Source organism: Podarcis vaucheri (assembly GCF_965113315.1).
Source record: "Podarcis vaucheri genome assembly, chromosome: 1".
In the NCBI taxonomy this organism is placed as follows: domain Eukaryota; kingdom Metazoa; phylum Chordata; class Lepidosauria; order Squamata; family Lacertidae; genus Podarcis; species Podarcis vaucheri.
In genome coordinates this window covers 109,992,408-110,061,954 of record NC_138759.1, presented here as the reverse complement: position 1 = coordinate 110,061,954, position 69,547 = coordinate 109,992,408, and the positions used below count along the sequence as shown (strand labels likewise).

The following is a 69,547-nucleotide window of genomic DNA, read 5'->3' as shown; positions in this document are numbered from 1 at the left end:
ATCTGTTCTGGAAGTCCGTTCTTAAACCAAAGCGTTCTTAAACCAAGGTGTGCTTTCCCACAGCAGCAGAAGCGGAACATGTTCTGCTTCCAAGGCAAAGTTCACAAACCAAAACACCTACTTCCGGGTTTGCAGCGTTCTTAATCCAACTTGTTCATAAACTACCGTAAGGTGTTCTTAAACCAAGGTACCACTGTAGTATGCCCCAATAGGATGCCCCAATTTTCATTGGAGAAATGTTGGAGGGATGAGATTCTGCTGGTGGCTAACAACATGTCTAAAACAATAATATCATAAAATCATGGGCTAATCTAAAACAAATGAAAATATAATTGATTGGCGAAGTAGTCATGTTGCAGTGTGTTGGTGTAGAGCCTTGCTGATTTTTTTAAAGGCCTAAATGAGTCCTCACATGTAGAACGCTAGGGGATTAAAAAAAATCATGGGTATGGGTATGAACAGTGCTGGCTCCAAGATTTTAGGGGCCCTCAAGCATGGCACCCTCAGTATCACCACTTTACCTGGAAGCTCTGTTGGGAAACTACAATAGCATAGCTGGGTACATGGCAACCCACGGTGGAAATGAATTTCCTGTTTGGAGATTTTGCAAAAAAAGAAAGGGGGGGGGGAAAGAGAGCAAAAGCTCAACAACTTTTGTGTCTGGATTTTCACATATTTTTATGAAATATGGCAACCCAACCAAAACTACTCTGTCCCCTGCCACAGATAGGATGCAAGAAAAAATGCATTTCAGGTTTATTGTGTGCTGATGAAATGCAACAGCCCTTTAACAGATGCTAAATTGTTCGTCTGGAAGGCTTTAAGAGCTTTTTGCTGGGACAAGTATTGTGCAGCTGCTTATGAGTAGCATTCTTTAGTAGCTGTCTTCTACAGTATATCTAAGCAGGCTATAGACAAAGTTATCTAGAACATGACTCCATCCTTGCCAGAATGAGCTTCTGAAGACTAACCTACTTACCTGGAGGGTAGATAGTGCCAATCCCCATAAGGATGTACCCGTTTTCATTGGTAAATGTGTAACAATGGGGCTGATGAGTTACACTAGCAGAAGCCCATACTGTACAAGGATGTCCATTAGCACAACAGCAGCCATTCAGGCCAGATGGGATTCTGAACTGTAAAAATTGTTACAATGGCAAATGAAGTATAATAAATAGAGATTTCACTATATAAATAAAGGTGTCTCGCTGATTCAACTATGGATTATTCATAAACATGAGAACCCTGCCCAAGGTAATTTGTTTTTTTTTACATACAGTATTTGCATAAAGGTCTGCAAAAGAGGAAGAATTGTGAACATGCCTCAACACATTTGTTGAGTAAATGTCTTCTTTGTTTAAGGGGTTTGAGTGTGTTTTGTTTGGTGCTAGGCAGCCAGTTGCTTAGCCATCCATAGATCTTCAAAATATATTCTAGATAAATGCTATGCAGAAATTTCACTAGGCTTAGTGACTTTCACACAGCTGCGCAGTTCGGGGGTGGGGGTGGGGGGAGCGGTGGCGGAGAATAGAGAATAGAGAGTTTCTTCACAAACAGCCTTCCAGTCAGCTCAGTTTCGTCATCATAAAAAGTTAATCACTTAATTTCTCAAGCAGTCATCATGCAATTTCCATATTTCATTCCTAGACTAAGTGAGGAGAAAACAACAATCAGTGGAATTAGGGATTTCCTATAATTACTTGATTCTGGACAGAAGGTTTTGCAAGTCAGAAGCAAGTGTGCTTCATGCTCTCAGCAGCAGAGAGCTGCCACGGCTTTGAAATTGCAAACCATACCAGCTGCAGCTCTCTAGGGCAAATACTGTAAAATCAGCTGTGATTTGTGTCACCGCAATTGTGGGAAGGGCAATTGTGGTGGATGTGCTCTAAAGTCTTTTACCTTCCTTGACGTTTGCAAAAAAATGATAAACGTAGTCATGATCTAGATCCATTGCTTTCAAGTGTATGTTCACAGCTACAAGTCCTAACCTGTGTGTCTCTTGCAACCCTTGGGGTGAAGGGAGTACAGTATTTTGTGTCATGAGAATACTCCTGCCTGCCCCAACTCTTGGGATTGATGACTGCGTTGTTTTATATATGCAGCTGTCTTTTCTTAATAATTTTATTATTGCATATTTTACTTGCTTGTAAATCACTCTGGGACTTTTTAGTGGGAAGTGGTATAGGCCCTACATATTTAATAAACCTAGCTTAAGCACCCAAGATATTACAAAGCTAGCAGATATCAGAGTGTCACTGTTTTGTTACACGATTGCTTATGACATGATAATTTTGCAGCACAATCATTTATGTTTTATGATCTTTTAAGATTTCACAACAGTTCGAAATTGTGACTGTCCTAATTGGGATCTTTGGCTTTCAGTGGTGAATAATTCCATCATTGCATGGGTCAGCTGCAAGGAACTGGGACTGTGCTGACCCCCAGTGACAGAACCAGGTTTGCTAGGATCCACACAGGTTGTAGAATCCAGAAGAAGGAATGAGCCACAAAACAATGAGCTGCTTGCTACCTATTTCTTGCAGTTATTTCCCCGTCCCCATTTCCGGTTTAAACCAGACATAGGGGAAGATGCCATCTGGGCAAGCCCTGCGCAAAGGAAAATCACACACACACACACACACACACACACACACAAACGTTTGCCTGGCACAAGTTCAATATCTTTTCCTCGCCAGCTGTTAAAGTCATTTTCATATCTCTTGCTGCTTTCTTCCAAGTGAAAACACACCTGTTCTTCTTACACAGTACTCATTTTCTGTTGGTTGGCTGCCTACATGCAAGAGATGCAAGAGCATCTTTATGTGAGGCGCACAGAACGGATCATCTGATTTTCTTATTTTTCTTATTCAAAAGAGCTAGGAAATGAAATGAGAAGAATGGAAAGGAAGGAGGGTGTATCCGCTGTACCTTGTATTCTTCAGAGACTGGAGGCTCACACACTGACAGCAGATAAGAATGAATGCTCCCTTATTACTGCTGCGCCAAACATTTCCCCTGTGTTCCCTCCCGCCGCTGCCCACCTCAAGCATTCTTCAACAATTTATGAGAGAAGAAATTGCATCTGAAAATTATGAATGAGGAGATAAAATTTCTGAAAAATTCTTATAGGTGCAGGGCTTTTGTTGGGCTTACCTTTCTTTCAAGGTGGTCCAGGGTAATAATAATAATAATAATAATAATAATAATAATAATAATAATAATAATAATAATAATAATAATAATAATTTATTTATACCCCGCCCATCTAGCTGAGTTTCCCCAGCCACTCTGGGTGGCTTTCAACAGAATATTAAAATACAATAATCTATTAAACATTAAAAGCTTCCCTAAACAGGGCTGTCTTCAGATGTGTTTGTAATGCCATTTATTTTGCTCCACAAATCATCTCTTTGGTGGTCTGTCAGCGCCAGTCGTCTGCACTTCCTAATAATAATAATTACAACAACAATACTTTTATTATTTATACCCTGCCCATCTGGCTGGGTTTCCCTTGACTGGGGTGTATAAGGCTGGCAAGCGTCATTCCTCAAAAGTTAAACCTTTCACCAGAAATGATTAACATTCAGTTTGTAAATACAACCAATTTATAAAGTCATATAATCTACTCTTTGCCTTGAAATTTTTAATTCTCTTTAGTATGTTGAATTACTAGATACCATTTCTCAATAGCTTCTTTAAAATGTTGAATAATATTTAGTTGTTCCAATAGCTTTCCCTGAATTCTTGTGGATATATAAGCTAGCCCTTGTTCTTGTGGATACATGGGAGGAGAGAATGCAAGAATTATCTGTCTATTTTCACACTGTGTGTGTGTGTGTGTGTGAGAGAGAGAGAGAGAGAGAGAGAGAGAGAGAGTCTCTTCTCCTGCCTTCCAGTATTCTAGCCTATGCACAGGCTCTAGTAAAACTGACAGGCACATTAATGCAATTTTAAATTTAAAAAACTGTAAAAGTACTTAATACAATTAAGTGTTTGCAATCCTATGCATATTCAGAGGCACACTACTTCCACCAGTGAAGGCACAATATAGCCAGTGCTTTTTTCTAAAAAAAATGTCTAGGGGTACTCTCAGTTTTCTACTTATATTGAAATACTGCCCCTCAATGAGGCCAAAATTAGATTCACAAACTTTCCTACCAGAAAAAAGCACTGTTAGAAATAAAACATAAAGCCATAATAAAAACCATTAAATAGTTAAAGGCACACCGCAATAAACTGTTTTGGAAGGATGTCTTCTCAATTGCTAACATAGGTCTGGCAAACAGGTAAAACAACCAGAGATGCTCCTGCAGTTGATCTCAGTGTCTGAGCTGGGATATAAGGGTTCAGAAGATAACTGAGGTGCCCTGGAGCTAAGTTGTTCAGGACTTTGTAAATTAATACTATAACAAGATTTATTAATACAAGTTGGTGGCCTTCTCTATTTCTTGTGTCAGGTCCTCTGAAAAGATTTCCTCCAATAGGGGGATGTCCGTTAAGGCCAGTTTGGAAAGGTCTGGTCCGCCATCTTGATTCAAAATGGTGTCCAATAGTATCCAAATATAGATGAAAATATGTCCTTTCATATCAGGAACCATCATGCCCAATTTGGTTATGATATCTTTAGAGGTGTGCAAATGCATAGCGAACAGAATGACAAACAACGTTCCAAAATAGATAGTAGACAGGAGTAGCTGTAGTATTTTTATTTAAAAAAAGCTATCAGTGCAATATTAATTCATCTTTCACCCTGTAAAATGAGAAAACTCAGAACGGAAATGCAGCAATTACTGCCAAAGCCTCACTCGCATTTCACTGTATTGCTATGAAACAACAGGGGATTTGATTACTCAGCCTTCTATCTGTGTGTAGATGTTTGGGAATATTTCTTCATTTAGACCTTTATGAGCATTTTTATAGAAATGGGCAAAATAATGGAAAGAGGTGGTGGTGGTGAGTGAAGCACCAATGAGGTCACAGTACTTCTTTAGAGGGTTGAGCTTGGGTTCGAACAGGGTTGGGTAACCTGTGGATTAATTTCAAAAGCCCTCTTCAAGCAGTCAAATTGGACTTTTGGCAGGAGCAAACTGTCTCTCTCCTGGCAGCCCACTGGGTGGAAGGAAGAGGACCGGATTTAGGTTTGATGAGACCCTAAACTACTGAAGGTAATGGGGCCCTTTATATGTCTAGCTGTCATTTGTCAACAACAAATTGTCGCTGTTTTTTGTGTTGTGCTATATGGTAAATTATGGACCTAATAGGTATCTAAAGCCATTTGCACATAACAAAATATGTATTTTATCAAAGTAATTGTTGAATTGAAATACAATTAAGAAGAAGTATATTAATAGTGAAATACAATTAAGAATTCTTTGGGGGCTCCCAAGAGAGTGGGGCCCTAAGCTATAGCTTGTTTTAAAAGGTAAAGGACCCCTGACTGTTAAATCCAGTCACGAACGACTCTGGGGTTGCGGCGCTCATCTCTCTTTACTGGCTGAGGGAACTTACAATTGTCCGCAGACAGTTTTTCCGGGTCATGTGGCCAGCATGACTAAGCTGCTTCTGGTGAAACCAGAGCAGGGCACTGAAACATCGTTTACCTTCCCGCTGGGGCGGTACCTATTTATCTACTTGCACTTTGATGTGCTTTCAAACTGCTAGGTTGGCAGGAGCTAGGACCGAGCAACGGAAGCTCACCCTGTTGCGGGGATTAGAACAGCTAACCTTCCAATCGGTAAGCCCTAGGCTCAGTGGTTTAGACCACAGCGCCACCCGCGTCCCCCTATAGTTTGTTTAGCTTATATGTAAATCCGGCTCTGGGGTGAAGGGGGGAAGAGAGAGACACAACAAGAGAGAAAGCGGGCATCAGAAAGAGAGAAAAGGGGTGTCAAAAGGAGAGAGAAGGGTGGACCAGATTGTCTGACCTCTGTCTTCAGTCTCACCAGCATGCCAGCATGCACAGCTTTTGAGGAATCTACCTAGTTGACACACAAAGCACTGACTAGGACAGGGCTGGGAACAGGAGAGGCCTGGATTCAATCTTTCCCCAAACTGGAAATTGGCTTTCCCAAAGATGACTGCACCAAACTCTTAGCTCTTCATGCAGTTCAGCATGCTGGATAGAATGCTTTAACTCATGCAGCAGTTTTTCCCACAAATAGAACCCCATCCAGGAAGTGGATCTGTGACCAGAAGTCTGCATCTTTCTGCATATGCCTCTTCCAGGCAGGTTGCAAGCTCCTGCTGCTTCTCCTTACCTAATTTTGTGTCGTATGTAATTGAGCTCTTTCCATAGCTTTTGATTATTCTAGCAGTTTAATGACCTCTTTCCGATATATCACAAGTGCCTACATTATAATTGTTTGGATATTTTTATTTTGGTGGTGTGTGTCCCCCCCCCCATTTTATTTGAGTCTTTTTTAAAAAGTTCCAATCTGTATTCCGCCCATCTGGTTAGTCCAGCACTCTTCTTAATTAGTAAAATGCCATCCTGTCAGATTCGCTCCTGCCAGGAAAGTCATTCAGTTACCAGATCACTTCTTCACCTCCATCATATATCTGAACATTTTAAAACTGAGATGCATCACATTCTTCTCTAGTGGGGGGGGGGGGTGGAGGGAGAGAAGAAAAATCAGGGCAGCAATGCTAATTAAGAAGAATTTTGCATTAGCCTTGACTATGAAACAGTTCTTGGATTGTATACCCAGAAGTGTAATAAAACGCATACCTGTGTTCCATTTCAATTAACCTTAATTTATTTAAGAACAACAACAAAAACATCAACAGAAATAACTTATTTCTCACTCCCCCACCCTCTATTATCTATTCTCATCCCAGGCAGGCTGTACAATATTTAATGCATATTGCAAAGAAATGGTCTTCACAATAGCTGGGGAATATCCAAGGAAATAAAAACACCATTATAGGTCCTTTCATTATTATTATTATTATTATTATTATTATTATTATTATTATTTTCTTTTAGCCTGTTCTTCCCTTCAGGAGCCATGTAAAGAGAACATGTTGGCTATTAAATCAGAAGCCTTATGTTGAATGTATCAGTTATATTACAAAAACATAATTATTTTGCTTCCATCTCCCAATTATACCAAATAGAATGCCAACCATTTTCAAATTACTGGATGAGAGAAGTTTATTTATGCATCAGCTGAAGAAATAAAACTTCAGCCAGTCAAACAGCGCAGCATATTGGAAAAACAAAACATTATTTCTAAAAAAGTGTCTATTTTATAATAAAACGATAACACCATGGCAAACATATGGGGGCATATGGGGGACATTTGATTGGTCTGTAAACAATTCGCACGGAGAAGGAAGCCATGCATCAAATAAGAATGAATTGGGACTCCTGTTCACCAACACTCGCCTTTCCTATATAACAGTCAGTGTTGGTGATTTTCAACACCCTTTTTAAAGCCGTTTCAGAAGTCCCATAATATTGGGACATACAAAATCAATTATCGCTTGGAGGCAGGGGTGGGGAATGTTATCTTCAGTGGCCAGTGAATAAACATCCCTAGGCTTTAGCTGAAAGACATAATAAAAACCACACATTTAAAACCCTGTCAAACTTGATACTAATACATAGCATAGTTTAGGAATGGCAGTAAATCCATATTTCTGTCCGTACATTAATTTCTGGATGACAGAGTGCAGCATGAATTATCCTACTGCGGGGCCTCAGAGAAGATCTGCAATTTGCCTGCTTAGGATCGTTAGAAGAATTCTGCTGGATCAGGTCGAAGATCCATTTCACCCAGAATCTTCTTCTCATAGTGACCAGCCAGATTCCTATGGGGAGCCTGCTAGCAGGACACTGTCCCCCTCTGCAGTTTCCAGCAGTTGGTTTTCAAAAGCATACTACCTCTTACATCACTACCATGTTCCCCTCTTATTTGCCTCTTTTCTAAAGTAAAAAGCCCTTCCTTGTAGGGGAGTTGCTTTTTTAGCCTCTCTTTGATGTTGCTACAGATGCTCTCAACACACTTGATACTAGGTCATGGCCTGCCTGGTACCACCTCTTCCAATATGATGGCTTTTGTTTCTAGTGAGAGAAACTGCACTACAGCAGCAGCATGTGGACTGACGGACAGGCACCATCTCCTTCTAGGCTTTGACCAAGCACTAGCCCTTTGAAACTTGGCTTCCCAGTTTGCCAAGAGGATTGATTTTGTGAATCACCCCCCTGCACCTCCACAACATTAACATCCTGCTTCTTATAGTCATCAGTCTGTTGAACCAGTGCCAGATATCTCGGAGCAACCAGAAATACAGGTGCTTCTGAAGGATGAGTGTGTGATTTATGAACTTTTTTTGTGTGCGCATGTGTATGCTGAGGTGGTGGAAATATTGTACTTCCTACCAGCGGCAAAAGCGAAAAGGACCAGATAAGTGTGGCACGCCAGCAAAATATCTCATCAATGTTTATTTCTGAGCTTAGAGGATCTGCCTAACTTTGCAGGTGTTTCCAGAAGCATCCGTGTTGTCCATTTTCTTCATGATGGCCCCTTGGCGTGAGTGTCTCTTTCCTGAAGAGGCCGAAGGGATAAGACCTGCTGTTTCAGTTAACATGCTATGAGACACTGGGCACAATACCAAGAAAGCACCACTTGAGCCACAAGTACCGTATGGCTAGGATGTAACAGCTGAAAAACATTGCTATGAAAACATACTGGTCTATATTTCATCATCTTTTCGGACAGCACATTTCCTGCTCAGATGCTTAGGCCTCATTAAGGCACGCATGTCTGGAGAATAAAATCTGCATCAGAGCATTTTTTAATAGAACAGCACTTGACTTTAGAAAACTGTGTTATAAAGGAGAAAAACTCATTTGTTCTAATGGTTTTATTCATGACACAAGTGTGAATTCAAATCTTCCATAGCAAGTTGCAAAAGATCTTCTATAGATTACCAGTGTGATACCTTATTGCAGGCCTGAATAACTGGTCAAATTGAATGCAACCTTTGTGTGTATAGCCACCTATGGCCAATTTGTGGAATAATTATATAGTCACTAGGTGGCACTGGACTTAGTTATATCTGAGTGGAGTCAGGAGTTTCCTATTTCTGTTCTGGTCTTGCTTTAAGGGAGACAATAAAGTTCTTGGCTAGCTGCCAGACTGGTGTGCTCCTGTAAAAGCCTTCCATGGCAACCAGTAACCTCCTGTTTCTGCTGTCTGTGACTAAAAATCAAGGATGTTATCAGGCCTCAGGACATGACTGGTGGGCAACATTCACCTGGGTGGGTCAGAAGTCATGCAGGGTTTGCCTTACTGGCTAGTGGGAAATGAACAGCAAATCCTCCAGCTCACTGACATGAAGGTGGAAATGGTGGATGCAGTTGTTTCACTGGGCTCTTATCTGCTGAGCAGTACCCTGCTCCCAGTGCTATTTTTCTAGAAAACGAGGTACCAGAACTCACCACAAATGCTTTCCTTGTTCTCTTATACAGTAATGGCAATGGCACCCACCTGAGAGGTGCTGGAATCGAGTTCCGGTGAATTTTGCCTGCTCCCAAAATGAATTTTGTTTGTTTGTTTTGAGGATGTGTAGGCATCAGTCTTATTGACCCCTGATATTTGCTGCCCAATGACACCCCAAATTTGTGGGGTGCTGCTCTGTAGATGACCATGTATACATACTGATAGTTGGGTCAGGGTCGTTGTTGTTTTTATTGTTATTTCATTTGTTCCTTGCCTTATACCAAATGGTCTCAAGATGCCTTAGAACTCCACTTAAAACACACACACATACACACACACACACACACACACACAGACACACAATTTCAGGACAAAGATGACCCAGAAGATCAAAAACCCAATAAGCAGCCAGCACCAAAAGTGATCAAACCCTAGTTCTCAGGATAGGACACCCATCTCTCCCAGCACCAAAATTCAAGAGCAGCGTGACTAGGCTTCCTTCCCTGAAGTTTTTGTCTATCTTCAAAGTCCTTTGTGGACCAGAAACAGAAACATATTAGAGGCTGATTAGGAATCCCTTAAGAATGACTGGTGGAGAAATGAGCAGCAGAAGCTCATGCATAGGGAGCATGCTCTCAGGCAAAACTCCCAAGCTAAGTGTGAGCAGGCAGTGGAGGAAGGGAGAGCCTTTTTGTCCAAAGTAGACGCTTGCCTCTAGCAGCCTGTACCAGCTTGTACGAATGTCACTGGCCTGCGCTGTACCTCCTCGCTCTCATTCTGTTCTTCCTTGCCCTCAGTTGTTCACTTTCCTGTCTCCGGCTGGACCCGAACGGAGAATCATCTTTTAAAAGCACCGAAACTGCCAAGATTCACCGAATCAAACTGGTCCTGTAATACAGACCTGTCTATTTTAGGAAAAGTTTAATTAGAACAAGCATGCCTTCCAGATGAATATAAAGCATTGGGGATAGCGCTACACCCATAGCTATAGCTCCTCTCCCCCATATGCCAGCTTGGTAGTGGGTGATCCTGGTATAATTATTGCAAGAACTATTTTTTCCAGCTCTCCTGGCTGTTGTTAACACGTGTAGCAGCAAAGGGGGGGGGAGAGAAGAGCACAGAGCTAACATTAGACAATAGAAAGTCTTTGCGAACAATGAGTCAATTACTTCTAAAGAACAGGGACACTGGAGGCGAGGGAAAGCAGGGGGCATTCTGAAACTTCAGATGGTTCAGAAAATAGCCGTCAGGTTATTGACTGCAATTGGCTCTTTTGTATATATCTCAGCCTCACCAGTTAAAGCATCTTCACTTGCTTTCCAGCTTGTGCTGGATGGCATAAATTAAAGCACTGGTTCACCTGTCCATCTTTTAAGTTCACCACCACAAACCCTTTTAGGTGCACCTTTTCTTTCAGGGGATAGTTGAGTGGTGAGCAGATAGGGTCTTTTCTGGGGTGGTGCCTGGGTTATGAAACACCCTCTTCAGAGATACTTGCCCACATATGCTACTGAGTTTTAGGCACCAGGTCAAAACCTTTTCGTATATTCTTGGTTTTAATGAGCAACAATTCTTTCTTTTTTATTGTTGCTGCTATTGTTTTATCGGTGGCATTTTATGGCTGCTTGTGTTTTGCTGTCATTGTTCTTTGTTTACATTATTGTTGGAATCTGTTTTGGGGCAGTTTAAGAAATGCTGACACCCTGTCTCCCTTTCTCCTTTGTTTTCCCTCTGTGTAATTTTAGACCTTGGGACAAAGATCTGTCTTCTTCTATGCTGTAATGTGTGACCTAATTAAAAGGCTTGTTGCGGGGCTTGTTGCTGTTGGCCTCCATCTGTCTCAAGAGACAATGGAGTGTGCCTCCACAGCGCCAAAGTGACCTGCCCAGGGCACAAGCCAGGCAAGTGTGTGTGGAGGTCCTGGGCTGCCCAGACGAGAAGACCCCGCTGATGTGGTCCAAAGGAAAGCAGAGCAATATGTCTGGCACCAGCATGGCTGCAGAAGTTGTTGGAAGGAGGGGTACAAAATGCCATCCAACCGCCTTAGGGACTCTGCTCCAGATTTGTGTAGGGTTTACTCCTGAGCCTTGTGGGGATAGGCAGTTAATAATAATTTGAAATAAGATTTCAAAATCAATAGGTCCCTCTGCCAAAGAAGCAAGAAACTAAGTTTATTCCTTTCTTTAGAAACAAAAAGATTACCAAGACTTTCTTTAACCTGAGATTTATGCATGCTTTCTGGAAATTGCTTTCATGCAATATGCTATCCATGGCATTCCAACCCCTTTCTTTTGTTTTTAGTACTGGAGGTTTTTAGAATACACACACCATTGCTCAGTGCAGAGCAACCTGTTGATATTGTTGGAGGTCTTCATACATTGTTCGACTACAGTCCCCATCATCCCTGACCATTGGCCATGTTGGCTGGGGCTGATGGGAATTGAAGTCCAGCAATGTCTGGAGGGGCTGAGGTTCCTCACCCCTGGTTCAGTGAATCAGCATCTGCTTAGTAATAGTGACATAAAGAAGTTAAAAAGAAATTGCAGCAATGGGAAGATTTGAAGTGCTGTGAGACACAAAAGATATTTTGGGACATCTGTTGGATTTTCATCATCTTCTTTTCCATCCTTTTTTATCTTAGCCAGAGACTGTAAACTGTATGATTCATTAGATATATAGACATCTGGCTTTACTGTATATTTTGGTATGCTTGAAGGCAGTATAGAAAGTTTAAATTTCAATCTATTAAAACAAAAAACAAAAAACCGGAGACCTAGAACAGAACATTACAGATGGTGTTGCTGATAATATCAAATTGAGGTTCTTATGTTTGCATAAATATCAGAAGCAGCTCAATGGGTTTATGTGCTAATTCCCATATGGACGGACCCTGTCCATTAGCAGAACAAATTAGGAGTTATAGATAGTGCCAGGCTTGGTATCAGCTTAGGTATTACACTTAAACAGACAGATTTCTTCCTTTATCTCTCTCTCCTGCTCTCACACACATATACACAGGCTGCATCAAAATTAATCAGATCATTACTCATTCAAGTCATAATTACTTATATCCCCATCAGGGACATTGTTAGGGGGTAGCCCTGGAGACCAGAGACTCAGATCTTTCATTCCTGCTCCTGAATCTTCCGCCCCTTTTCCTCCCTTTTTCTAAACTCATAACTTTCTTACATGGCGGCCAGTTCACGGCACAGCGCCATGCCAGTGAGGCTGGTTCATTAGGGCAAATGGGGCACTGCCCCACCAACCCCAGCCCATCCTCACCAGCCTCTACCTGTCTTCTTACTTACAACCAGTCAGGTGGTTGCTCTGCCTGTCATTGGCTCTGGCTCCACCTCCTTTTGGATCTCTCTGCCTTCTGCCCTTCCAGCCCCAATGGGCACCAGCCTCCATGGTCAGCCACCCTCTGTGATATCCATACATATAGATTGGCACATGCAAACATTATGCAAATGTCTGCCATGGGTCTATGCCCTGAGTTTTGTATGCCCCTGATCCTCAAGGTCAGTGTAACCATCTGCTGCTTATATTACCATATCTATTCCATACTATTATTTTAATCATTTGATTAACCTGAAAATATTACTGGTGTACAAAAGGCAAGTATCCATCACCTTAAAAATCAGGGTTGCGGCTGCTTTTCTTTCAAAAGGCCAATTTTACCAGGTCAAACCAATGGGTCAGCCAGCAAACCCAACATACTGTCTCTGAGAAGGGCCAGTGCTTGAATCTTTAGTGTATTCCTGTTGCTGGACTATGACTCCCCTGAACCATAACAATTGGACATGCTCTTTGGGGCTGCTGAAAGTTTTAATACAAGAACATCAGGGCTGGCAGTTGCCACCATTTTGGCTACTCTTGAAATATATTATCTACATCAGGCTAAAGTGTTGCAGTGGAAAACTGACAAGGATCACAGAATGACTCTATCATGCATTGTGCTTCATCGCTGTGAATTGTGGGCACATAGTGGTGAACTTCATACTTCTTCTCAGGGCATTTTTCAGCTGGAAGTTGCTGGAAATGAGTTCTGGCACCTCTCAGGTGGGCACCATTGCCATTATATAAGACAACAAGGTGAGTTCCGACACCTCTTTATCTAGAAAAATAGCACTGCTTCTTCTACATTTTGATTTGTTTTACACCAATATTCCTTCTTGGTACCTTTTTTTGTTGTTCTTAGACTCTTGTGGTAGAGTGCCAAGCTCTGCATGATCAGCCAGTTGCAATCCAACAGGCCGTATGGGCTTCCAGCTGCACAGAGGTATTTTGAGTGGTACTTCCCTGCTACTGTTTATTTTGCTTTCCTTCCAAATATTGAATGGTGTGGTAGATTTATTTACTAAACAATGACAATTTTCAATATTGTCTAAAGAGAAGTATATTCTGGTTTCCTAACTACAGCAGTGTCAAACCAGAACCCTTCAGCACTTTGCGTTGACTAAAGGAGATTAAACTCATTACTCAGTTCTGATGCTGCCGCCAAAAGGAGCACTGCCTTTGCAGACCCTCCAAGTGTCCCTATTTTCCAGAGCATCCCTGATTTAGAGAAGCCATCCCGGTTTCTGATTTGATCCTGCGATGTCCCACTTTTCCTTAGGATGTCCTTATTTTCTTTGGAGAAATGCTGGAAAGTATGGAAGAAGAAGAAGAAGAGTTTGGATTTGATGTCCCACTTTATCACTACCTGAAGGAGTCTCAATGCAGCTAACATTCTCCTTTCCCTTCCTCTCCGACAACAAACACTCTGTGAGGTGAGTGGGGCTGAGAGACTTCAGAGAAGTGTGACTAGCCCAAGGTCACTCAGCAGCTGCATGTGGAGGAGCGGAGACGCGAACTCAGTTCCCCAGATTACCAGTCATCGCTCTTAACCACTACACCACACATGGAACTATGTGATCCCCGAGCTAAAGAAATAATTAACTATACAACCTTTAGAAGATATCTGAAGGCAGCCCTGTATAGGGAAGTTTTTAAAATGTTGGAAGGTATGGTAGGAAATCTTTTGAGCAACATTCCTCTTCAACCAGGTCTAGGGCTGATCAATATTCTACAGACTTTTAAATGTGTCTGTGGGAAGGGGGGCATTATTGTTTTGCTGTTTTGTTTTAATTATTTACTTGTTTTTCTCCAGTATTTTATTCTGTGAACTTCCCTGAGATTTACTGATGAAGGGTGGTACTGTATATAAATCTACTATAAATAAATAAATAAATAGCTAGATAAATCAATGTCATATCACTTTAACAGTCATGGAGTATCCTGGAACTGTGGTTTGCTAAGGATCCTGGGAATTGCAGAGTCGGTACCCTTAACAAGCTTAACTTTCCAAGACTCTTTGGGGAAAGATGTGACTGTTAAAACAGCAGGAGTGCTTTAAATGTATGGTGCAGAAGTGACTCTGCAACTCTCTGCAGGCCACTTTGACAGGTGGCTTGGGCCACACTCACCTGCCAGTCATGTAACTGCATGTGAGGTCAGGTGGCTGAAGCTTCAGAGTGTAGCTGTAAAGAAGATTCTTCATCTAAGCTGCAGCTTTTTTTAACTTCTCCCACTTAAATTTCCATGTTACATGATGTCAGTGGGTGTGGTTTATCCAAATCCTAACTATGCGCATGGGCTCAGGGTTTCCTACCACTGGTGTAATGGCTGCCAATGTCATAAAGTCAATGATAACTTTCTAAAGCAGTGACATTCACTTTTGAAGCGAAAGGTAACCTATGGCCCCTTGGACATAAGTATCCCCAGGGGGGATTTCCATATGTAAAATCCACAGGTTCCAGATTTCTTTAAAAAGAACAAGAGAGAGAAATTTCATGAGATATAATGCGCAAAGTACAGACACCATTATTCTCATTTTTTTCTGACTAGCCTACAGTGTTTCATTTTGGTCCCCACCAGCCCCCCTGGAAAGGTTCCTGCAGGTACCCATGCCTTAGGATGAGTTTGTACTCCAGTTCCCATCATCCCTGACCATTGACCCTGCTAGCTAGGTCTCATGGGAGCTGGAATCTGATAACATATAGAGCGTTACAGGTTCATCACACCCATGCCCTAGTAGGTGGAAGAATTTGTGGCCTTGTCACCTAAACAAAAGATTTCCTCAAACGCAGCATGTTACCCTGCCCTCAGCTCTCTCACCGCACTATTTCTTGCCCTGCTGGCAAAGCAGTACAAATAGGGAAGATGGACAAGTAGCTTTGTAGAAAAGACTGGCCCAGAGCTATCTGGTCAAGAATGATTCTGGTACACCAACTGAAACAATGCCACAAGGATATGAATGTCCCTCAGACAGCCACAATGTTTTTATTAGCTTAAAGAGGAGTCCCCTGTGCCACTTGGGAAGCAGTTCTAGGATGTGTTGTGGTAAATGCTCCACTGGAAATACATAAAGGAAAAGCACACAAGTGTAGAAACCATATTTTGATTCCACTTCTAGCTTATAACAGGAAAAAATAGTGGTTGGATAGCACTAGGTAAGTAAAGCTAAAGGGACCCCTGATCATTAGGTCCAGTCGTAACCGACTCTGGGGTTGCAGCGCTCATCTCACTTTACTGGCCGAGGGAGCCGGCATACAGCTTCCGGGTCATGTGGCCAGCATGACTAAGCCGCTTCTGGCGAACCAGAGCAGCGCACGGAAACACCGTTTACCTTTCCGCTGGAGCGGTACCTATTTATCTACTTGCACTGGTGTGCTTTCGAACTGCTAGGTTGGCAGAAGCAGGGACCGAGCAACGGCAGCTCACCCCGTCATGGGGATTTGAACCGTTGACCTTCTGATCGACAAGCCCTAGGCTCTGTGGTTTAACCCACAGCACCACCCGCGTCCTAGGAGGCTTGGGTAATTTTGGACTTAATGGCTTTATAAGGTCCCTGTTATGAGATGGTCATGTGTATTAATTTTTAGTTTAGTTTAGTTTAAGGTTGTTGTTTTTTACAAAAAATGGTTTTAATAGAAAGAGTGCAACATGTAACAGGCAACACGGAATCTGCGAATGAAAATAAAGCAATGGGTGTCCAGAGAAACAATGCTTGACTTCAAAATGTAGTAAGTCAGAGCTCTTGTGATTAGCAGCCATCCTGCTCCTCCTGTGGTGTGGGGCCCTTGACGTCTCCCCCAGACTCCTTCCCCGAAAGCACCACTGCTAAGAACCTTTCACTTTATTTCTTATTAGAAATATGGCTGAATGCAAGTGGAAGCAGAGCAGGGTGTTTCCCCTTGCTTGCCAAAGAATGTAGTTTTACTTGTTTGCAATCTAACCTATTGCTGCCTTTGTTTTTACACAATGAGCATCATTCTAGTGGAAAGAAATCTAATTAATGAGGAGGGGAAGGGATCTGGGTGCAATCTGCACTGCGCCTGCAGATTCAAACAATAGCTTTGGTCACGCATCCATCATTTGTACTTCTCTAGACAAGGCCACGGAAGGAAAAATCCAGACTTCAGAGAAGATGCGTGAGGAATACAGAAATCCTTATTTTTTAAAAAAATATGTAATTTTAAAACATACAACATATGGTTTTCTCTGGTTTCACTCATCTGGCATTTGCCATAGTCTGTTTTTTATACAGTAATCTGTCTTCAGATTCACCCTGCTAGGTTTTTCTGCAGCCCTAAAACTATCAGAGGCATGATCTACCATGAAGCTGTCCTGCACAAGTCCCACTGAAGGGAATAAGAGTGATACTCTCTGCTAATAAGCTGGTTGTCAGGAAGCATGATTCCTCCAAATTGCCCAAAGCCTTCCTAACTTCACCTGATTACTTTGGAAGGTTGTGACAGTCCCTGAGAAAACTAGAAATTTATCAGGCAACTTTTGAGCTCTACATATGTACAAATTCAATGGGGAGCCCTTTCCATGGGTTAAGGTTCTTGGTTCGGGTCCTACCTTCCGGAGCAGGAGTGTTATGTACTGAAGTTTTCACCCTGGGCCAGCAGGGGGATACTGTAGATAGTTATGCAAATAAGGGATCAAAAGTGATGTTCAGTGATTGGATAGTTTTAGAAAATTGTTACAGTTACGTTGTACAGGAGCTCTATATAAGCAGGCTGACTGAACCCTTCAGTTCAGTTCTGTTCTGGCCTGTGAATAAACAAGAGCTGTTTGAAGAATCGCTGTGTCATCTGATATGTTCACCCACAACTTAACAAGGAGAAAACAAGCTTGCTCCATTTCCCATATGACAACCCTTTAGATATTTGATAGCCTCCTCTTTTCCAGGCTAAACATAACTCCCTCAACCGTTCCTCATAGGGCTTGATTTTCAGACCCTTGATTGGTTTCTTCTCCTCTGCACACATTGCTGGACTCCAACTTCAGTTAAGCCCCTCTCCCCCACAAACACACTGTGATTTTTTTCATGGATTTCAACATGTAGAAAAATATTTTTAAAATGGAAAGGTTCTCCCCAATTCAGCCTGGTACAAAGACAAGGCGATCCATTATTCCCTTGCCACAAATCATGTGAACAAATGACATGTTCAGGAGATTTAAACAACAAGCCGCTAAGGTTCATTCTTGTAGCCTTCTGGCATCTCAGTCCCCTAATACTGAATCTGAAGTCTCCTTCTATAATAACCTCTTAAAGCTGCTTCATATTGGCTGCAGTTCATAAAAAGACAGGTGGTAACCCTCAAAAATAATAATAGAAACAAATATTTGTTTACTTTTTAAAAAATTGCCAATATTTCCTACACAGTTTAAAAGGAGTTTCTTCTTAAGGATGAAAATGCATGTTTCTTAATTGTAGCTTTGAGATTAGTTAGCTATATCTGTCTTGATCTTGATCTGCCTACCTACATACTTAGCTGCCTATCCATCTATTTATCTATGAGAGAGAAGAAACCTGGTATTTCTTGGGAACAAACCTGGTATTTCTTGGGAACAAATCAATAGCTTCTAACGCTTTCAGAGTAATTCTGTACAGGAGTATCTCCCAACTCACAGGAAGAAAGGTGTTCTGTAAACAAGGACACTGCAGAATTATCTTCATCTCTGCCTTTTGAGGTGGTGGTAGTTCCCTTGGTGGTGGGGAGAGAGACCTACTCTGGTAACATTTTGATCAGAAAAATAAGGCAGGAGGACAGGATTAAAAAAAAACCAAAGTAACTATTTGCATGACCATGGACTTAATTTCTTGTAGGGCATTCTCTTTCTCATCCTGTTTTTACTGATAGTTGCAGAAGTAATTTGGAAACGCATCTTTCTTTATACAAAGTATTGATTCCCCAGAGGAATAGTTTCACATATCCTTGTTCTTCTAAGGTCATTCGTTCTGGTTTTTTTATGGTTTTAGAATTTTATGGTTTTCTAGTTTTATGATTTTATAGAATGCACCGCCTCAATATTTCTTATGCGCTGACAGTTTATAAATAGTCCCGTAAAATAAAATAAGATGTTAGAGATAGAGATCGGGGATGGGATTTTTGCTGTCCCCCACATGCACAAAGAATACTAATTTTGATATTAACTTTGGGGCATGAAGTCAAGTGTAAACAATGTATGTGTGCGTTTTTAAAGAAAAAGAAAAGCTGTATCAGAAGCGGAGAATTTAGAACAAAGAAGAGGCAGGGATGCTTCCCCTATTCCTTGGCTGCTATTTCTGCACGTAAGATTGCCCCCTCCAGCTGCTTACCCCCACAAGCTTCCAAAAGGGCCGTAGCTCAGAAGTGGAGCATTATTATTATTATTATTATTATTATTATTATTATTATTATTATTATTTTGCACACAGAAGGTCTCAAATTCAATCCCCAGCATCTCCAGCTAGGGCTGTGAGAGACCCTTGCTGGTAACCCTGAAGAGCTTTTGCCAGTCAGTGCAGATGATTGAGATCAGAGCTAGATAGACCAATGGTCTGATTCAGTAAACGGCAGTTTCCTACATTCCTACAAGCATGTTGCAGTCTCTGCGCCTCCAAAACAGCTTTTCATTTTTAAAAAGTGAGATTAGGACCCAGCTACATGCATTTGCACATAACATGTCATTATCCCCCTTAGTAGATGTAGCATCGTGTTTTTAAAAACTTAGCAAATGACACTGTTTAGCTCCTTTACCTAAACTTTGGAAATGTGAACGGATTCCCTCTTCAGTTTCAGCCACAATTATGTTCAGAAAAACAAATAAGATGTTCTTCCAGCATGCCCGTGAACATGGCAGCTTTAGATGTAGCAGGATCTGTTATGTGATTTTTCTCATCTATTTCTCTCCAGTCCATAAATGTACTTGACCTCTCTATTTTACTTACCAGATGGCAGCAGCAACTACTTTTTGCCTACTTTTTTCTAAATTCATGCATCTCAAACTGCTTTTTTGGTGATCTTGTGGCCCCAGCTAGTAATTTATCATCATTGAACAGATTTACAGAATTTACATGGAAAATGCTCTTTTCCACTCCCGCTCCAAAACAAATGGAAATATTTTCTTCTGCTAAAACTGACTCCCACACCTTATGGTGATGATTCTCCAGTCTCCATATAACAATTCTATAGCAGTGGAGTTGAAGCGGAATCAGTAATCTTATGCCACAACTTACTTTGACTGTCAAAAATTTGTCGAACTATATACTATTTGCATCCTGCCCGATGCTGACCTGGTCCTTAACAAACCTTGAATTTGGAATGAAGAGAGAGTTCTCTCTTTTGTTGCCCAGGTTCTTCCTCCTATGCAGAAATGGGTCTTGGTCTGAGGGATGGAAACAAAGGACTGATGGATGGGATGGTTTTCCCCAGTTTGGCAAGAGAGAAAGAGCACAGTTGGATTAAATGCCCCACCTCCCCAAAGCATTCAGTACTGTCAGTGCTGGTGGCAGGATCCATCAGTTAGGTGCTTTGGCATGCCTATATAGCCATGTACCCCACAAAAAGATAAGTTAATGTTTATAGTCCAAGAGTCAATCAAAATCCTTGTTCAAATGTCTATGTCATTTCACATTATAGAATTTATGAAATGTCTGCTGTGCCTTAAGCTGCACAGTTTTACATTTGAATGAATGTGGACGTGCTTGGATTACCTTATTGATTTATGTTAGTTTCTTTTGAGTTTTTAAACCTTGATGAAGATTGGTTATATGGAACTTAGTTGTACAGAAACTAAGCAATGGTAAATACAATTTTGTGGAAATACAGAAATATACCTGAAGGAGCGTCTCCACCCCCATCGTTCTGCCAGGACACTGAGGTCCAGCTCCAAGGGCCTTCTGGCAGTTCCCTCGCTGCGAGAAGCCAAGTTACAGGGAACCAGGCAGAGGGCCTTCTTGGTAGTGGCACCCACCCTGTGGAATGCCCTCCCACCAGATGTCAAAGAGAAAAACAACTACCAGACTTTTGGAAGACATCTGAAGGCAGTCCTGTTTAGGGAAGTTTTTAATATTTGATGGATTATTGTATTTTAATATTTTGTTGGAAGCCGCCCAGAGTGGCTGGGGAAACCCAGCCAGATGGGCGGGGTATAAATAATAAATTATTATTATTAATATTAACCAGAGATAAAGTTTTATTATGGCGTTTATATAAATTTAAAAATTTGTGGAGGTGTTTCTCCCCCCACTCTTTAGTAGTCTCCCTGTGTGTGTAAATCAAGTCCTCCTCATAAAACAAGAGGAAAGCTTTTCATCAACTCAGTTCAGGATTTGTTGGCTTGAATGTAGCATAATCAGCAGCAACATCTCTGAACCCCCCCCCCCCAGCAAACGCAATTTTGAAATGGCCGGTGGAATAAATTTGTCTTAACCTGTTTTTTTAAAGAGTCCAAGGAAGAAGGCAGCAGCCTTCCCTAACTAGGATCTTTTAGTTCTGCTCTTTTGGACTTGTGGCCCAAAGCATTCTGAGGTCACAATATGATCTGTGGTTTCATGCTATTCAAACTGGCTGCAAGCGCAATTAGTGATTTGTAACTTGGTTGTGTTCAGATCCCAACTACGAAACTCAAGGCCCACTCTGCAACGATCTTTCAAAGACCGAACCAAGGCAGATGCAGTGTGTGTGTGTGTTGGAGTTTTGGCAGCTGAAGCTTCTTGGAAAAAGGGCAGATTGTGAAACTGAAATATCCTCGGAATTGAGAGTAGATTTCACTTCCACCTGGAGCTGGATTGGGTGGCTCCTGCGGACCAATCATACTGCTGTATTGTTCTAGGACCAATCAGACTGCTGCATTCTGAATCCTATTGTTCTAGGACCAATCAGACTGCTGCATTTTGGGTCCTATTCAACTCAGTACATAACAGAAACCCTTTGTTTTTGTGTCTGCCTCGTCAGACATAGTGATCCCCTCCATCCTTGGTTTAGGTCAGAACACATTTAACACCAGCTGTGATGTGCTGGATGAAACGCTGCAGTAAGATGCAGCTCACGGAAGAGATATATGTCTCAAGTTGTTCTCCTGTGCTCTAAAAACAACAATAACAACTCACCATCGAAATTTTAATTCCCAAGGTAGAAATTCATAGGGAGCAGGTCCATTCCTGTAAAGATCTAGAAAATCCAGAACATACATTAAATCACAATTAAAGCACATTGCTTCCCCCAAGGAATCCTGGGAACTGTAGTTTACCCTTCGCAGAGCTACACCCTTAACAGACTACAGTCCCCAGCATACTTTAGGGGTGGTGGTCTCAGTTTGTGCTTTAATTGCATGGTGTGGATATGAAGCAGGGGTGGCTGCTGTAGGCAAAACACCCTGCTGCTGCCCCTCAACAGCAACACCCCACAGATCCAGGCCTGCTTCCTTCCCCGGCCACCATGCCTGTGTCATTGTCGGTCCCGCCACTGCAACTGCACCCTCACTCGTGGCTGCACCTGTGCTGCCACCACGATGCAGTAAAGGCGTAGCACTAGCGGTGAGGATGTAGCGTTAGTGGCGAGGGCTGGGTGCTGTGGTGGCAGTGGCATGGGTGAAGCTGTAGCAAGGCTGGCAGAGGTGCAACCATGACTGGGGTCGGATCTGCTGCCTGAGGCAAATGTCTTCACCCTGCTGCATGCAAGCACCAGGCTTGAAGTTTGAAGAGTTAGGGCAGAATGAGGTAGCTGCCCCATACAGCTGGTTTTGGGTGTCATGAAAGGGCATGCTAGTTATTTAAATTATTATTATTGTATTTTTACTGCTGTGCTGGGTGGGGCGAGAAAGAGCTTGTGGGGTTTTTTGGTTCAGGCGCTACAATAATTTGAGGACTTGGTGGCAGCAGCGATGGTGGTGGTGATTTGCTGCTGTGCTTTAGGCAGCCTTAGATCAGCCCCGTTAGGAGATCAGACAACCAGGTCCCAGATAAATAAAGGTCTCATGTTGACTGGCCCTTTGATCAATCATGAATCGGGGGCAAATTCATTTTGCTGGTACTCACAAGCATCCTTAGCTGTATTTACAAAAAGGCACACCTCTGCATGTAAATTATGTCTTCACTTCCTGCCTAGGACAGGATGGAGCCCAAAGAAAGAGCAAAAAGGAAATCTGAGCGCTAACATTGAGTAGGCAGGCTTTTATACCACAGGTCAGCAGTCTAACATTTTCTGTTTTATAGCCCCCTGTCTTGACCATGCTATGCTCCAAACTGAGTTGCTATGTGCCTTTCCATGAAAAGAGCATCAACACATTTTCAGCTTTAATGATCTCCACTTTAGATTGTGAAAGTGATAGCATCAAACAGTTCTCATGCTTTCACACTTAAGTTGCAATATGGGTCAAAGTGAGTTTGTGTGCCGCAAACTGATGCTGAAGTGCCGCAGAGTGTTTGCTGCACACTTCTTCCGTGCGTTTGCTTCCATTCATTTTAATGAGTGGTGCTGACCTGGTTGTGGTCTCTCGCCAGGAGAAATTCCACTGAAACAAGTCTATTGAATTTTGCCCTGACACTGAGCAAGACTGTGTCAGCATCACACTGTTTGACTGAAGTACTTCAGTGCTTCTTTTAGCATGACCTCTTCATGGTCCATTTATGAAATACTTTCCCCTTGCTTCTCTGAGTTGATCAGATGACAGATTCTGCAGAACAAAGAACTGTCCACCTTATGTGAGGTGAATCAAACATCAGCACTGCCTGTGGAATTTCTGCTAATAGTCATGCAAATGATGCCTTGGCCCACTGTGAGTTAAATATTTTAAACAGCTGAAGACGTTCTATGATCCAGAAAAGTCGTCTATTCCTTTAAGGCGACAAATTTTGTTGTTGTTGAACAGGTCTGATAAAGTTCAGCAAAATGTGTGTGTGAGAGAGAAAGGTCCTTTCAGGGTGTTTTATAGCTGATATACACCATAGGAGATACAATCTGAAAGGGCAGGTCTCCATCTATAACTAGAAATGATAAAATTCAGCAGCTGGAAGCATTCACCCATGGTAAGGTCAAAGTCCATTTGTAGCCCCAATTCTTTGGAAATATAGATGTGATTACAAACCCTTGGTTGACATTGGGATTGATTTTTTCAGAGCGGCATTTACTATTGGCTGGAGGACCAGTACAAGACCTGCACACTTCATTTTACACAAGGGAAAGTCACACTTTGATATTTCTACAACGTCTATCACACTTTATCTGACTGGCAGCCAGAACAAATGAAGGAGGGTGGAGGGGAAACAAACCAAATAGAGAGAGGTCAAAAATGTAAAATGTGCAGAAGGGAAAATGTGAAAATGCCAAACATTTTGGATAATGGAACAACTTAATATAGGAAGTTGGGAGGTCTGCTCTGGAGGAAATTTGATAAGCATCTGCCAGAGAATATGTAAGTGTAGCAAATCTTGCCAGTGTGCACAGACTTGGATGGGATTGTTTTTGAAGTTCTTTCGAATGCTGTGATTTTAGCAGATCAGAATATGTGAGCTGCGTTCTGTAAAGCAATTCTTCTTGCTTAAGATCGGCAGGAAGATACTTGTCCCGGATGCTGTCTTTGGATGATAGCCAATGTTTGTCAGTAACTTAAGTTCATTGATTTTAACAGGTCTACTCTGAGTATCATTTAGTTGGCTATTACGCTTGGACACGGGTGGCGCTGTGGTCTAAACCACTGACCCTAGGGCTTGCTGATCGGAAAGTCGGCGGTTTGAATCCCCACAACGGGGTGAGCTCCTGTTGCTCGGTCCCAGCTGTTGCCAACCTAGCAGTTTGAAAGCACATCAAAGTGCAAGTAGATAAATAGGTACCACTCCGGCATGAAGGTAAACGGTGTTTCCGTGCACTGCTCTGGTTCTCCAGAAGTGGCTTAGTCATGCTGGCCACATGACCCAGAAGCTGTCTGTGGACAAATGCCGGCTCCCTCGGCCAGTAAAGTGAGATGAGTGCTGCAACCCCAGAGTCGTCCGTGACTGGACTTAACGGTCATGGGCCCCTTTACCTTTACAGTGGTACCTCGGGTTAAGTACTTAATTCGTTCCAGAGGTCAGTTCTTAACCTGAAACTGTTCTTAACCTGAAGCACCACTAATGGGGCCTCCTGCTGCCACCGCGCCACCGGAGCACAATTTCTGTTCTCATTCTGAAGCAAAGTTCTTAACCTGAAGCACTATTTCTGGGTTAGTGGAGTCTGTAACCTGAAGCATATGTAACCTGAAGCGTATGTAACCTGAAGCGTATGTAACCCGAGGTACCACTGTACCTTTACCTTTACACTCTTGCAGGGCTCAGAGTATGGTAGAACCATGGTGATGGAATCCTTTCCCCACTGGGCAACTATGGTAGTGTCTGCCAAGTTGCACCTTCGCTTTGATTTATTAGGCAGGTAAACACATATTTGTTTTCTGGCTTTCCCATTAGTATATTTCTATTTTGTTTATTTATTTATTTAAAAACATTTATCACCTGTTTAATGTTTGAAAAATCTCTAAGTGGTGAGATAAGTTAGATCTAATATAATTTGGGGATTCCACCCCTTACTTTCTAGACAACAATGGTAGAACATTGCTAGTAGCTAACAGATAATCCTTATCATCAAAGAACTCCTGAATCGGAAGCACCATTACACATTCAAACACCTCACCTAGAAGTGAATGATTTGGAACTGGTCAGAAAATTTCCAGAGAATGTTTATTCAGCAAAGATCTTACGGCAGCCAGTTTAAGGCTACATGGATGGATATCTCCTTGTAAGGAGGCGCTTAACCACTCCTAACACCCAGGCTGTTTTATGCATGAAACAAATGTTATGCACATAATTAAGTTTTCTTAAGTCAGTTTATTTTAATGACGTTGAATATATGTAACCGTCCGGTTTGAGCGATACAGCCCACCATTAGCCACCCCTGCTGTAGCAAGTCTCTTCATCTAAGGATTCCTGGGTGGGTCTACATTGATCTTTTAAGTGCTATTAAATATAACATTCTATAATGTTTAATGACAGTTTCCCTCTGCCAGCGGCTCACAGTTCTGACGTGCCCTCTGGTGTCACATTTTAATAACACATTTTAATGTTATAAACCACAAGTGTAGCTCCGCTACTGGTCTGCTGGTACAGTGGCAAGCACCCTGAACAGCTCTGGGCATGGCTCAGATTTGATATTCACAGTTGTTTCAGCAGCGGGCAACCTCAAATCAAGGCTTAAATAGGGGCAGCTGAGTACCTAGCTCTTCTGTCTTCTGTGAGCCAAGCCCCTGCAGAGGGTGAGTCCAATCCCAGGGTCATGACAATAACTCAGTGTTAGATCATGGCCATAAGGCTCAAAGGAGACTCATATGGAGCTTTTAAGATAATGCCTGGAGAATCCCCTTGTCTGCAAGTTCAGTTGAAATCAATGAAACTTAAATTAAGGCTCACTGAGGGTGAAAAGATCTTTCCCTTAGTCATCTGCACATACTGTATATCTCATAGGCATATGTGCCCAATGAAACACCCATGTACAACCAGGCAGCTGAGGAATGTTAAGGTTTCTTGCTTGTATCAAATGCAAACTGATTTTGACAGATCGATAATAATTTATAAGGACCCTTTCATTAAGTCCTTTTACAATTATTACATGGCTAGTCCTTTGAGCACCTCAGCAACAACCTGACAAAATATTAGCTTTCCCCCCCTAACTAATAACGGTTTGTAAGCTGCGACCCAAATAGCTCACAAAAAAGAGAGTGAACTGTGCTGCAAAGGAAGATAGTAATTCCCCTCCCCCGCTCAATAAGGCTAAAAAACTGCTACGTACTTAACTTAATGCTTAATTAAGCCAGCCTTCATTCTAACACTGATATAACATTTACAGTAAGAAATACTAATTTAAACATTTCTTCTCATTAACCACGATACCCAGAGAGTTTTTCAAGATGCTTGACAAATATTATTAGCTACATAACTCCTTCCTCTCTGTGTCTTTGTGAAAGAGAAGGAAAAGATCAACACTTGAGGAAATTTCTGGCCATCATGATCCTAGCAGCAGAAATATCTCCACTCCCTACAATCATCATCATCAACCTTTTATTCGACCGTCAGTCAGAAAAAAGTACATTTGTCAATACACAGTTAAAACATCCAAGAAGATTTTAGAGCTTAGCCAACACTAAAATGGGCTAAACAGATAGCCCCATATCAGTACAGTCAATTATAGTCTTGCGGCGCTTAAAAGCTAAAAAAAGAAATTTGGCCACCAAGGAAGGTATAGCTCTAGCGACATTATTCAGCAAGTGTAAAACCTGGTTTTCTCCGGGTAGGGAGCTAAATTGACATAGAAGTGGGTCTATAAAATTTTGTCTAAGCTCTGCATAAGAAGGGCAAGTCAAGAGAATGTGTTCAGTGGACTCAACCACACCCATGGCACAATGACAGGTTCTCTGGGCGTATGGTACTCCCCTGTACCTTCCCCACAATATCGCAGAGTCAAGGACATTTAATCTAGCCGCTGTAAGAAGTCTGCGGTATTCCACATAGTGGATTTCTGCGAGGTAGGGGGCTGGTATGGTCCGATAGATCTGGTCCCCTAGGAACATCCCTGGTTTTACCTGGGCTATGTCCTCTTGTCTGGCAATGTCACTCAGTCTCCGGGAGATCACAGCTCTAGCTTGATTGTACGTCATAGACTCAAAGTAAAGATGAGACAATCCGCAGGATTGAACCTCGTTAGTGACCTCCCTTTCCCACGATGATTGGAAATCGTCCCTCAATATCAAAGGGGCAATACCCACTGGTTTAAAACAAAGCTTGAGCCATAGCCAGAGCTTACCACTCCCTACAATAAATGCTTCTCTTCAGGGTACCATGTTGCCTAGAACAGGAATTGTTGTTGTTGTTCACTACAGGCCCTTCACCCTAACGTTTCAGGGCAGATCACAACAGTTTAACATACAACTTAAAAGCAGTTTAAAACAAATGTCGGTCATAAGAATAGGCTGGGTCCTTAAAAAGATACATCTTGAGTGTCAAAAGCCAGGGCAAAGAGGTGCAGCTTTAACATAATACGGTTTAGTGATTTAGTGCTGTTCAGGATTCTCCTGAGGATGGAAAGTACACCTTCCAATATTTCTTTTTTTTTTCTTCAAAATTTTTTATTCATTTTATAACACAAATAAAAGGTAAAGGTAAAGGGACCCCTGACCATTAGGTCCAGTTGTGACCGACTCTGGGGTTGCGGCACTCATCTCGCTTTATTGGCCGAGGGAGCCGGCGTACAGCTTCTGTGTCATGTGGCCAGCATGACTAAGCCGCTTCTGGCGAACCAGAGCAGCGCACGGAAACGCCGTTTACCTTCCTGCCGGAGCAGTACCTATTTATCTACTTACACTTTGACATGCTTTCGAACTGCTAGGTTGGCAGGAGCAGGGACTGAGCAACGGGAGCTCACCCCGTCACGGGGATTTGAACCGCCGACCTTCTGATTGGCAAGTCCTAGGCTCTGTGGTTTAACCCACAGCACCACCCGCGTCCCTCTTATAACACAAATACCTTCCAATATTTCTCTGATGAAAATAGGGACATCCTATTTAATCATCATCATCATCATCATCATCATCATCATCATCATCATTATCATCATCAACTGTTTATACCCTGCCCATCTGACTGGGTTGCCCCAGCCACTCTGGGCAGCTTCCAACATATATAAAAACATAATCAAACCTTAAACATTAGAAAAACTTCCCTATACAGGGCTGCCTTCAGATAACTCAGGGGCTAGATAACTCCATACCTCCAACATTTCTCCAATGAAAGTAGGGAAGTCCTACCATACCCTTCAACATTTAAAAAACTTTCCTATACAGGGCTGCCTTCAGATGTCTTCTAAAGGTCGTATAGTTCTCTCTTTTGGGGGGTCATATAGCTCCATACTCTCCAGCATTTCTCTGATGAAAATAGGGACATCCTAAGGACATTCCGGGATCAAATGAAACTGGGATGACTTGTGTAAATCTTGGACTGTCCCTGGAAAATAGAGACACTTGGAGGGTCTGGGAAAGTTACACTGCCAGCCTGGATTCTGAGTTTGACTGGAGGGGTCCTGTTTGCTGTCTCACAAGGCAAGTCTTGCTTGTCATCTTGGGAAGTGAGATTGTGCCCTTGCTCTGACTTCCCTCCCCTTAGACATCTGGATGATGACATCACTGTTGTGCTTCCACTGTCTGTAAAGACTTTTCTTTTCTCACAGGCCCTTGGAGGAACTAACTTTCATCGTCTGTCGAACTGTAAAGCAGAGTTTTATGCTAATATCCTAACATAAGATGTAATGTGATGATGATATAAATTGCTGCATAGATTATAAATACATAATCTAGGCAGTAATTTATATAATCAATGTCTTTAATTCTTCACCTGTCTAAAAACCCTGGTCTACAATAGGAGTCTTTCCCAGTGTTACCTGGAGATGTCAGGGATTGAATCTAGTGCCTTCTATATCCAAAGCATGAGCTCATAACCTTCCCATGTGGGTATGCAAGCATAGATTCTTAAGTGTACGAACTGGCAAGTCCCTTGGTTCAAATCTCACCACAGCCAGCATAAAGCATAGGCGGCGGCCATTTTGCACAAGGGTTCCATTCCTGCCCCGCCCCCACATCGGCAGAATGTGCTTAAGCCCACTGGGCCTCACTCAGCCTTTCTCAGCCTCGTTCCACTTCATTCCACCCCCACTTCTCCCTCTTCTGGGTCTGAAAGCACCTGCACATCGGCAGTCGCATACAAATTAGCCATGCCTAAAATGGTTGTCGCCTGTAACCGTTTCTGTCATTGGAAAAGTGTTATACAAAAAAAGTATGAAAAACAATGGTATTCACTTTGAGAGATATGGATAATTATGCACCACTAATTGATTCAGAAATCTGTTTATCAACAGAAATCCGTAGCTGCAGCATTTTGTCCCAGCGGCATTAACAAAGGCTTATCACCTGCATTCTTGCTGAGATTTGTCTCCAAATCATATATGTGTGTGTGAGTGTGTCTAAATTCCCACAACTAACACTTCTTAGAACTTGCAAGAACTTTTAGTATCTGAAAACAATTAGCCGTTCTAGCTGAAATTTTAGACACTTCTGGGTGATGGTGAGATATCCTGAAAACATCAACTTTTCCTGTTTTCAGTTGCATCTTATGACAGACATTTTATATTGTGAAGAAACTGTTTAATTATGACTTGCACACCTGAAGATGTGGGTGGTTTGTTCACTTGAACAAGTGCAACGTAGCCCTACCGGCATCACTTTAGCATCCTGGGCACTTTGGCACTCTTAAGCTAACCATTTCCAAGTCTCCTTTTCCACACACCTTCAGCCAGTGGCCTTTGTGAACCTTCCCTCTGTCCTCTTTCCCTCAGTTCTATGCCTTTTTTGCCATCCCTCTGTCTGTCACTCAGTTCTCTCTCTCTCCTGCACCCTTCTTTTGCCACTGCACTGCTACTTCTACCATTTCAGGACATTTTCAATCAGAAATTTTCCTGAATTTTGTGTCTTTGTTGTTGGTTTTATTGCTGTCTTCCCTTTCTGCATTTTACAGCTCTGTCTTTCCTTCGCCTTTTAAACAATGATGCTTTTCAGTGCAACCCTGTTCATGTCAAGTGTAAGAATTATTGAGTTCAGTGGGACTTACTCCCAGGTAAGTGGGCGCAGAGGTCCAGCCTGAGTATTTAATTACTGTACATCTTGATTGCATTTTCATTGTGTTGTTGTTGTTTTTTATAAATACATCTTTATTGGTTTAAAATACAATCTTACAATAAAGGTAAGTACAACAAAGTTAAGCACAGAAAAGAAGAAAAAGAAAAGAGAAAAGAGAAAAAAGACTTCTCCACATCATTTTCATAATGGTTTTAATCTCACTATGCATATGGCATTTCATTTTCTTTGTTAACCACCTTGAACATTTGGAAAGGTGTCATATAAATGTTTTAAATAATGAACAAACATATTTCATAAATACACCTTAGCTCACTACCCTGAAGGCCAACATGGCTACTCCAGCTTCCTTCATAGTCATGGAAGAGGGTTTTTTTTTTCACCTGTGACACAGAATCTGATTTTAATCTGGGGCTATTTGTAATGTACTGTATCTTTGCTCAAACATTTTAAGGTATGTTATCTGAACTTTGTAATATGTTTATCAATGCTCTAACAGGCTTTGCAACTGTGGTTTAGACCACGTGTAATGTTTCTGAACTGCAAATGTTTCTGAACTGCAACTCCCAATGGTCGGGGATGATGGGAGTTGTAGTTCAGAAGTATGTGGATGGCCAAACACTTGGTTTTGACTGTAGGGGTATGTACTCCCCTCCTACCAGGGGCAGTCTGAGGTGTTTTGGCACCTGGGGAGGGCATGTGAGGCTCTGCAAGGGGTTCCCCTGAAGGAGAAGCCTTTGCAAAGCCTTGCCCCCTTACCAGGTGGTAGTGGATGGAGATTTGGCATGCTGCCCGTCCTGCCTTTGCCATGCCACCTACCTCCTCTGGCACCCTGGTGCCAATTTCTGGTGGGATCTCTCGAGAACGCTCTGAAATTTCATGAGCTCACTTGTGCTCCGTGAGATCTCATGAGATTGTGGTGAAAATCAGTGCTGATTCCAGCATTGCTTCTCCAGTGGGGGCAGAGGCTATGTTGCAGGCCTCGGGGACGTCTGCCGCCTGAGGTGACTGCCTCCCCATGCCTCATTGTTGTCCTGGCCCTGGTTCATACTGTGTTTCTTTTGAATGCTCACTGCTGTTAATGGAATTAATCAGCCTAAGGCTGAAGTCTTATGCAGGCTTTCTTTGGGAGTAATCCCTAATCAGCATGGAGAAAGAGATGTCTGAAGATTGGGCTGCACAACATAATCCCCATTTTGTTCCAATTTATTCAGTGTTTGAAAATGGGAGTATATCTTGGGTGTAGTCTGTATAGATCTATATATGGGCAAATAAATGTATAGCCTGCAATATTTGAGCACATCAAACTTCTTTTTTTACTTTACAAAGTTCCTATTGTACTTCACCAGATCTTAACCTATTACAGTATTTGTAAGAATGGATTCCAAATATCATTGAATTTGTCCGTGGCAAGTCTGTGTTTATATGCAAGTTGTTCATATGTTGTGAGTTTGTATAAGTCTTCAATCCAATTGTAGAAGGGAGCCACATTTTTATTTTTAGAATTCATCAGTCTCAGTCTTTTTGCTGTGGTAAGGGCACAGAGAGTCCACTCATATTGTCCTTTTGTAAGGTTCCATGTGCTGGGTATACAATTCAAAAGGATATTTTGCTCTGTAAATGTAAGGTTGTTCCGTACAGTTCTGTTGATAATTTCAGTTACCTTCTGCCAAAAATCTTTCAATGTAGGACAATGGAAAAACATGTTTTAGAGAAGCATTATCCCTACTGCTTCTCCAACCATTAGATACCTTAGAGAGCCCTTTTTAAAACAAACATAATGGGTTCCAGTATATTCTAAATATTATTTTTTGTTGTATGAGCGCATCAAACTCAGTCAATTACTAGAGTGCTGAAAAGTTGGCAAGGTATGAAAACTTCAGTCTTAAGAATTTATACTTTAGATAAAGCAAGCTGTACATGCTGCGTATATTAAATAGATCAGCATATCAGTATCAAAACAGCATGGAGGGTTATTCCTACCGATGACTAAATGTAAAACAAATAGCACAGGCATGGATGTTTCAATGGAAATGTAACTACCTTCTGCATTATCCACTGTCTATATTTCCTGCTCTCAGGGTGGGGACACAAATCAGGGAAGAAAGGTGCAATAAAAAGAAGCGATCACGGAAGGGTTAAATCCCCCAAGTTTTTCTGATTAATTTCTTATCGTCTTAAGAGATTGTTAAATGTCAAAAAGTGGGTCCCCCCCTCCCAGCTATCAGTCTAAAACCGAACATACTGCGAGACATAAGGTAGCAGGTGCCTTGGCTCCAAACTATCATGTCTGTGGGCATTCTGTTATAACAGGTGCTCCAAAAATTTGAACAGATTTTAACGAGAGCTGTATGGGCTTTTTAATTAGCCTGGTTACTCAGCATGTGTAAGAAAGCACTAGGTATACGCTTAAAACATCACAGTGTCTTACAGCAAAAAAAAAAAAAAATAGAAAGAAAAGAAAAGAAAAGAAAAAGAAAGGAGGGGGGGGGGAGAGAAGGAAGGAGAAACCTCACATGCCCAGAATGATTTTCTTTTGAGCTGTCGAGGCTTCTATTCTGCTTTCTTTTCTTGATTGTGAAGAGCCAAATCACCTCTTTACAAAGTAACCTTAGTGGGGAAAAAACATCTTGCTTAGAGATTAAAAATGTGTGTGTGTGTGTTTAATGGATGGACTTGACTCCACCAGTGGATTTACACACCCAACAGAACAATGGCACGGCAAACAATAGCAAATTCTGTTTCTGCCGTATTTTTCGAGCATTCGGGTGCTACGTTCCGTTTCCGCATATCCATTTCTGCCCAAGAAGACATTGTCACAATGCAAGGCAAGGAAGGGCTGAGAAACATTTTGAGCTAGAAAGAAAAGGAGATGGTGGCTTTTCCCTTTGGAATTAATGGTCCAGCAAAGGGGAAGAGGGATGCTTTTGCAAAGTGTATAAAAACTGGGAGCGAATTCCCTGCGGCACAAATCAAAATTAATGTCAGAAACCAGTGTCTTTGCAGAACAAAGCAAGCCAGCCCTTTTATTTCCGCCTGCCTGTCTGTCTTCCCTTTTCTTTTAAAAAAGGCAGTATGGTTAAAATGTGTGACTTTCTTTCTATGAGAAAGCTGTGATCTTCTGAACTGATTATATTCTAGAGACATGTTATTTCCCTCTCTCTAATTTTCAGATTTTGCCTTGGTGTGTTTACTAGTGTTCCCAGATATGTTACAACTATGTCACATAGAGTCTAATCTCATTTAGCCTGTCACTGGGGTGATTTCCTCTTTCAACCCTATAGTACCAGTGATTAATTATTTTTCGCTTTTTGACTTTTTTTTTTAGATATATATCTATATAATGTGCCTGTTTTCGTGTTGCTGTACACCACCCTGATATTTGGTGAGAAGGCAGTATATAAATACTTTTATAAGTAGACGTCTGTTAATCTGTCAGATCAGTGCTTATGGGTTCTATATAAATATTTGCATAGTAGCTCAGGCTGTTGAAAGTGGCTTGCAACATGCACATACCATACCAAAATCAATGGGTAAAGCTCAATGTTGCGTTCTTCCAATCATTCCGCCTGCACAAGGATTCCAGCTTGCCAGATGGAATACTCCCCTTCCCCTTCTCCCCTGTGCACTGTTCTGGGGGTCCTCCCAATTCCCCCAGAGCCAGTATTGGGGCACAGGGGGTCAAAGAGAAGGGAGGAAGCCCTGTTGTGCAAGTGGAAGTCCTTGTGTAGGACTTCTGCTGGTGTGGCTGTCAAGTGAATCCTGCCCTATAGGGCATCCTTCCATGCAATTTCCATTTTCACTTTTGGGTGGTATGACACCTTTAAATGTACTAACAGCAAATACCAGAAACACACACTTCAGATATGCATTTTCACGTTACGAGGAGCATTGAGAAGCAAGGGTTTTTAGGCGCAATCCTGTACATGCTTACAGAGTTGTGTTCAAACAAGATTTACTTCCAGGTGACTATATTTACCAAATTACCTGGGCCCTAGCCCCACTGAACTCCACAGGACTTACATCTGGGCAGATGTTATACGATTACAATATAAGAGTGCCTCTCAAGCTTTCCTAAGTCTTACTACTTGTGTCTAATGGCCAAATTATGTGTTCAGAAAAATAAAGTGGAATGGCATCTTGGAACCAAACTGTTTCATACAAATTCAAATGTGAGGATGCAAAGTTCCTTTGACAGGAATTCTTTGCAGGTAGAATATGAGCATTTCATGAAGAGACTAGGTTTAGATCCCTTCTTCTGGAGGCCAGGATTAGACATGGTAGACGTAGAGCTTCTGCAAAAACAACAACACCCCCATCTGCCTCCTCTTCCTACAATATTTAGGCATTCTTAGGGCTCCTCTGTACAACTAGTCTACTGAGCATTTACTCTGAGTTGCTTGCTCAGAGCTTATGCAAAGGTTAGACTACAACCAGTCTTTATTGAGCATTTGTTCTGATTTGTTTGTGACGCTGTTGTATGACAACGAGCAGGCATTCTGACATGCTTCTGCAGTAATTATATGCCTTCCCTTCAATCCTTTGTTCATCCCACACTTTTCAGTGCAGTTTCTTGACAAGTTCCAAGCTGCAAAAAATCTAGTGTGTGTCCCCTGCCCCAAAGTGGTTTCATTGAGCTAGGGAAATGGACTGCTTTCATACACATTAACTGCACAAACCTACATTTCCAGTACACACTTGACTCTGTCCTACAAAATATTGACAGTTTGACAGTGACCTTCCTTTGTTTCCCCTGTGCTACCCATCCCTGCCAATGGCAGCCAGCCAGCCAATAACGTGCAGCAGCGAAAGGCATGGTATGAAGACAGTAATAAGAGACATATAGTCAGTGCTATTCTTCTAGAAAAAGAGGTGCTGGAGCTCACCACGAACTTCTCCCTTATTCTCTTAGACTGACAATGGTGTCCACTTGAGAAGTGCTGGACCTGGGAGTTTTTCACTAGGGGAAGGATTCAGTCTTCAGATTCCCCTATCCGCATTACGAAATAAAATGACCTAGTGCAGGGGTCAGCCAACACTGGGGATTCTGCAGATGTTGCTGGAGTGCAACTCTCATTAGCCTCAGCCAACATGGCCAGTGGTCAGGGATGCTAGGCATTGTAGTCCATCTGGGAGGGTAACATACTGGCCACCTGTATTCTTGTGTAACTACTTGATTCCTCCCTGAAATATTTTGATGGAGTAATTCTGCTCTCCACCAGAACTCAAGTGTCTTTTAAAAAGTGTAAAGGGGAAAGAGCTTAGAGGTCTAACCAGGCCAGATGCCTGCAAGGGGTTAGTATTTGGGGTTGAGAATATTTTGAGAAGAATAATACAATGATCCCAATTAAGCTCAATTTGGCTTACTTTTCAGTAAACATGCCAAGGACTGGGCTCCGCAATAACTATCCAATTAACATGCAAACACACAGAGATATACGTATTTCTTTCCGCATTTTAAAATCAAAACAAAACTCTACATATACAAAAATTGTATATAAAACCTTATGTGCATATGTCTAGATTCCATATCTGACCAAAAAATCCCTCAAGATAATCAGAATAAGAATATGTAAAGTGATGCTACTTTACTCATGCTCTTATTTATGCTTTATGAACTTATACATTTTGTAAGTCACTTGGATATCTTTTTCTGTGTGGCAATATAATGTAATCACCACCACCACCACCAACCAAACTGTTTCTTTTAGGATCTCCTCTCTTGGAATTGCCTGCCTAATATTTGTCATTATTTCATATCTCAGAAGATGATGATGTGTGGCTAGCTGCTCACTTTATAAAGTCAGAAGGGACTAATTTATAAGATCTGCCTGAAAAATAAACTTTTAAGCAAGATGTTGCAATTGCAAGCCACACTCGAGAAACACAAATTGGGGAGCTAGGAGTTAAGTCACTAATTACAGTTTATTTATCTTCCTTATATTGAGTTTGGCAGTTCTGACTATCTTTTCACTGTACAGTGTTGGAGGTCAATTAGGATTCAGCTGATCCTGGAGTCAGTTGACAATGATATTTATAATTAGATGGAGGGAAAGTGAAGGAGCCGATGTTTTCTCTTTCTCTCCCTCATTAGGGCTGGTTGGCTCAGCCAGTTTTATTGCTAGCTTAAAGTCAAGGAAAAAGGTCATGTGATTGTTTCCTAAATGAACTGTTTTGCAAAGTGCTGTTGTCTTTTTTATGGATGTCTCCATCCTTCATAAAAAGTAACAGTCCTTATTAAAAAGGTGGGGGGAGGAAAACCCCACCATTCCTCATAGTTGACAGTTGAGATGGGTCATCTACACAAGGCTTTTGGTCACCAAGACTTAGGTAGAGATACTTTTAGGGAGGAGCCACACTGTAAATTTAGAGTGCATACACCATACATTTAAAGCACATGATGTCTCCCAAAGAATTCTGGGAACTGTGCTTTGTTCAGGACACTGGAAATTGTAGCGCTGCAAGGGGCAACTACAGTTCACAGGATTCTTTAGGTGAAGCTATGTGCTCTAAATGTGCATTGGGTGTGCTTTAAATATAGGGTGTGGATCTGTCCCCTTTTAAAAGTACTCCTGTGTTTGTTTTTGAAACAATAAGGACTGGCTTCCCCTGACCCCAGTTTGCCTAAGTAAACCAGAAGTTGCCTTGTTCATGAGAGCAGAATTTGCTTCTGGAAGATTCTCCTCAGAATTCTCCTATACGAATTCGGATGAGAAATGTTCCTCAGATATTCTCTGCATATTCAACATGTTTCCCATTTTGTGTGCTCAGTATCCAAGTTTCGATAACCGATAGACACCTGCCTTTTGAAGACAGCATGCTTCTTTTTTGTACTGCCTTGTTGCTGTTTCCACTGAATTGCCTAAAAAAGGAAATCTTTTAACATCCTAAAATCAAAAACCAGGGAGGCTTGGTGGGGGGAGAGTGCCTGTCTCTGCAATGTTGAGAGAGCTTGCATGAAGAAAGATATCTGGTATTTGACCAGCAGCATCTCATGTTGTTTTGTACAGGCTTGAAAGTTAAGGTCCGACTGTATTTGAAAACTAGTGTGCAGCAGGATTTTGTTTGGCATCCAAAGCTGCAATCCTCCGTGGGGCTCTCCTTCCTGTCTCCTGAGCCCCAGGATCTTCTTGCGGTGTAGCTGTACCAGGGAGAGAAGAGATGCTGTGGCAAGGTGAGTCAAGGGGGGGACGGACCAATTTTTGGAAGGCTTGTGGGACCGTCACAGAATGATAGCAGTAATAATAATAATAATAATAATAATAATAATAATTTCTTATTTATACCCTGCCCTTCCCAGTTCAGAAAACCGGGCTCAGGGCAGCTAACAACGAATTTAAAACACTTAATTGTAGAAGCAGCATAAAATACAGTATAAAAACATGAATAACAATAAAGTTCAGAAATCAATTTGAGGGGAAACCAACTAATAAGCATTAGATAGTCGCCAGGGCTAACTGGATGAATTAGTCCTACTTGGGCCAGCGGAGAATTAGCTGTGCAGTCTCACTGTGGCCTGGGACACCTCAGAAGAACAGTCTCCCCCCACCCAGTAAAATAATAATTTTTAAATAAAAAAATGGCAAATTCTTGGGGTTGGTTGTGCAAAAACCTTTGGGCAGATCTGGTCCATGGGCTGTTGGTTAGCTGTCCCTCCTGTACATAGTTGCTTGGGAGTAGGGAGGGAAGAGAAAGTCAATTCAATTTGCATTTAAATGCGAACCCACCTAATTTTCACTTCTGAAACAATACACACATGGAAGGACAGCCTCCCTTCAAAATGTGCATGTCTCTGAATTTTACTGTGCGATTCATAGAATCATAGAATCATAGAGTTGGAATAGACCACAAGGGCCATCGAGTCCAACCCCCTGCCAAGCAGGAAACACCATCAGAGCACTCCTGACATATGGTTGTCAAGCCAGACAAGTACAGCAATGTGCATAAAAATGCATATACAGGGGCAAATTGTGCATAAGATGCATATTAGTGACATGTATCATCATCACCATCTTTTAAATTTATATCCTGCCCTTCCTTCTGAAGGGGCCCGGGGGCAGCCAAAACACAAAACACTTCCAATACAGATGCAGACCGGGAAATATCTTTGCAAAAATGGGTGCATTTGGAAAAATTGCATGCAAAGGTGTGACTATTAGGAGAAATTAGCACTGAAATGCTGGTGAATTTTCACAAGGACTTAAAAATGAAAAAAAAGAAATCACAAACTGATGTTGAAATCTGGAGGGTGGAAGTTAATATTGGAAAAATGAGAAACTAAATGGATATGGCTAGATGCATCTTTCCCTACCTGGGATTCAATCCCATTGAATTCAATCGGGTTTTCTTCTAACAAGACATATAAAAGATTGCAGTATAACAAGTTTTTGATGGAGAGCATGCAGAGGATGCCTTAAGGACAGCTTGACCTGGAGGAACACTATTAGTAGCCCCCCCCCATGCTACAAAATTCTGGCTGCCTGGCCTCAAGAAGTCGAGCATTGGTCCATGCTACAGAACACTCTTCCAGCAGAGCTTTGGCAGGCACTCTCGTTTATTTAGTTGTTCTTGTTTTATTTGTTTTATTTTTAGTATTTTTATATTGTGATTTTATCACAATATGTAATTTCGTTGTCCCCGAAGGGGGCAATGACAATAAAGATATTATTATTATTATTATTATTATTATTATTATTATTATTATTATTTACTTTCAGACATCTCTTGAAGACTTTTTGGTGCAAACCTATGTAGTTGTTTAATTTTTGATTTGTCAGTCACCTGCCTATCTATATTATTTATTTATTTTAATTTTAAATAACATTTTATAGTCTGTATACAGTGGTATAGAAACACTTTTATGAATTAAATAGGTAAAAAGATAATAAGGGCATTTAGTATTTGTAAGCCACTTTGAGCTTCTTCATTTTTACGATCAGTGGCATGTAGAATGGTAATAATGGTAATAATGATGATGACGATAAACAGCTGAGAGATTCCACACCTGTCACAATCAAAACATGTCTAAAGCGCATGATAATTTTTGAGCTGAACATTTCACTCTCACCATGTGAATTCATATCCAGATATCTGCATTCCAATTTACAAATCAGAGAATGTTGGCCAATTATTTATTTTTCCCCCATTTTTGTGTGCAAATCTTAATGACCTTGGTTTGGTTAGTTCAGTTTGCAACATTATGATTTTGTAAAGTTAAAATGCCAGAGAACACTCTGCCGAACCTTAAATGGCTGCTTAACTATCCATTAAAAGCCTTCACTCAGTTCTCTCCAACCAGATGCCTATGCAAAGCTGGCAGGCAGGACCTGAGCACAAGAGGATTTACACATATACCAGCATCCATAAAAGGAGTAAAACCAGAAAAATAAAACAACAATACTTTGAAGGAGCAGAAGACACCAGCCGTGAACAGGGAAAAGGGGAGAAGAGCAAGGAATTCTTTTCTCTGACTCCCTCCCCTAGCACAGTGTGGGAACTCACATAAAGGAAACAACACAGTCCCTATTTATGGGAACAGGTCTACTCCAGGTCAGTGCTGGAAAGTTAGCTGTAACTTGGGACAGAGACTGCAGTGGACTTGCCAGTATTAAGGTGAATTGTGGCTTCCCTAGAAATTGTCTCTGGGTGCCCAGGTTCAGAACAGTGCTGTGCCTTCTGAGACATGCTTATCAGCACAATCTGCCCGTCCCGCTTTCACCTGCACTGCGGGACATTTAAAAAATATGTAGGTTTATAAATTATTGTGGCCCTGTCTTCTCTTCTGGTCTGTCTCAAACATCACAAGTATACTACTTTACAATAGACCCATTGTAAATACAACATGTGCACATCTGCAGCAACACAGAGACAAGACGGGACACATCCTTACAATAGTGTATACGTTATTCAGGGACTGCCAAACTTTTTGGGCCTGTGAACACATTGGCAATCTCGAGAATCTGTCATGGGTACCACACACTTCAACCCTAATTTCAGCAGGGAGAGGGGCCAGTGTGTGCCAGGGAAGGTCTCTGTAGGTTCATATGCACCTGCAGGTATCACATTGGCCATCATAGTTTAACTATGAAATTTGTTGCCATTAAGATGTGGTGGTGGCCACAAACCTGCATAGCTTTCAACCTGCTGTTCATCCCAAGCTTTTGATTATCTTGCAAGGTCGTTTGGACAAAGGACCATAGCTTAAGGATGGGAGAGGATCTATCGTGCATAAAAAGATTCCAAGTTTAGTCTCTAGGTAGGGCCAGAAAAGATTTTTGCCGGTCAGGATAGAGGATACTGAGATGGGAGGATGAATGGTCTCAATGCAAGGCAGCTTCCTAGGTCCCAGATACTGAAAAATCACATCTCCAAATGCATAACACTGGTTTAAAATACTGAGGGGTTTTTTTTATTTAAAAAACCCCACGATTTTGGAGATGCTTTAATTTGCCGGCTTGTTGCTGGGCCTTTGGGACACAAACTGTAGTCATGATGCCAAGATTTTCTTTCAGCCAGGAGAACAAGATTTTTATTATTATTATTTTTTAAAAAACTTCTTCTTTTTTTGAAATGCCAAAGGCTCCTTCCTCCTCCCCCCCGCTTTTTTTTTTTTTTTTTTACACCACTGAAAATGCGGAATCTATTGTAAAGATAAATTTCATACGATGTGTCAAAATACTGAAGCCAGAGCCAGTTGGCTGCTTTGGCTAGCATGACCAAATGCCAGCACAATGAAACCTCCTTGTCTAGGAAGACCTCATGCTGAATTAGAAGCTGTTGCTGCATTACATCGTCTTTCTTTTGTGTTGGCTTTGCCAATAGACAACACATTTTAGGAGACAATGGAAATTTTCCATCTTTCCTTCGTTCCCACTTTCTGATGAAGAAGCTTCTCACCTGAAGTGGATGGAATGGTCAAGAAAGGTGCCATTGCGGAGACATTTTGTACATGACGCTGGGACGAAATGAAGGCTACAAAGAACAAAAGGAACGTAGAATGATCCCTCGGTCTGATGGTGTTTTATGTCACTCGAAGGTACTTGCTCAGCAGAAAGTGGTGATGGGGTTGTCATCCGCATATTGTGATGGATGGTGCTCCAGCAAGAGTTTCTAAGAAAGCATTCCTGAAAGTGAATGCATCCTTTTGGTGAGCATGGGAGCTGCAGACCAGCATTTCTCAACCTGCCACCTTCCAGATGTTTGAGACTACAGTTCCCATCTTTGCTGGCCATTGGCCAGGCTGGTCAGCAAATTAGATGTAGTCTAAATCGTATGGAGGGCAACCAGTTTCAGGAAGGCTGCTGTAGGCAACCACTGGGCAACTCCATCAGTGACAGCAACAGAACAAATGAGGCTGCAGGACCCGCCGTAACATTACAGCTGCAATCTCAAGCTCGCTTAGCAGAAACTTAATAGGATTGAATTCCGTGGGACTTCCCCCTGTTTAAACATGCTAAAGGCTGGGACAGGGGACTTTCAGCCCTCTAGATGTTGTGGGACTGCAATGCCCATCATCCCTGACATGGCTGGGACTGGTGGGAGTCCACACAGGCTGTCTCCTAGGGTATTTCCATTATAACGTCATCTGGATCCAGTGATCCTTTTTATGTATGGAAACAGCATTGCACATCCAGAGCTATCCTTAAGCCGGATCCCATCAGTGATGGGAGCCAATGTGCTCATGCATTTGTTCACATTGGATACTATGTTGACATGGATATGGACATTCATTTCCACTTCTTGATAACACTGTACTATGGTATTTGTCCAAATGAAGCTGTCCAGAGACCAGCCTTGGGTCAAGGTGCCATCTAAAGAGAAGTCGTATGGATGAGACTTTTGGATGAAAAGTCTTAGTATGCACGCAAGGGAATTGCATCAGGCTTGGTGACTAACTGCTACATAACACAGTTGCTCAGGTGAACTCAGTGAGGAACACAGGAACCTACTTATTTGTTTCATGGCATATACAAGCCACCTTGAGCATCTAAAATGGAAAAATCATGTATTATTTAAATGAAACAATAAATGAACTATAACAGCCTTGGCTATCTTGATCTACTGTATGCATTTTTCATTGATTTCTTTACGTTTTCCACCCTCAGAATGATCACAGAAATAAAATATCATATTTAACAATTCCCAAAATGACAGCAAGTATGCATCCATTTAAATAGATCTGAATCTTTTCCAGATTTGTCTTCCAAGCATCACTTAAGAAACTGTTTGTTCAGTTTCGTATGAGGAGCTGCCAAAATATGTAGTGCCAGATCTGGTCTCTCATTGCAAAATAAAAGTGTGGTCACTTAACAGTATATGCAAAGAAAATTTCTGTTTTGCAAAAAGTTTAAAATGTTGTTTTAGGGGTGGTTTTCTCCCCCCCTTTTTTTTCTTTCAAAAGTAAATTGCAGTGTTGAGCTGCTAAGAACCAACTGGGTTTTGTTCAGCTTTTCACGGCTTACTGCAAATGTATTTAACTATGGTCCAGGGATTTACAGTCTCTAAGCTGATGCGCTGAGCTGTAGCTTACGCTCATAATGATTTTTGTGGCATAATAGGCTGTCAAAACAAATCTGCTTCTATATTTGTGTGTGTGTGTGTGTGCTTGCATTTTCGTCCATCCCTTTCGTCCCTTTCGTCCAGATTCTTGTCCATCCCTTATTAAAACAAGGATTTTATTTTTACCTATAAGGGTGTGTCGGTTTTAATGTGGACAATAGTCACCGACGTCAAAGAAAAAGATTGGGAATCAAGATTCAGAAGTAATGATTATATGTGATTATTAGCAGTTTTGCACATTGTGCTCTGCGCATAATGTGTGGTGTAAGGCACAAAGAAATATTTCCTTCTCGAAATGTTAGGCACAATATAATCATGTTAAGAAGGGAGAAGAGCTTTCCGAGCGACCTACAGAAGCACACACCATATTATGCTGAATTAAAAGAGGAGTAAGGTACAAACAATATAAATTTGTTAGCTTCTTGGCACCCTATGAAAAGAGCTCTCAAATAAAGAACTTAAAAAAGCAGCCCAATCCAATGCCGGTTTAAGTGTGCCTAACCCTTTGAAATCAATTGATTTTGCACACCTAATTCTGCGTAGGAATGAATTGAAGAGACTCTAATCCCAGATCAAGGAGAATATGTTACTGAGGAGTCTAGAGGGACTTGGCTATTATTTTATTTTAATTAATATTCTTCATGTATGCTTTGCCTTTTTGATTCAAAGGTCTACCATGTTTAATTACTTAAATTTATTGTGTTCTGAATGGCAAAGCAATCACACTGGACAGCAGTATAATACCAAACGCTGAATCCTATTCTCTCTCTCTCTCTCTGTTGAAAATATTTTAGAACAAGCTCTGCAGGGATGTTCAGCTATCATAGGTCAGATATAATGAAGAGGCAATGTAATCACAGGTAGGTACAAAAGGTACACACAGCAAAAGAGTTGGGGGGGAGGAATAGTTGATATTTTAGCAAATTGTTTTATATATTTTAGCAAACTATTTTAGCAAATAGTTGATCATTTGGCAAAGAAAGGATTCACCTTATGTGTTCTGTTGCTCTGTGACTTGTACTGGGCTCTGTCTGGAATCTTCTGATGTTCTAGGTATCTGACTTGATTCAAAATGCTACTGAGTATAGAAGCTGTATTTATGAAGGGGCAACGTCCAGTTGTGTTTTATACTGGTTTATCAAATGGGTTCAGCTGTCGTATGAAGCGAATGAAACTCACACAGAGAGACTTCGGACACACAGTATGATGACAGAGTGATCCAAAAGCACAACCACCTCTCATTTTGCTCTTCCCCTGCCATATCCCCATAGGCATTATTTTCACTGCCTCCACACCTAATACCCCATACTTAACTTTCAACCTTTGCCAAACAGATGCACTCTGTATAGCAGGAGGGCTACTCCCATTGAAAATATAACGCCGCCATCATAACTGAGCTCGAGTCTTAATTTTGCATATGATCGGTTTCTCAATATTGTTATTTCCACGAAGGGTGTAATTTCCAGATAATAAAACACGGCTCTCATTTCCACCCAATTGCTGCATGATTATTTTAATGCTAAAAATACACTTAGTGGGTACAGAGTGATAGGGACCATTACCCTCCACCCCCACAAACGTTGTGCTTATCACCCCATCTGCCACCCCAAATGGTAAGCCTTAGCAACATCACTGCTTTCCAGCGTGGTTTATTATTCAGGGTTGGGTTTTTTTTGAGGAAAGAGAGTTAGAGGAAATACAGACATTTCGGGATTAAAGGAAGAGAGTGGAAAACGTAGACTGAGAATAAATGGCGCTGCCGTTCTGCCAAGGGCTTTGTGGTGGCTACAGTAGTTTCTCACTGTGCATTTCTGTGGGTCTCATGTGTCACATATATATATATAGGGTATAAAAAGGTAAAGGGACCCCTGACCATTAGATCCAGTCATGGCCTACTCTGGGGTTGCAGCGCTCATCTCGCTTTATTGCCCGAGGGAGCCGGCGTACAGCTTCCGGGTCATGTGGCCAGCATGACTAAGCCGCTTCTGGCGAACCAGAGCAGCACACGGAAACGCCGTTTACCTTCCCACCGGAGCAGTACCTATTTATCTACTTGCACTTTGACGTGCTTTTGAACTGCTAGGTTGGCAGGAGCCGGGACCGAGCAACAGGAGCTCACCCTGTCATGGGGATTCGAACCACCGACCTTCTGATCGGCAAGTCCTAGGCTCTGTGGTTTAGCCCACAGTGCCACCTGTGTATCTAATGTGTCCTAAGAATAGTGAGTGATAGCCCAACATTAGTCATGCTTCGATCCATTGAAATCCGTGGATTTCAGTTACTTCTCCATTCGTTTCAATGGGTTGACTCTGAATTCACAGCCACACCAAACTATTTAAGCACACGACTTTCCTCAAAGAAGCTTGGGAACTGTAGTTTACTCCTCACAGAGATCTGATTCAAAGCACCCTTTAACAAACTGCAGTTCCCAGGATACTTTGGTGAAGCTGTGTGTTTTAAATGCATAGTGTGGCTGGGATCTAGGTACAGTGGTACCTCGGGCTGCATACACTTCAGGTTACAGACTCCGCTAACCCAGAAATATTACCTCGCGTTAAGAACTTTGCTTCAGGATAAGAACAAAAATCGTGTTCCGGCGGCGCAGTGGCAGCAGGAGGCCCCATTAGCTAAAGCGTTGCTTCAGGTTAAGAACAGTTTCAGGTTAAGAATAGACCTCCGGAACGAATTAAGTACTTAACCTGAGGTACCACTGTATGATTATAATCTGAGAGCACCCAGAGAAGGAAGATGTGAACGTCAGTTCAAAGACACTTAAGATAGCTTTGTAGGCTAGGGACATATGGCATAATAAAGCATGCTCTGAGGGGGGCAGGAACCCTATATATTTCAAAACTAAGAAATGGAAAATGTAGGCTTGTCCTGCATTAAATTGTCATGGAATTTGAGCACTAGGATCTGATCCCAGTTTCGGAATTCCTTCTTGCTGCAGAAGAAGCGAGGCTGCTGGGGGGGGGGAAATCAGCTGCCGATAAATGCTAATGGAAGGATTAGTGGACTCTAAGTTTGCTTTGAAACAGTTACTGGTGATGTCTGCATGTGAGTATCTTGTCAAAATATTTTCAGTTCTGTTACCACTGTGAGATCCTCTAGGACTGGCTCCCAGAGTTTTACTCACTGTATTACAGACTCTATATGTTAAACAAATTTAGATTTATTTATTTTTCAAAGACTTCATTATGATACAAACATACATTTTTCTTAAAAGGACTTGTTTAGGAGGTGATGCACCCAAACCGGTTTGCTTTGTAATTACATGAAAGGCAGGACAAATAGTTTTTGTGTGTGTCTTATTTGGGTATTCTTTGTAGTGCAATGAATAGAATATTGTGCAGTGTGTGAAGGAGATGAAGGTCAAAAGCCTGTTCAGCCATGAAACTCCCTGGGTAGTATTTGGAAAGGTTCTATCCACCTCACCTACTTCATAGTTAAGTTGTAATTGACTGGATAGAGAATATAAAATATAATGCACATTCAAGATTTTGTAATTTCCTCTGCTTAAGAATATTTTCCCATGTCTACTCCCTGAAGCATCTCTAAGATATTTTGCAGTTTTTGTGCAGTTTTCAGCATGATCATTGTTGGTTTTAGTATTTTTATATTTTGATTAAAAGGAAATAAACGTTAGGTAAAATCAATGGAGAATTCCCTGCATGCCTAGATCCAAATTTGGAGCAAATGCCCTCAGGTGGACGAGCCACACCAATGTTTTAAAATCACAAAACATGCAGCAAAGTAGAGGGTGGAAATACAGACTGTTAGGCTTTTAAAATATCTGCTTCTAGGTTGCTTCCAATGTTCCCCACTTCCCTCAGCATAGAAAGAGACCACATGTTTGGTAAGCTAAAAATAGTTTACTTACAACCTTTTCAAAGGTCAGATTCATATGTTTTTCCATACAGTGGCAAGAAAAGACAGGCAGTTTAACTGAGTTTCAAAGTGGCAATAGTTTCTAAATTATTTGTATAGAAACACAAAGATGGATTGCTTAAGCCACGCATTCTAAGCTTAAAGCATCTAGTTTACACCTCCTTACTGGTAGAATTCACTAGGTAGAAAAAGAGAATGGAGAGTTTGGTAACCCTTCCTCCCAAGGTATGGTTGTGTGACCTAGCTAAGTCTGACAGGACAGCTTACTCTATTGTTTTAACTCATCGTGCATTAATTAGAGTTAAGCATGTTGGTAATATGAGGCTAGATATATCCCACAATCACAAGATAACTTCCCCTGCATTCAGGTTACTGATCAGAATATGATGCTTGATTCACTGCTGACATTCGGGAATCACACAAAGAATTATATAGAGTTGTTACTTTGCCATATTAACTATCTCAGAATTAAGCACTGTCAAGCTCCAAAATAGTTTTGCAAAATAGGTTTTGAGAAGACGAATAAACAAATATAAATCCAGTTTAAATAACTCTTTGTTTAGAGTACTGAGGCAGGTTGCACACTGGAAAGGGACAGAAGATAAATTTGTTCAGTTAGCACTGTAAGGTCAACCTATCTAATCTGCATTTCCCAAACCAAGATGTGAAGCAAAAAGCAGCTGTCCTTCAAAAACGGCACTTTTTGATGCAGTCATCCAACCAAAAGTGCACATATTGGGGGAAGTCGGTGCAATATATTGTATGTTAGTGAACCTAATGTACAGAAATTCATTATATTAGGGGAAATTGCTTGTAAGTAGACATGCAGAGAAACATGTATTGGAAGTTAGCACAAAAATATGCACATATTTTCATGCAGGCTTTTAAACAAAATTGTAAATTGTTGAAGTGGGGTAAAATGAATTTAAGGCTTAAAAAATGAGAAATGGAAATCAGAAAACTGATCTCAGATCAGGAGTAGAATGCAGCCTATTGTTTTCACCAGGATTGAGTGTGGAGCAAAATAGTATAACCCATTGCTCTCTAGCCACTGTGATAAACAGTAACTAGCCTTTTCTAGGTTGGAGCCATAGCTCAGTGGTAGAGCACAGGCATGGAATGCTGAAAGCCCCGGGTTCAAACTTTGACGTCTTCAGCACAGAGGATCAAGTAGCTGGTGGTGGGGAAGATCTCTTCCAGAGTCCCTGGAGAGCCACTGCCAGTCAAAGAAGACAATCCTGAACCAGAGGGACCAATAATCTGGTATAAGGCAGCTCCCATGCTCTACAATAAGAACAGGTTTCATTCCTAGCCCCATCTCTCAAAAACTGGTACTTGGATGGATTTGGAATGGTGGTGCACCTTTAAGAACTCCGCTACTGAAATTCTATATCCTGATGTAATCTGGTGAACCGGGTTCGCATCTCCACTCCTCCACATGCAGCTGCTGGGTGACCTTGGGCCAGTCATACTTCTCTGAAGTCTCTCGGCCTCACTAACCTCACAGAGTGTTTGTTGTGGGGGAGGGGGGAAAGGAGATTGTTAGCCTCTTTGGGTAGTGATAAAGCGGGATATCAAATCCAAACTCTTCTTCTTCTTCTCATACTACTTAGTCTATTCTGCTCATACTTTGTTGTGCAGAAAACCTACCGGTGGCTGCTGTCCAATGCCATTTCCGCTTTGCCCACCAACCATACTTGTGCTGCACTGTTTTAGACCAATGAGAAACTGAGACAATGCAATGATACCTGACCTTCAGTCCTCACCAAAAGTGGGAACACTGATGTCTGGTTTTTCACTTGGCATTTTGATAAACCTTCACATTCCCAACACAAAAGGCAGTGTGTAAATAAGACTCCAGTCCTTTACACACTGACCTGGGAGTAAGTCCCACTGACTACAATGGGACTTACTTCAGAGTAAGGAAAGAAGGAATTGTCTATTTCAGTTCTCCCAGTTTCTCCCTTTTGCCACCATAAATCCAGTTCTCCAGATTTTGCAGTAATTTAAATTTTTTTTTAAATACCTGAAAATTCACCAGCATTTTATTGTGTGAATTTCTTCAAATAAACACATTTTATATGGGGTTTTAACTAATGTGCAGATATTTTTCAATCAATTTCCCCATATAGAATGCATTTTGTGTGCTGTTTTCAGTAATGTCTTTATTTTTACGTACACATCCCTATAATATATGCATGTTTTTAAACAGTGTTTGATTGGAAAACCACATTGCAAAATTCAGAGATGTGTGAATTTCAAAGGATAGCTGTGTTTAAGTTTGCATATGTTTCAGAAAGCACGAATTGGACAGTTTCAGCTTTAAACACATACTGACTCAAATTTCTCCTCCATCCCTACTTCTGAGTTGACATGCATAGGTTTTTGTTGCTGGTGTTATTTGAATAACTCGTCTTTCATGAACTCTGATGCCCATTTGTGTCTCTTTCCAGACGGTGCACAGGGCAGGTCATCCCACTCTTGCTACATGACAGAGAATAAATTTCACACTCCCATTTCAGATATGCTGAGATAAGTAGAACGCAGAACCTGAAATGCTTAACTCCCCCTTCCCCCCAAAAGATAAACGAACCAATAAGAGCTCAGTCGGAGAACATGCTTGGCCAATGAGGAACAGCTTGGAGGGAACATGGGGAACGACTTGGGATCATGACATTAGCCATAGCTGCCTGATGCCAGTCTCCATGGGAAGGCAAGGACCCTTCAGATTGGTCTAGATTTGGGGTGTTACTGCCTCAACACCTATACCGTAACAGTTAACATTAAGAATTATGTAGACAAAGTATATGCATGTTGTGAAAAGAACAGCATCTTGACAATTAAAGAAATTGGGGGAACAGTGAAGGATGCCATGAAGGAAGCGCATATTTTGGCCCAACTTAAAGTAGGAGGAGGAGAAGAGGGTGGGGGAAAGAAAAACAGGCCCTCCTCAGCAGTGAAGCAGAGAGAAGTATTATCACATTGTCAAAGAATCTTTTGATCTTGGAAGGATGCAGCCTCCAGAACGTAACCATATTTGACTGAACCCCCAAAGAAATCTTTTGTTTTAATTGCTAATTCGCGAGATGGGAGAGTTGCATCTGCTGAAAATGGAGAGGGACCACACACGGGCCCATTTGTTACCTGGAAGACTTCATAGTGGCATTCCCAACTCAGTGGGAAGGCACTGGGACTCACACACCGTCTGCTGTCTAATTGTCTTTTGGCTCAATTTGGTGCATGCAAATAGGACTGGGCTGCAAAAGATGGTTCAGGAAACCCTAACAGGATATCAAATACCAGGCAGTGCAGAGCAGATGGTAAAATAATTTTCTAAAGCAATCTTCAGGAAGTTTACAGTAGACTAAGGAATGGGAAAATAGCAGGTGGGTAAAAACAGAACTGTAACAGGTTATGAATTGTCAATTATAGAGAGAGCGGGAGACAGAGCGGGAGACAGAGAGGAGTTGGGGGGGGAATGACTTTGATGACGAATGGATAGGAAAAATCAACAGGAAGAAGGATGACAAGAGACACATAGCCACAGTCCAAGGTGACAACATTTATCAGGACAGATAGTAGTGCAGGATAGTTTTCAGTTGGAGTTGGGTTTGGTTGATAAATGCATGCTCACCACTTGATGACTACCACATCAAGTAATGACTTATATGCGCAAATGTCTCCTTTCAGAAATAGCACCACAGAGGGCACTTTAGTAACTCCTCACATCTCCTCAAACACATTTCTTTCCAATGGAACCGGAGGGCACATTTTCAACTTACTAATCATCTTCTTGGATAAAAGCCTCTTCAATTGCTCTTTAGCGCTCTCTGTTGTTTGCTCACTACATCCACACAAGCGCTGCTGTTAGTTTTAGATTTTAGACAATCAGTTGTATCAAGGGTAGAGAAACCCTGCCTTTGACACCTAAGATATATGTTTGCAGGCCCCATCCTATTCCCATGACTGTTATTTGTTTTATTAAAAGCAGTTTAATATAGACTTTAAAATGCTTGTAACCTGCTTTCAGACCTTATGGTGAAGGACAGGAAAGAAAACGAATTCATCATCATGTGACACAGGCTTTACAGTGCCACCAACCTCATATAATTCAGCGTAAGGGCTGTTTCAAGCTGTTTGCCTTCCTCATAGAAATTGTCACAACTTTGATGGGGAAAAAGCATTGGGTTGAATCCATAGTCTAAAGCTGGGGGTGGGTGGATAAAACTCAGGGTACCCTGGTAAAGGGGCCCAAGGCAGAGTTCTGTCTGAAAGCCCAGAGGGACATGATGGGCCATAGAACAGCCCTGAAAAGTGTCCTGGTGGGATTTCCCCATTAGTTCTGCGTCAATGGGGATGAGTGTGCCCTTTTGCCAGGATTGACCCTGATGGAAATATTAGCCAGCAATTGGGTTGACTGATTCAGGATACATACCGAATGCCTATGCCAAATCTGGCTTACATCTGTAATCAATAAAATTGTGACCATTTTGATCCCATGCTGGGTCTCATCTATTTCTTACTGAATGCACACTGTCGATCAGGACACTTTTAATGTGTTGTGTTGTGTGGTTGTTGTTGTTGCGTTTCTGTATATTATGTTGGAAGATGCCCAGAGTGGCAGCCCAGTCAGATAGACAGGGTACCAAAAATATTACTCCTCCTCCTCCTCCTCTTCCTCCTCTACTTCTTCTTCTTCCCCTTCCTCGGTAACTACTGGCTAGCGGTGCTGTGGCCTACAATGGTGGTGGTGTTTGTGGTGAAACAAGAATGCTATTAAAGTGAGTTAAAGAGGAATATTGGCAAACTGGAAAGTTATCCAGAGGAAGGTAACTGGGGTGGTGAGGGTGGAAACCAAGTCCTAGAAGGAACAGTTGAAAGGCCTGGGTATATATTTAACCTGGAAAAGAGAAGGTTAACAGGAGACATGGCAGCTGCCTTCAAATATCTGAAGAGCTGTAATGGAGAAGATAGAGAAGACTTGTTCTCTTTTGCTTTGTAGGCAGTGCCAGATTTACGCACAAGGTAAGTTTAGGTCCTCAGATTTTGAAGAGTCTCCACATAAAAGAGCTTATTAAGTTTCCAGTGTTTACACAACTGGCAAATAAAGGAAATGGGGGGAAGCTTAATCGAAAACAGACATTATTATGATATGGCAAAAATGCACTTAATGGTTGCACAATTATTTATTGTATTGTGTTTATAAATCTGTGCAGGAAAATTGATAATATAACTTTCATATATGCTAAGTAAGAAATCAATATATTTTTATTTAAATGTTTCATGTGCAAATAAGCTTATTGCAAGGTATACATTTTAATAGTTTCAGTACACATGTAAATATAACACTTCAGTTTTTTCTATTTTCATTGCCTGTTCTGTTGAAACAATACACTTTTGACAGGGGGGTGAGGTGGGGGTGCAATGCTATGGGACCTCATAAGCTTTGACATAGTTTAGGGCCTCAGCATGTCTTAATCTGATCCTCTTCAGAGGGCAGGACTAGAACTAATGAGTGGAAATTACAAGGAAGCAGATTTTGGATAACATAACAGGACACTTCCTAAAGGTAGGAGTGTCGTTGACAGTGGAACAGGCTGCCGTGGGAGGCAGCGAGTGTGTTGTCTTCTGCTGCTTATTTAGAAACTCGTGAAAAGCTGAGTTAAGGGTATTTCTGAAGAGGCTTGGGAACTGCACGGAGTAATAATTCACTTCTTTAGCCAGGCCACTACACTGAGACAGCTGTCTTGGAGCCGAACTCCTCCTGCATCATAGCCATTTCTCTGAAAGGTCACACGTGCCAGATATTTAATAGGTGATGCATACATTACAGTGAGCTGGTGATACTTAAGTAGAAGCTGCACATCATCTGCCATGGATACTGTAGTTGCACGCTGCATTGTGGATCCTCACTCAGCAGGGGGGGCGGGGTTTGACTCCATGACCCTCGAGGTCCTTGCCAGTTCTAAAACCTTATCTTGTAAATGCTGTTCAAAGCATAGTATGGCGTTTGTGAGAGTAACTACACACATATGCTGAAATTGGGCTAGCTGGCCCTAGTTGGAAGATGTTGCTGAGACTGGCATCTGGCCCCTGCTTCCCTCTCTAGCCCTCTGCCTCTGGACTCCTCCCAAGCAGACGTAAACTACGGTGAGGAGGAGGGACCCCATCCACTGCTCAGCAGTGTGCAAGGCTCCTCACCATTTGGGTGTCAGTGGAAAAGGAGAGCTCGCTGTAGAAGGGCTGGCAGCTGCTGTGAAAGTGAGGCAAATGGCTCCTCTCTGTCAGAGTCTGCGCTCAAACTGAGACCCCAGGCTCTCAGCTGAGTGCTTGAACAGCTTCCTTCTTCTACCTCCCCGTGTTCACTCGAGCCTCCTGCTTCTTCCACCTCCCAGCTGGTCCCCTCCTCAGATCTGTCCTCAGTGTTCCACCACCACTGTCCTGGGTCTAAGTCTTCTTCCTCTGTGTCATCCCTGGGGAGGTCTTGGACTGGTGTCTCCCGACACTCTTCATCATCCAGCCAGTCCCTGATACCCTGGGAAGTAGGTTATCCTATTTATCTCTCCTATGGATCATGCCCAATGCATCCCACATCTGTAATGACAAGTTAGGTCAAATATCAAATAATTGAAACATAAATGCATGAGAAGTTGCTACGAGGAAAGAACACATGCACCACACAAAGCTACGGTTCCTTGTGTTGTGGAACTGATTGTTAAATCGCTCTGTAAACTGAGGGGAATGTAGGGGTCTCCAAACAATTTTCAGCACACTTAGCAAACTACAGCTCCCAGAATTCCTTAGGGGAAACCCCGATTGTTTAAAGTGCTTTGAATGTATGGTGTGAATGTGGTCATTGTCTCCAACAGCCGGTTCTGGCAACCTGACATATCACTTTCAGAACCCCTGTGACCCACTTTGAAGAATATTTCAGTGGGGCTTCCAAGATATGTAAGGAATTATATAAGTATGAGATACACTCAGTGTGAGAGCCAAATCTTTGGGTGGTTCACTCACTACAAGCTCCAGAATCCTTGGAATAATATCTGAATGCTACTGATTCACACAGTATGTAGCGTAATGTAATCAATACAAGATGCTGCATATAAATAAACTGTTTAGATTCTCGCACGTTTTAAGATTAGAGAGGGCATCTTTCCCAGCAGTATTCCCCCTCCCTCAGAGTTCACACCTTTTAAGGGGAAATGGTTGCAAAGTATTAATTTAAGCCAATAGTGAAAGCTTATGTTATTCGTTTTTTCAGTGATATACATAGTGCTCTTTTTGTATACTATTAACTATGGGCATATGTTTTTCATTTGACTATGCTACTTACACACTAGATTCTTTTCTCTTTTCTGACAAAAAAATGTAAGATATAACAGCTGCCGCAAAAATATTTTTAGATCACTGAAACTATTAACAAGAGCTGCATGAATCTGGTGGACAATGACAAGTCTGATCAGTTTTCCACAGCCACAGTTTGGGAGACAGAGGGAAATCCCAAGAATATATTGTTGTATCTTTGCAGCCAGTTACTAGTTTTTCAGCTTCAGTGTCAACACTCTTGGAATCTGTTTCTTGAAGGTATTGATGCTTTGACAACCCTGCATTAATAAATTACGATGCATTTGCGCTGAGAGAGGTCAGATTCCCATTGATGCCCTAGACTCTCATATGAACCTGGAAGAAGACACTATGATCATCGATAAAAGAAAGTGTCACTTTGAAGAAATGGCCAACTTCAGAAAGATGGTTGTGAAAGTGAAGAACTCATTTCTGCAACAATGGACATACTTCGGATTATTTTTCATGGGTGATGTGACAACTGCAGTGTAAGTGGCTTGAGGGTGTCAAACTGTTTGCTGGATTTGATTTATTATTCCTGTCCATATTCTGTTCTTCCTTGGAGAAACAGGGACAGGGAAGTGTGCAGAGGAGGCCCACATTTTATCCATACAACAACTTAGAATCATAGAATGATAGAATCATAGAGTTGGAAGAGACCACAAGGGCCATCGAGTCCAACCCCCTGCCAAGCAGGAAACACCATCAGAGCACTCCTGACATATGGTTGTCAAGCCTCTGCTTAAAGACCTCTAAAGAAGGAGACTCCACCACACTCCTTGGCAGCAAATTCCACTGTCGAACAGCTCTTACTGTCAGGAAGTTCTTCCTAATGTTTAGGTGGAATCTTCTTTCTTGTAGTTTGGATCCATTGCTCCGTGTCCACTTCTCTGGAGCAGCTGAAAACAACCTTTCTCCCTCCTCTATGTGACATCCTTTTATATATTTGAACATGGCTATCATATCACCCCTTAACCTCCTCTTCTGCAGGCTAAACATGCCCAGCTCCCTTAGCCGTTCCTCATAAGGCATCGTTTCCAGGCCTTTGACCATTTTGGCTGCCCTCCTCTGGACACGTTCCAGTTTGTCAGTGTCCCTCTTGAATTGTGGTGCCCAGAACTGGACACAGTACTCCAGGTGTGGTCTGACCAGAGCAGAATACAGTGGCACTATTACTTCCCTTGATCTAGATGCTATACTCCTATTGATGCAGCCCAGAATTGCATTGGCTTTTTTAGCTGCCGCATCACACTGTTGGCTCATGTCAAGTTTGTGGTCAACCAAGACTCCTAGATCCTTTTCACATGTACTGCTCTCAAGCCAGGTGTCACCCATCTTGTATTTGTGCCTCTCATTTTTTTTGCCCAAGTGCAATACTTTACATTTCTCCCTGTTAAAATTCATCTTGTTTGTTTTTGCCCAGTTCTCTAATCTGTCAAGGTCGTTTTGAAGTGTGATCCTGTCCTCTGGGGTGTTAGCCACCCCTCCCAGTTTGGTGTCATCTGCAAATTTGATCAGGATGCCCTTGAGTCCATCATCCAAGTCGTTGATAAAGATGTTGAATAAGACCGGGCCCAAGACAGAACCCTGTGGCACCCCACTAGTCACTCTTCTCCAGGATGAAGAGGAACCATTGATGAGCACCCTTTGGGTTCGGTCAGTCAGCCAGTTACAAATCCACTGAGTGGTAGCATAGTCAAGACCGCATTTTACCAGCTTCTTTACAAGAATATCATGGGGTACCTTGTCAAATGCCTTGCTGAAATCAAGGTAAGCTACATCCACTGCGTTCCCTTCATCTACCAGGCTTGTAATTCTGTCAAAAAACGAGATCAGGTTAGTCTGACATGACTTATTTTTCAGAAATCCATGCTGACTATTGGTGATCACAGCATTCCTTTCTAGGTGCTCACAGACTGTTTGCTTAATGATCTGCTCCAGAATCTTCCCTGGTATTGATGTCAGACTGACTGGGCGGTAATTATTTGGGTCCTCTCTTTTCCCCTTTTTGAAAATAGGGACAACATTTGCCCTCCTCCAGTCTGCCGGGACTTCGCCTGTTCTCCAGGAATTCTCAAAGATGACTGCCAGTGGTTCTGAGATCACATCTGCCAGTTCTTTTAATACTCTTGGATGCAGTTCATCTGGCCCTGGAGACTTGAATACATCTAAACTAGCCAAATATTCTTGTACTATCTCCTTAGTTATTCTGGGCTGTGTTTCCTTTGCTGAATCATTTGCTCCAAATTCTTCAGGTCGGGCATTGTTTTCTTTATCGGAGAAGACTGAGGCAAAGAAGGCATTGAGTAGTTCAGCCCTTTCTGTGTCCCCTGTTTGCATTTCACCATCTTCTCCTCTGAGTGACCCCACAGTTTCTTTGTTCTTCCTTTTGCTACGAACATACCCATAAAAGCCTTTTTTGTTGCTTTTAACCTCTCTAGCAAGCCTGAGTTCATTCTGTGCTTTAGCTTTTCTGACTTTGTGTCTACACGTGCTGGCTATTTGTTTGAATTCCTCTTTGGTGGTTTCCCCCCTTTTCCATTTTTTGTACACATCCTTTTTTAATCTTAATTCAGTTAAAAGTTCTTTATATAGCCACCCTGGCTTCTTTAGGCACCTTCCATGTTTCTGTCTCATTGGTATTGCCTGTCGTTGTGCTTTTACTATCTCCCTCTTAACAAACTCCCAGCCATCATGAACTCCCTTTCCTTTAAGTATTGCTGTCCATGGGATCTCACCCAGCACTTCCCTAAGTTTTATGAAGTCGGCTTTCTTAAAGTCAAGAAATTGAGTCCTAGTATGCTTGGCTGCTCCTTTCCGCTGTATAGTAAACTTCAGAAGAGCATGATCACTCGCGCCTAATGATCCTTCCACATCTACCCCACTAACCAGGTCATCAACATTGGTTAGGACCAGATCTAAAATGGCTGTTCCTCTTGTTGCTTCTCCCACTTTCTGGACAATGAAGTTGTCTGCAAGGCCAGTGAGGAATCTGTTTGACCTTATGCTCTTGGCTGAGTTTGACGTCCAACAAATATCCGGGTAATTGAAGTCCCCCATTACTACTATCTCCCTTCCTTTTGCATGCTTGGCCATCTGTTCCAGGAAGGCATCATCTATGTCCTCCGTTTGGCTTGGGGATCTATAGTAAACTCCCACAATGAGGTCTCTGTTATTCTTCTCTCCCTTAATTTTGACCCAAATGCTCTCACTTTGGCTTTGAGGTTCTAAATCTTGGATCTCTTCACAGGTATACACATCCCTGACATATAACGCCACTCCTCCTCCTTTCTTGTCTGGTCTGTTTCTCTGAAATAGATTGTATCCCCCCATTATTACATTCCAATCGTGGGACTTATCCCACCAGGTTTCAGTGATGCCTATTATGTCATATTTTGTTTGCTGTACCAAGAGCTCAAGCTCATCTTGTTTATTTCCCATGCTTTGCGCATTAGTGTACAGACATTGAAGTCCATTAATCATTCCCCCGTGTCTCTTATTTAAGGATTTTTTCCTCCCACCACTAGGTCCGCGTGCTGTTTGCTCCATTTGGTCTATGACATTTGGATGATCATCTTCATTAATTGATAGACTCCTACCTTCAGGAGCATTGTCTCCCTCCCCCACATTAGTCAGTTTAAAGCCCTCCTGATGAGGTTTCTGAGATTTTTGGCAAAAACATTTCTCCCAACCGTTGTGAGGTGCAGCCCATCGCTTGCCAGAAGTCCATCTTCAAGAAACTGCAGTCCGTGATCTAAGAATCCAAACCGTTCCTGTTTACACCATTTGCGAAGCCAGCTGTTCACTTCCACTATTTTCCCCTCTCTCCCTGGGCCACGTCGTTCAACTGGGAGGACAGACGAGATGACAATTTGTGCATTTAGTTGCTTCAATTTCCTGCCGAGAGCCTCGTAGTCTCTTTTGATCTTCTGGAGGCTATTGCTTGCAGTGTCATTGGTTCCCACATGAACCAAGAGGAAGGGGTATTCGTCAGTGGGTTTTATGATTCCTTGCAGTCGTTCAGTTACATCTTGGATCTTAGCCCCGGGGAGACAGCACACTTCCCGAGACATCTTGTCAGGCCCACAGATCACTGCTTCTGTTCCCCTCAGTAGGGAATCCCCTATCACCACTACACGCCTCCTCTTGGGTTTGGTCGGGGTTCTTCCGTGAGCTGTCCGTTCCAAGGTCACCTGCACATTCCCTGAGGACTGACTTTGCTGCTCGTCTTCATATACCTGATCGACTGTAATGAGGGAGAGATCCTCAAATGGAGTCTGCTCTTCGTCTTCCATGCTAGGGGAGAGGACCTCAAAGCGATTGTGTATTTCTAGACAATCAGAGTGGACCCTGGCCCTCCTACTTCTTTGAGTCACGTTTCTCCATATATCTGGCTCCTGTGTTGGTGAACAAGCCTCCTTCTCAGGGGAGTCCCCTGTCTCCTCCTTGGTGGGGACGGTGTGCTCTGTTGCTTCCAAGAAGAGCTCCAGCTCTCTAATTCTTTGGAGCGTAGCTACACGTTCCTCCAGTTGATGGACTTTGTCTTTTAATAGGGCAATCAACATGCAATTGCTGCAGGTAAAGCTGCCTGCAACCTTTGGCAAGATGGCAAACATTGCGCAGGAATCGCAGGCGACTGCAGCTGTTCCCTCCCCTTCCATCATGAGATCGTGTTGTTGGGGGTGGCTACAGAGGTCCTCCATCATAAAAAGCTTGAAGACAGGACAAATAACTTCCCCCACAAAAAAACCCTAGGTCTCCCCCAACAAACGTTTGAGACTAGCTCCCCTAAATCTAAAAGATGGGTATAACTGCGCGCGCCGCTAGACGCGCGCCGCTGCCCTACAAACTCTGATAAGCTCCTCCCACAGCTAATCCCCTGCCTCAACAGAAACCCTGCCCCCTCTGACCTTTACACAGGGAAAACAGCTAATCAGCCACCAAGAAACACACACACACAAGAAAACCCTTTTTGCTCCTTCTTCAACTGCTGCCCTACAAACTTTATGGGATATGTTAGGCTAAGACAGGGATATGGAACCTGTGGCCCTTTAGATCTTCTTGGGCTCCAATTCCCATCAGGCCCAGCCCCTCTGGACATCATTTTTATGGTGCATTCATGATGATGTGTGCTTATGGTGCTATCATGGCCATCTTGCATTTGATTCTGTTTGTTGCAGCAAAAAGATTTAAAGCAGTCACACTGCCTCATTTTCAGTCAGTGTATATCCCACACCTTCCTGCTGAAATCTGGTAACTCTCAGTACCACAAATGTTCCTGTTTATTTTTGCTCCACTTTTGTTGTGCTGTAGCCCCTCCCAACAGTAATTATGTGGCAACATTGGGGTAGCATTGCAGAACAAGCTAAAGCAGAATCAGTCTGCCCGTAATGCATTCTAATTGTGTCAATAACACGTTGTAGAATACACCCGCAATAAACACCAGTCTGGAGGGGCCCATATCACTGGTCAGGGGTGATGAAGTTGTAGTCCAGCAACATCTAGAAGGCCAGGCGTTCCCCATCCCTGGGTGAAGAGATAGACATGGTCTCAAGGTCTCCTAGTATTTTGTGACTGAGTGGGGATTCGAATAAAACACAGTGGTGCCCCGCAAGACGAACGCCTCGCGAGACGAAAAACTCGCAAGACGAAAGGTTTTTTCGTTTTCAAGTTGCTTCGCAAGACGAATTTCCCTATGGGCTTGCTTAACAAAACGAAGATTGCCCCCGCACCCTGGACCTCTTTTGAAGCAAGGGGCGGCAGGGAGAAGATCGCTTCTCCCCGTTGCCAGCCCTGCAATCTCCGGGGACAGAGGGGAAGGCGCGCGCCTTCCCCTCTGTCCCCAGACCCCTTTTGAACCAAGGGGCGGCAACGGGGAGAAGCGATTCTCCCCACTGCCCCTTCCCTTGCTTTAAAACAGGTCCCCTCTGTCCCTGGACGGTCTCCATAGGAATGCATTGATTGATTTTCAATGCATTCCTATGGGAAACCGTGCTTCGCAAGACGAAAAACTCGCAAGAAGAAAAAACTTGCGGAACGAATTAATTTCGTCTTGCGAGGCACCACTGCACTCTGTTTTGAGTCACATCTACATGCATAGCTACCCCTCTGCCTCTCATTTGTGGACTTTGGTTAGGCCTTGACAATGCAGGTTTCTGAAAGAGGGGAGAAAGCCATTTTATATTCAAAGTATTATGTCATCATTAATTGTTTGCTTGTACTTATCCTCATCTATCCTTCTGTTTTTGTCGGGAATTCTTCCCTTTTCCAAGTCCTGTATGAGAGTTCCTGGAGAGGGAAGAAATCAGACTGTGAAGTAACTCTCATAATCCTTTGCGGAACCAGTTACTCCCCTTGCCCCTCCTCTGTCCCCTGTTGAGATGAACTAATCTAATAATGTTCCATGTGTGGCAGAGTGTTCCATGGTTTACCTTCAGCTTTAAACAAACAAACAAACACCACCACCACAGCAACCTGTTTTTAGCCTTCTCCTATCTTCTCTCCCACTCCACCTCCATCTCGTGTGGGCCCATAATTTTTGAATTTTAATTTTCTCATGAAATAGGTTCCCCATTCATGACATATTGAGATTTATGCACCTCCCGCAGGGAAGAGTTCTACAGAGGTAAATTTGCAATAGAGTTGAGACTGCAGACTCTTGTTTCCTGTCTAAGGCCACTCGCTTGGTTGGTGGGGGGGGCGCCTTATCGTGTGCAACCAATGGATTGGGACCATTAGTTTTGGATTTTTAATGTCTGTGACACTTGGCATTCACATTTCTTACAGTATCAGAAGAGCTGAATTCTACATTGTTTAACTGAACTTTCAAAAAAAGGTCTACTGTTGCCTGTTTTTCATTTTCTAGGTTGCATGCACTGTTCTGTTTGTCCTCTCTGCCTACATTGCTGCATTTCAAATGGTGCGCCTGAAGCGTTTCCTAATGAGCTGATTCACACTGAGTCAAACGCGCAAGAGTGTAGTTGCTGCCTGTTTGGTGCAAAGCAAAGAGGTTTTGTGAAACTCATTAAGTCTCAATCATGCGAATCATTATTGAAAGGAAATGTTGGGCTAGCTCTCAGAGGTCTTTCTGTAACAACAGATCTCATTGTATTAATTTCCACGAAAGGAGAAGAATATCGAGAAGGTGCCCTTAATAGGAATAAATTAGTCGAGGTCCCTCTCCCAAGATCATGGGTAGACATAACCTGCTCCTGTTATAATGCAATAAATCTCACAATCTCAAAACGATGGCAATTTCAGTAACAAAGTGTAATGCTAATATGCTCATTAAAAGGACCCTCCGTGGTTGGAGTTTACAGCTGAAATAGCAAAGATATTAATTGGGATCATCCTGTTCTTGCATTTCACTTGTATGCATCACTTTCAGCATATCTGTTTATTTTTATTTTTCAGATAACAACTAGGAGTCTGGTTCAGCTTTTGCTACCTTCGGTTTCACACAGGGTTGATTTTATACCACAGCTGTATTATTTAAGGCAGGGGTGGGGAACTCTTTTTTGTCCAAACACCACAGTTCCTTAGGAGTAACCTGCCTTACAATGATGGGTAAGGACAGAGGATATTAGTGGATGTGACTAGAAGCAAAAGTGAGTGGAGAAACAGATGCAACTCTTACCTTTCTTCAGCAGTCTACATCTGAGCTAGGCAAATGTCAGAGGTTTTGACACCCCCAACAACTTCTCTCCATCCTCTATCCAGGTAAAGAAGAGTCATTATCAAATTCAACGACACATTCCACATGCACAAGCACTCAAGGAGACCACAAAGTAGGCCTGGCCATGGGGAACAGTCTGAGAAGGGCACGTGGCTTATGGAGATTTCTGTAACCTCGGGTTACAGACGCTTCAGGTTACAGATGCCGCTAACCCAGAAATAGTACCTTGGGTTAAGAACTTTGCTTTAGGATGGGAACAGAAACTGAGCAGCGGCAATGGAAGGCCCCCATTAGCTAAAGTGGTACCTCAGGTTAAGAACAGTTTCAGGTTAAGAATGGACCTCCAGAATGAATGAAGTTCTTAACCAGAGGTACCACTGTATAGAGGTGGCTGGAGGGCTACATCCAGCACCTTGGCCTGAGGTTCCTCACCCCTAATTTAATTTTGTACAGTCTAATATTTGGCTAGTGTTGGACTAGACCTGGGGAGACCCAGGTTCAAATCTCCACTCAGCCATGGAAGCTCACTGGGTGACTTTCAGTCAGTCATGCTTTCTCAGCATAACAGGGTTGTTGTGAGGATAGAACAGGGAAGCTGTAGAACTCTGTTTAAGGGTATAAATAATGTGAGTTAAATGCAGAAGGGAGATGTAGTTTGCTCATCTTTCCACTCCTTCACAGGTTTTCTCGATGGTATACCTGAGCTGGACCTCAGGGCTAAGGTCTGGGACCTCACAGCCTACACTCTCCCTCGAATGACTACCTGGAGATGGTTGGATGATGGAGGCAGTGTTAGACAGGCCCAGTGTAAATCAAGGGTGACAAACCCATACCCTCCAACATTTCTCCAATGAAAATAGGGATGTCTTATTCTATTATTATTATTATTATTCCCTGCCCATTTGACTGGCTTGCCCCAGCCACTCTGGGTGGCTTCCAACATATATAAAAGCATAATAAAACATTAAATATTTTAAAACCTCCCTATACAGCACTGTCTTCAGATGTCTTGTTGTATAGTTACTTATTTCTGTGGCTCGGGGGTAGCATAACTCCATACTCTCCAGCATTTCTCCAATGAAAATAGGGACATCCCAAGAAAAAGTGGGACATGCTGGAATCAAATCAGAAACTAGGATGGCTTCTGTAAATTTGGAGCTGTCCCTGGAAAACAGGGACACTTGAAGGATCTGCAAACCTGTGCAGCCTTCCAGATTTAAATGAACTACATATCACACATTTAAAGCATCTTCCATACAAAGAATCAAAAGAACTGTCATTTCTCCCTCACAGTCAACACCCTCAATAAAATTCATTAGGTAGCAGGACACAAGCCCACAGTCTCAGTCTGTAATCCACTCCCCCAAAAGCCCGATTAAAAAGGTGCTATCTGCAAAATGGAAATAAGGTTGCAGAAAAACACTAACACTCCACTTAATGGTATCCCCCCCTTTAAAATACTTTGCAGTATAAATTGCAAAAGTGTGTGTGTGTGTGTGTGTGTGTGTGTGTAAAACAGGAAGAAATTTGTACTGGAAAGCTGAAGAATACAGTAAGTGTGCTCCAATCCTGACTTCTTTTAAAATACCTGAGGTAAATTCAAAACTAATAATAAGAAATCTAGTGGCCTGTTTTCGTAGGATAAGAATTGGCACTAGGGGGCAGCCTTTAACTGATCTGCTAATTAGTGTGAAGCCTGTATCATCTGATTTCAATTAAAAATTGGCCCAGAAGGCAATTATACTCCCTGCACAGTTTCTAGGGAAAAATTTATGCTTGTAGAAACTGTTGAATCAGCACACTCTCACAGTTGTAAGTACAGGAAGGAAAAGGTCTTGCATAACATTAGAATCTTAGCATGTGCACACACAAAGGAGAAAAGAATATATCACTTGCCATAGCATGCTTCTATGCTGTAAAAACATAACACAGACATTTCCAAGGAACAGAAAAAGGTTTCAGGTTTCCTTTCAACTGAGCTGCAGAGGGAGGGGAAATGGTGAACATGGTTTTGGTGTTGCTAATGAGAGAGTGGGGGACTTCAATAACCTAAAATTGCTATATAAATCATTGATGAAAATTAGTAACTGCTGAGCTGTGCATGTAAAATGTGTCTCATCTCATGATACAAATTCAGTGCACTCTCCCCTGCAAGGCTGAGCCTCTTAGCCCAGATCAACTGCTACTTCAATATCTAGTTTGTTTTCTCCCAACACCAACAGTGACTAGTGATGTTATCCCATAGCCAATCAGATCTGACAATTGTCAGACTTGGAGGTGGGGGGCACAGTTAATTCAGCATGAGGCTAAGAGCGCAAGGCTAATCTGCCTGATGTAGATGGCTATCGAGCTGGGGTGGGCAACCAACTTTGATGGCTAGGCGGGACAACCCACCTGTCAATCACAATGACATCATTGTGAGTTGGGCCACCCACTTCCCAAGCACCCAACAGCCAGGTGGTTGTCAGGCATGGAAACCATTGTGCAAAAGGTGTTTGATCAGTGCTTAGGAAGTGCCAAACACAGGGCTGGCAATGCTGTTTTCTGCAAAAATCAGCTGCATGACTGAGTTCTCCATGGGGCACTTGGTCACACAGCCAATCCAGCTGCTGCTGCTATTATTATTATTATTATTATTATTATTATTATTATTATTCCCTGCCCATCTGACTGGGTGGGACTAGCTGTCTCACACCTGACATAAGATAGGATCAAGTACAGTGGTACCTCAGGTTAAGAACTTAATTTGTTCCAGAGGTCTGTTCTTAACCTGAAACTGTTTTTAACCTGAAGCACCACTTTAGCTAACAGGGCCTCCTGCTGCTGCCGAGCCACCGGAGCACGATTTCTGTTCTCATCCTGAAGCAAAGTTCCTAACCTGAGGTACTATTTCTGGGTTAGCGGAGTCTGTAATCTGAAGCATCTGTAATCTGAAGCATACGTAACCCAAGGTACCACTGTATTGGACAAGTGGATGTGGTGTGGGGGAAACAGTATTGTGGGCCAAATTTGGCTCACAGGTCGGAGCTTCTCTACCACTCCTGTAGAGGTTTTCAACCCTTGGGAGTCCATGGCTCCCTTGACCAAATGCATTCTTCCTGCAGCACCCCTGTGGGGCTCAGGAGCCCAGTTACGTCGCCCCTTGCCTGCAGAGCCAGCAGCCCTTTTTGGACACCCTCCCTTGTGAAGTGCTCATCAGCCTCCTCTCCTCTCCCCTCTCCTTGGGAGTCCTCTGGGCAGCCACAGCTGCTGCCCATGGTCTCTGAGCTCCCCCCCATCCCAAAGAGAGGTGCCTCTTCACACTGCCCCACAGGGGCCTGGGAAGCAACCCATGGCCAGTCCCAGAGATACCATTCACCTGGGGAGCTTGTAATCAGGGCAGCTGCAACAAACAGTTGTGCTGGGAGGCAGAGAGATGAGAGGGCATCAGAGGAGGGAAGGAAAGAGGAACAGAGGCCAGTGTTGCCTGTGGTACCACTAACCATCATTCAAGGCAACCCAGGGTGCCATGGCACACTGGTTGAAAGCCACTGCCCAAGTGTATAGGAGCACTGCTGCTGCTGTTGGTGGTGGTGACTCAGCCACAATGGAAGTTCCAACCATGGGTGTAAAGTTACTGCAAGTGGAGCTGGTGGAGAGCCCTGAAACAGGGTTTTCCAAGGACATAGCAGAACATCAGGGGATTTGGATTTGCTGCATCCAAGCCTCTACGAAGAACCTTGCTCTCAGACCCTTCAGCTGTGCCAGCCTGGAAGTGCCCAGTGAAAGTCAGGATAAAGAACAGGCCATGCACCCTTATTCCCTGGGCAGCATGAGCTGGCAAATCTTGGGATATGTGATGGATCTGCTGCTCCACCTCAGTCTTCTCTGCCCCAGGATTGCTCCACATATCTGCCTACATGGCCATGCTTCAAAAGCAGCCGTCAACTGGAACAGTAAACTAACCTCCTCAAAGAAGCCTTCTCTTTCATGTCATTTGCTCTCCCAAATCTGGTGCAGTGTTGGTGTTGTTGTCAACAGACATTTCCATGATTATATGAAGGCAGATTCCAGCCCCTCCCCACCTGCTGCTCTCCCCCTGTCAAGGTGTGCGTGTTTCTGTGTGAATGCGGGGGAGAGATCAACAGGAAGACGTTCTCTGTCGAAAATCAAAATAGCACTACCAACGCACAGCTTTCGGCACAAAATGAGGCCCAGTTCAGATGCTAAACAATTTTCAGGGGGGAAAAGACGCCCACCCACTAGTCATTCCATGTCTAAAAACAGATGTCAATGTTTTGTTGGGATAACAATGCAAATAAAGATGCAGGCAAAAATATATCAAACTGGTCCCAAGCCATGAACCATGAGGATTCGCAACTGACTCTGCAGTATTGTCATGTGTACGGAATATTATTAGCAAGCAGGTCTGCTTCCAGGAGTGATTCTCTAGATAACTCCAGTGACAGAAGCATTGGTCAATCTGGTGCACTCCACCTGTGCTGGCTGGAGCTGATGGGACTGCAGAACTGAAAGAGAAGCAAACCCATCTTCAGCCCAAGGCCCCACTGGGAAGTTGTACCCCTTGCCTCCCATCACAGCAAGCAGGAAAACCAGCTTAATTCTATCCATCAGGTGGAGAAGGAGCAGTTGTATGGAGTTTGCTTCTCCCTCCTTCCCAGAAAGAGCGCTCTGCTTCTCCGACTCTTAGCTGCCTTGAGACTTCAGAATGGAAGGGAAGCATGCGTTCATCAGCAACTGGGCTGAGGGCCCCTAGGTGAAGATTTCCTTTATGTATAGTACAGTGGATGCTCGGGTTGCGAACATGTTCCATGCAGGATGCACGTTCACAACCTGCAGCGTTCGCAACCTGCAGCGGCCGTCTGCGAGGGTTGCGATTCAGCGCTTCTGCGCATGCGCAAAGCACAATTTACTGTTTCTGTGCATGCAGGACCTCCGAAACCCAGAAGTAAGTAAGCTGTGGATAGGTGAAAACAATTTGCAAACTTTGACATCATCCCTAACCATATTTGCTGGTGCTCAGTGCTACTTTTCTAGAAAAAGAGGTGCTAGAACTCACCATGAACACTTCCCTTCTTCTCTTAAAATGGCAATGGCTCTCACCTGAGAGGTGCCAGAACTCAGTTCTGGTGTGTTCCACCTGGAAAAAAAATCCCTTCTGGTGCTGATGGAAGCTGGACTCCAACAGTGTGTGGACCTCTGCTCTTGGTACTCCAATTTTCCTTCTAATTCTTGCCCCCCCCCCACAACCTGGTATTCTTCTTTAACTTCCCAGCCCTGATCCTAGATCTCTAAACGAAGCTATATATTTATTTATTACTTTTTGCAGTGTGGCAGCAAATCAATAAACTAGACAGTGGTTTATCGGATGGCCCAAATAATTCTGGGCAATTATCTTCATTGGGGTTTTTTGTTGTTGGTTTTTTTAAGGCTAGCTGCTAAACAGACCCAGCAACAGAAATGAATAAAAATGAGATGCCTGCTTAAAATTCTCTTCCTTTTCCTTTTATTCTTGAGGGCTGAATTGATTGGAAGCCCAGCTACATCAGGCATCATATCCCTGGTTCTCTAGAAAATGAACATGTTGAATTCTCTTGAGGCATCCCTGTGCTTGATGAAAGGAGCATAGGAGAAAATAAAGCACTGAATTTGTGGTAAAGCTACTAGAAGTCTATTTATTTTCTCACCTTTGCTTCTGATGGGGGGGGAAGCAATAGCTTAACCTGGTGTGATCTGGGTTGTTCTGATTCATTTATCATTTCCTAAACTAATCAGCCACCCATTGTACATGGTGAGACATTGATCTAGCCACCAGGTAATTTCTCCCACCATAGCAACTGACGGGACAGTCTAAGATTCAGTTTCAAATTCCAGAGGAATTCTTCCAAAGTTTTAAATTAAACTGGGAGCCTTGCATAGACTTGAAGAACTGTAGCCCACACATGGGCTGCAGTCCAAGACCGAGGCACTGAGGCAAGTAAATTTTGAATTTCGGTGTATCTTAATGGTCAGGGGTCCCTTTACCTTTACTTACTGCTCAGTCTCTGGAAAATTTTACACATCACTTAAGAAGACAGGCGAACTAATGCCAGTGTACTGGAAGAAGCAAAGATACCAGTCTCGAAGCAATGATTCTTCAACATCAACTTGTTGGATTGGTCATGTTGTTTGGATGCCTGATTATTGTCTTCCAAAGCAACTACTGTATTCCAAACTTAAAAATGGAAAGTGTAATGCTGGTGGTCAACAAAAGAGGTTTAAAGACTCTCTCAAGGCAAATCTTTAAATATGTATAAACACCAACAAATGGGAAACACTAGCCTGCAAGCGCTCCAATTGGAGAACAGCCTTTACTAAAGGTGTCATGGCTTTGAAGACACTCAAACTCAGGCCGAAAGGGAGAAACATGCTAAGAGGAAGGCGCGTTTGGCAAACCCTCACCATGATCCACTCCCACCTGGAAACCTATGTCCCCACTGTGGAAGGGCATGTGGATCCAGAATCGGCCTCCACAGTCACTAATGGACTCACTGTTAAAACTCACTGAAGACAATCTTACTCAGCTACGAGTGATCACCAAAGAAGAAGAGGAACTTACTGCTTAGCAAAATAAGCAGTGTAACACCATAAGAAGTATCAGGCCACTGGCCTCCCTATCCCAGCATCCTGTTCTCACAAGGACCAACCAGGTGTCTGTGGGAAACCTGCAAGCAGGACCTGAGTACAACAGCACTCTGTCTTCCTGTGGTTTCTTTGCATACTCTAAGCAGGAGTTGACAGAATCCACTGGTAGATCTCTGGATCCAGCTCCCAATGATTTAAAACAGGCAAAGTAATAATAATCTCCCCCTCCACAGACACACATGAATTAAGATGCTAAAATGAAGAAAGCAAACCAGGAGTGGACTGTTGTGTGTGAAAGGACTGCAAGCTCAGTTCAGTTCTGGAAGTGAAAACAAATCCCCCAGCTGGGTATGTGCTCAGAGAAACACTGAAACCATAGATCTTTTGCACCTGTCTTTGGGGTTCCAGTAGAGCTGACAAGCCTGAAGCCTATCTACCTGTGCTGTAGGACACTTCATCTAAGGGCATAGGTACCAACTCCCTGGGGCCCTGGGTGCCTGAGCACAAAATTCCCCATAAAAGGGCTGGGCACTCACAAATCTTGGTGACAGGACCATGCACGCTGCAGGGCACCCACAGCCCTAGGCACCCACAGTCACAGAGCCAGTGTGGTGTAGTGGTTAAGAGCAGTGGACTCCTAATCTGGTGGACCGGGTTCACTTCCCCGCTCCTCCACATGCAGCTGCTGGGTGACCTTGGGCTAGTCACCCTTCTCTGAAGTCTCTCAGCCCCACTCACCTCACAGAGTGTTTGTTGTGGGGGAGGAAGGGAAAGGAGATTGTTAGCCGCTTTGAGACTCCTGAAGGGGAGTGAAAGGTGGGATATCAAGTCCAAACTCCTCCTCCTCCTCCAAGTTGGCACTCCTGTCTAAGAGTGAGTGGTTTAACCTTCCTTTCCTAGAAATCTTTTGGGTGAAAAAGCATGTTATCTAGATGAAGGCACAAGGAAATCTTGGAAAAAGCTAGCTGCAAAAGTAGGCAAGAGA

General features: G+C 42.6%; 1 long non-coding RNA gene across 1 annotated transcript; it reads left to right on the top strand.

The window, feature by feature from the left end:
* The first annotated feature begins 33,796 nt into the window (after nt 1-33,796).
* LOC309519285 lies at nt 33,797-54,878 on the top strand. Its single transcript, XR_014213782.1, has 4 exons — nt 33,797-33,855; nt 37,481-37,644; nt 43,823-43,888; nt 54,504-54,878. It is a non-coding gene; the product is annotated as an uncharacterized lncRNA (long non-coding RNA).
* Nucleotides 54,879-69,547: the final 14,669 nt, after the last annotated feature.